Below are 70,544 nucleotides of genomic sequence, written 5' to 3'. Positions count from 1 at the left end.
GGTGCGTGTGTGTGTGCACGCATGCGTGTGGGGCAAAATTAAGATCCTAAAGCCATTATTGTAAATAAAACAAACCCAAGCTGGCCCCAATCAGTAAGTCCCCTGTGAGACCCCAAACTGACTCACCTTCTCCTCATCCGTGGGGGTGACCGGCGCCACATGGGAGGTGGTGGCAGCATTCTCCTGGGAGGGCTGAATCGCCTGGGGGGTGGCCTAGGCCAGGGGGCCAGCACAGCGGTGGCAGTGATTTCCTGGCCATCAATTTGTCCTGTTGAAAAAAAGGATCAAGTCATAAAATATCTAATAAGCGCCTACCCTATACATGTCAGACGTAGGCATACCCTGGAAAGCAAGACAAACAGGTGCCCTGGAAACAAGGACAAATTCAGCTGGTCAGAGAAATAACCACATAATCACTATCATCGAAGGTTTCATTAAGAAAACTGTAAGTGAGAATGGAACATAACTGGGGACTCAACCTTGATGCACTGGGATGGCCTCTCAGAGAAAGAACCATCCAAGTCAACACTCAAGGAACGTGTTGGAATCTACTCAAGTGAGGAAGAGTTGTGCCCTGGCCCTGAGCTGGACCATGGTATTAGCAATTGGGCTTCCTTCTCAAGAACAATGGGAAGGGAACAGGCAAGACAAGAAAGATGATCAGCACCAGTTTTGGATAAGCTATGATCTCCTGAGACATGGGGTTCAGGAGGAAGAACACCTCAGGGGCAGGGGGACAAAATGAAATGAGGTTCAGGAGATGTCAAGTTTGTCTTACAAGTCTGGAAGAGTGCCCCAGGGAGACAGCTCAGGCAGAAAGCCAGAGAAGCCTGTAAGGGCTTCAGTGAGAGAAGTGTAAAGGAAACCGAGACACAGACCCAGGAACCTCAGGGAAGGATACACCCCTACCTCAGTCTAAGAATTGCTCCGGGGACCAAGCATATCCCTTGTGTGTCCCCAAGGGTGGAGGGCTCCTTTATCTTCTCAGCTCCTATGTTCAATGGAATTTCAAAGGAACTGAGGGGATAACTGAGGCATGAGGACCTGTGTTCAGCAGACTCAAAAGGCTTAAATATTTGCAGCATAAGCTGGCCCTGGATAACTGCGAAAGCCAGCTCTAGTTAGGGAATTTTGGCACTGATTATAAAATAAGAGATGAATCCACCTTTCTGGTCAGCTGCCAGTAAAGGCCAGGTTTTTTCACTTTCTTCCTGGAGACAATATGGAGTTGCTTCATTTGATGGTGCATAGATATGGGGACACACAGATGTCCACCAGAATCTTAAGAAAATGTGTGTGTCTTGGATGTGTCCAAGTCTCCTAAATTTTTAGCAAGTGCTCAGACTCTGTAAAACATGATTGACAATCTCTACTACCTAATACAAAGGTATGATTCACAAAGCTAAAAGCTTATGTATTTCATAGTGATGAACTGTTGTTTATGCTAAACTCCCTAAAACACTTCAGAGGAATATTGATAGACTGAAACAGTTAGCTAAATACCAAGGAAAATGTCCTAGTATCTAAACTCTACCAAGGTTCAAGGGCAATTATCTAGAAAACTGGTAGGCTATTTTATTTATCAAGTGTATTATGAGGTCTTCAAGGACACTGAGGTTCTGGGGTGCTCCAATTCTCCTCTCTACTCAGCCTGGCAGCCCACACAGTGCTGTGGGCAGTCCTGGCTCTCGGCCCCAGGTGCCTGGACTACAGCAGCATTGAGTGTGGGGAAAAACAATTTATATGTTCCTTAAAACACTGACCTAAAGACAAAATGAAAACTGGCCATGTGGCCCTGGCCATCTTCAGTGAATTAGAACATCATCCTAATATGTCGAGGTTGCAGGTCTGATCCCCAGTAAGGGCACATACAAGCAGCAACCAATGAATGCATAAATAAGTAGAACAATAAATTTGTATTTCTCTCAAATCGATTAAAAAACAAAACAAAACCAATGAATGCATAAGGTTTCTCTCTCTTTCTAAAAAAAAAACCCAAACCAACCAACCCTTCCTCCCAAAACAATAAAGCCGTCTGAAACTATTCAAATGTTCAAACCATTCTGCCTAATTCCGAACAGCTACAAATGTCAGCATAAACAGCTTTTAGGAAATGGGTAAAATTTGTGAATTCATCAAAGCAGTCCTAAAATGCTGAAATGTCAACAAAAACAGAAAATGACTCTCAGAATTAAAGAAAACATTCCCATATAAAAGTCAAATGGCTCCATTATATTCATAATGCACTCTGTTAAAAAATTCAATCCTTAAACTTTTAACAGCTGAAAAATTCTTAAAATGCTAATATATTCATATTTGCCAAATTTCCCCCAAGAATAATGTTCCATAAAACATGTTTTTGGTAAACACACACCCACTAAGAATTAAAACCCTGAAAGAGCCCCAAGGAGATTCTGAGGCGTAGCCAGGTTAGAAATTCGTTCTAAAGGTCCCCACGTGTGATTGGTAGCTGGTCTTGGATAGGGGATAGAAAGGGAGTGCTGACAGGGCCACCCACCTCCATCCATATGCTTAAGCGCTTTCTCAGCTTCATCTGGATTCTCAAACTCCACATATGCATAGCCTTTAGATAGATGGGGATGCATCCTTTCTACAGGCATATCAATCATTTTAATTTTCCCATAGGTGGAGAATATCTCCATGATGTGATCCTAAAGGAAAAGAAGGGTCACTCTAATGCTTAAGCACCAGTCACTTGTATAAGAGTCAAAGATAATTCACCACATAACAACTACAACTTTGGCATTTGGGGTAAATCTAGACACATGGGTATACTCCATTAAAAGAAATTAATCAGTAGTATGCTACTTGAATCATGTACCATCACGTAAGTCCTCCGAAAGGCTACAACCAAAGCCATCACCCCCTAGTCCACTGGAAAGATTTGGGATTCCTCACCTTGGTCACATTCCTGGTAAGCCTCCCAATGTGTACTTTGGTGGGTTTAGGCGAAGGGCTCCGCCTTTTCCTTTCCTTTTCATCTCTTTTGGGTGGTTTGGATCTGATTGAAAAAAAAAACAAAACAAAAAAACACTAAAAACAATAAATTTGTCAAGTCAAAGTTTTTTAAAAAATAATTATTTGTTTATTTATTTTTAGAGAGAGGGGAAAGAAGAGAGGGAGAGAAACATCACTGTGTGGTCGCCTCTCACTCACCCCCAACTGGGGACCTGACGTGCAACCTAGTCATGTGCCCTGACGGGGAATTGAACCAGCAACACCTGGCTCACAGGCCAACGCTCAATCCACTGAGCCACAGCAGCCAGGGGTTCAAAGTTTTTTTAGTGGGGATATTAACTGTTAGTATGAGTTTTTTATAAGGAAGCCTTTCCTACTGTTTCATGCATATCATCCCTGTCTCAGAAATACTATCAGGACAGAAAGACTTTTTTTGGGTCTACTTTTAGAATAATTATAGTAACTTTATAGACCCCAGTTTGTAAACTGAAGTTCACAGATAATTCACAAGTTTTGGTGAGAAACAGTGCTGGAGGGGAGCTCACTTGGAGCGGGAACGCCGCCTATTGTCATGTCTGCGCCGAGAAGGACTTGGAGAGCCAGAGGAGCTGCTGGAGCTGGAGCTGCGGGATGTGCTAGAACTTCCCGAGCGGCTTGATGCAGACGAGGAGCTAGAGCCGCTGCTTGAGCCGGTACTGGTGCTGGAGCCTGAGCTGGAGGTAGAGCTGGACCGAGACCTGGGTGGTGAGATGGAAGGGGTCACACAGACAATAAGAGCGAACAGCATTTCTTCCCAGCACAGACAAGCCTGCACATGCTTCCAGGAGTAAACAGTTACCCTCATATTTTCAAGTGGCACTACTTTCCTCAGTGGGGAGAACATTTACCATCTCACCCTCAAGCCAAAGTCCTAGGTAGGGAAGACAAACAGCATTCACATCGTGCAGTGACAGGAAAGGAAGAACAAGCTGCATTCAGAAGCGTTGCCTACTGAAAGGTAGAGGAGCCTGGCAAGTCAGAGCCACCAACTCGGCTTTAAAGGTGACTACTGACTGACTAAGGCAGGTTTTCAATGGAAAAAAAAAAGTTTAGAGAAAAATATAACCCAAGATGTCCCATTCCTTAACATCTCAAGGAAAGAAAAAATAAGAACACCTACTTTATATATAACCAGAGCAAACCCCAAACTAGTCTGCCACAATTAGAATCCCAATTAACAATCTGAAAGTGTGTTTTCTTTATCAAAAATTAAAAAGACAGCACAGCACTCTCTGGGCTCTTCACAAGGGATGTGAGGCCTCTCAACACTCTATCCCGCCAGCCCCACCTGGTGCTGCTGCTACCACTGGAAGCGCTGCGCCTCTTGCGAGTTTTATCCCTGCCACGATCCTTCTCGCTCGACTCCTTGGTGACCCCTTTATCTTTAGAGCGATCCTTGGACTTCTCATCAGAGCGGTCTTTGCGTTTGGTAGGAGAAGGAGCCCTGGATGGTAAGGAAGAGTATGAGATCGCATGCCCCTCTGACTGAACCCTGAAACAACAGCACAACCCAAAAAAGGGAATTTAAGTGGCTACAGAGATCCCAGGCCATCACAGAGCAAAATGATCTGTGGCTTATGACACTTTCACTGTAGAATGCAAGACACTTCCAATCTTCCCCTTTCTGAGGGACACTAGCAATAAGCACCCCCAAAGTAGCACTAGAAGAATCTGACAGAAGGATTACCTAGTGCTGGACTTTTTATTATTTTCTTTGACTCCTAGCAAGCTCTTCTTTTTCACTCCTGATAAATCCATTCTCCCCTTCTGAGGTGTTCAAAGCAGCAATGGCGGCCTCACTTATCTGAACTCTCACTTCTAACTTGAGTCTGAGAAACGATCCCTAATCGATTGCAATTTACGCCAAAGTGCAGCCTAATAACAAGATAAAAGGATTTACAGAGTGAACAAATTGGCAAGGCAACAAATCTACTTTGTAGGCAAAAGCTGAGCACACAAGATGGCGACAAGGATCACAGCAGTGAGCGAACGTCCACAAAGCCAGGAACACGTGGGTATCTTCATTTCCTCAGGGAGGATACCATCTCCACAGGACACACAGGAGAATCGTCACCTCAGCTTGTCTTTTTCTTAAGGAAATGATGATGGTGCTTGTCACTGTTATTTTACAGGTGGTACAATACCAATTTTTCACTTAATTTAACAATGAGCCCTCTATGGTTCCTTAGAATACATACTACAGCACATTTGCATGCAGAACAGAGAAAAACCAAAATGAGTGTGGCTATCCTGATAGGTTTAGATCATGTTTTATTGCTGTGATTTCCTTGTGGAATATTTTATATGACAAGAAACAAACACCACTTAAAAAATAACTGGTACCAGCATCAAATGTGTACTACCCAAACACAAATAGGATAAAATACCCCACATGAACATTTAAAAAGCTGCAAAATATAAAAAGTAGTCATTGTAAACAAGGAACTTCAGTTAATGCTATGCACAAGTGTTATGGGGGAACTATACTGAAACATGCAAATGACTTTGAAATGCAAGAAAAAAATAATATTGATGAGTGTGTCTATATACAGGATAAAGCAAATATGGCAGACATGTGACTTATAAAATCTAGGCAGTAGCAATGTGAGTTTTCACTGTACAATTCTTCCTTTTTTCATTATATTCTTTCAAAAATATATGGAGTGGGAAGTAAGACTTTGCAATTGTATGAGATACCTCAGGTAATGGTTTATCAAAGTGCTTGGACTGCAGCATATGCTCAGTAAATGGTCATTAGAAAGAATTACTCAATAACAAACTACTAATTCATTATGTACCCCATTTCCTGGGGGCTGCTGCAAAGGTCTCAGGATGTTAGTCTTAACTACTTCTATCTCACCTTTTTTGATAAGTCTGTTAAGTAACCTGGACACAGCACACCAATTGGTATTATTTCCATGTGTTTAGGGGTGCCCAAAATGTGAATAATGTCCTGGTTCAAGAAAGAGTACCTGGCCTTGGACAATCAAATCAGAGTAGAAAGGAGCAGAGTATCATCCTTGCTCCTCTTTTCCAGGGCTATAAAATCTTTAAGATATTTTGCCTTAAAATAACAAGGTATTATATAGACACTAAGTCAGCAATACTGGATAAGGTTTGCAATCTTGGACAATCACTGATTATGGTTAAGACCCTGGAGTCATTTTGCCTGAGTTAACTTTGCTGTGTGACCTTGGATAAGCCACTTAACCTTTCTGAACCTCAATTTCTCACCAGTATTATGGTGACAATTACAGTTCCTACCCCTCACAGTTATCAAGGACATCAAATTAACCCATGAAAGGGACCTGGGACCTAGTTAAGGCTCACAAAATGTTTGCTAAAGTTAGAGGAAAAGGCTGTTTCTCTGTGTTTAGAGGCTCTTTTCCCATATAAACCCTTGTCCCCAGTCACACAGCCTTGAATGCTCAACAAGTGGTCCCTGGATAGCCCCCATAAGGAACACTAGGAGCAACACCATCCAATTAAGAGAGCCCCACACATATCCTAAAATTTCCTAGTAGCCACATTACAAAATGTAAACGTTAATAGTGAAGTTAACTTTTGGTAATGTATTTAACACACTACATCCCAAGTATTACCTTTTCAACAGTCCGTATAAAAACTTATTAGGAAAGTTATTTACCCCTTCCCCCCAAGTCTTTAAAACGCCTCAATTTAGGCTAGGCGTATTTCAAGTGTTAAATAGCTCTAGGTGGTCAATCGGTACCTTATTGAACAGTGCTGACCTACAGTGCAGATTCCCCGACCCCACCGCAGTTCTAAAGCTGAGAGTACTTAGTGAAAATAAGCACCACCAGTTATTCTTCAATACTAAAAATTAAAAACCAACAGAGTAAACGAACGCTTTGTTGGGTGTGGCTGAATGCTAAAAAAGCAAAGGTTGAGGTTCTCTGCTCACACAAGTTCAGGTAACAGCACAGGACCTTGGTTACCTCCCCCATCCTCCGGAAAGTGCGCGTCCCACAGCCAGAGAGAGGAGAAAACAATTAGTTAAATCTCGAGTAGATGGCGTTCAGCTCAAATCTTCAAAGGACCTTCCCCATTTGAAAGTACCTTTTAGGCACAATTCATGCAAAAATAAAGTTAGAAAAAGCCACGTCTCTCCTCCACTGACTTTAACCTCCCCTTCTGGGGTAACCCATCAAACTGAGCTCCATGATCTCAGGGATCGTATACCCAAGGGCTAGCACCGAGAATGGCACACACAAGCCCAGCAAACGTTCGTGAAGTTAATGTTTGAATTAATGGTCCCGGAGGGAGAATTAAGTCAGTTTTCCAGGGTATCTCACAGAGCAACTCCGCACCCACAGGGGCACGGGCCCCGCACGCGACCTCGCCCTCCCCCTGCACTCACAACTCCCAGTCCAGACGCCGGACTGCGAGCGCTTCCAGGGCAGGGCCCAGCGTTGCAGGCCTGGGTCTCCAGCCCAGCAAAAGGGTCCTGAAGGCAGAGGCCGCGCTCTCGGCTGCTCTAAGTCGCCCGGGCCTAGCTGGGCCAGCCGCAAAGCGGACTAAGCGAGGCCGCCCTTCCGCCCGCCGCAGGCCCGACTACTTCCGGGCCGCGGTCTCGGATCCTCCCACCCCGGGCCACACTCTTTCTTCTTAGTCCCCACGCTGCGCCACTAGGCCGCCGTCCTCAACGCGGGGCCAGAGAGCGCGCAGGCTCTACGATACGCCCCGCCGATCCCGTGGTGCGCCCCCCGAAGCTCGGATGGGCTCGGATTCCCCCACTTACATCTTCCCGCCACCGCAACCTCCTCCCGCTCTCCTCAGCCGCTGAGGTCGGCGCCGCTCAGTCGTCAGGGTTAGGGAGCGGGAAGACGCCGCAGTTAGGCGAGCAGTGATGACGTAAACACTTCAGCCAATGGGCGCTAGCGCTCAGATTGTTAAAGGGCCAAGGCCGTTTGTGGAGACCGGCGGCGCGGGTTCTTCCTCTGTCACCCCATCTGGAGGGCAGTGTTGGACTACCCCGGGCTGGGAGCACGCTGAATGGGGCCTACAAATAGACTGCTTGTTGGGGTCGGAGGGCTGCACCGCCTGAGCAAATGATGGGCCGGTGCCGAGTGGGTTAATGCGGCCCAGCATCTCTCCCTCCCCCTCCCCCACTTTCCCCCTCTGTATACCTTCCTTCTTCCTCCCTCTCATATCTTCAGGAGAGGATTTTTAAAAAGTCGCGCGTGGTGTGGGGGTTGACCGTGTAGACGTGGCTTCTGCACTGGCGGAACTCGGCCCAGTGAACAAGACGGGGGACATTGCGTCCAGAACGGGGGGCAAAAGGCAAGGTAGCAAACAAGGTGCAGAAGAGGTTTCTGAGGAGGTGACACTGTTACAGAGCGGGGTCCCCAAATTCCCCACAGCCAGTGGTTTTGGGGGATGGGGGAAAAGGGATAGTGCAGTTCTTGAGGTGCTTTGCATATCTATGGTTGGTGGCTAGTTTTTAGTTATGCAGATAATCGTGGCCATTGCCTGGCATCAGGGAGATGGGAGGAACTTTGACACTAGAGTGATGGCGGAGAGCTCACGGGGCCTGCGCGAGATTTCGGGGAGGGGTGGGTGTCTGGCGGGCGACTGGTCTTACCCACTGCCTCACAGGCTCCAGTTAGGATTTAAACGAAAAGTGGCAGCCATTTTGGTGCTGAGCCAACCGTTTTAAAAGGATGTAGAGGGATCCCACCAGCCCACCAGGAAGTCTGATGTGTAAGAAGGTGCAGGCGCGATTCTGGATTAAGAACTGGAGAACGCTGAGACATGGGGCAGAACCAATCAAGCACGGATGAATGGAATTGCTGGGAAAGCTGAGCTGGGACGGGGAGTGCTGAGTTGTGAACTGCTTTTCCGAAAGAGGTTACCTCAGACTGGTGTATTCAGAAACTGGCCTGGTTTACCAAGGGAAGGCAGGATTGTGTGTTTGTGGGTGTTTTAAAGGAAGTGGGACATAACAGCAGAAATCTGCCATTAATCTAAATCTGATAACCTTTAACTAAACAATGCCTTTCCTTTTCACCAAACTCTGGCATTGTGAATTATGCTTCTTGGGGGCAGGCAATTGAGCCCTTCATAACTGAACAGCCTGGGGTTCTGTTTCAACACTGCAGTTGAGAATCAAGTAGAAGTGCTCACCGGCAGAGGGAAGAACAGATGCAAAGGCGTGGAAGCTCCTTGGAAAAAGCAAAGGAAAGCTTGCTGGCTGGGGCTAGGAAGGTGGAATTCAGCTGTGTGGGGGTGGGGGTGGGGATCATGGAGGATGTGCAAGATACAGGCTGCGGCTTCATACCCCCAGTGGATGGTGTAGACTGCGAGGTACTGTCAGAACCTGGAAAAGGCAGAAGTAGGGGTGACGGTGTAGAGGCCCCTGCCCAGCCAGCAGGCTGTTGGAGTAAAACTCAGCGCTGAAAGAGCCAGGCTTTTGGGTTTTGTTCACCTCTGTGTCAACTGCATACAACCCCTCCCCTCCAGTCCCCTCCTCCACTCCCCTGCCTCTGTGTCTGGCAAGCAGTCCTTGCTCCATGATTATAGTGGAGGAGGAAGGAATGTGAACCCAAACCCAGACATTGTCTGTACTAGTAGGTGCAGCAAAGGAAGAGGAGGGAACACGATCCAAGGTACTATATTTGGAGGAAGGAACCAATGTGATTTGGAGACAGATTAGATGTCAGTGGAAAGGACAGGATTGGTGACTGGGTGGATGGATGGTGCTGTGTGTCAGAACACGGAGGCAGCTAGAATGCACACCTGGACTTTTGGTATATGCTAATCAACCTGGCCTTGGACTTAGCTGTTCCCAAAGATAATGCTGATGGACTTAGCAGTTCCCAAAAGATATGTTGATGGACTGAAACTATTCTCAAGGGAAATGGTAATGAACCTAGCCTGATCTGTTAAGTAACCTGGTGGGGGGGGGGCGAGCAATCAGATGTAAATGATTTACTAAATATGTTGATAAGCAAACTCACTCTCACCAAAATGTGTGGTTGACAAGTATAAAAAAGGTGCCTGCAGAAGTGCAGGTAGGACTCCTACAGGCCCATGAGGAGGACCGGGAGTCCCCATTCCCTGTTCCCCATTCCCCTTGCTTCTACAGGCCCTTGAGTTGGTCCGGGAACTGCCTCTCCCCGTCCCCCCTTACCCACGCACCCCATTTTCCTCTATAAACCCATTGCCTAATCCCACAGTGGTCTCAGTGATTTCTCAGAGCAAGGCTGCCCTGACACTGTGGGCATCCTTTGCAAGTCGTTGCTGTGTTCCATTGGGTGTTCCCAGCCAATGATGGTGACTCCTTTCCCTTCTCCGGTCCCTTTGGCCAGTCCAGGGATGTCAAATGTTCCACTAACACCTCACTCTGCTGAGGGGGTATTGAGGAGTCTGGGACAAATGAGGCATGGGAGGAGTAGCCTGCCCTCTGGTTCTCCTTCACTGAGGCACCAACTTGTTGGGGGACGGGCATGTTACTGAAACAGGGGAGTCCAAAAATCCCCAGAGTTTGTGGCTGGGGGATGGGGAGAAGGAAGCATCTTTTCAGAATGCCTCCACATGCCTGAGGCTGGTGGCTAGTGTCTTTCTTATGCAAAATGGCTTTAATGCATCCAAAGCCTCAGGTAGATTGAAGGAGTCTTGAACCAGGGGACGGTATGGAAAAAGCACACAGAGCCTACGTGGGGTTCTGTGAATGGTCAGAACTGTTGGCAACACCCACTGCGTCAGAGGACGCAGTCAGGGATATATAAGCAGCTGCGGACATTTTAGCTCTCTCTCGCTTTCTCGCCTCCTCCATGTGGCTTGGTGAAAGGGCCTTCTCCGTGCGGCATAAAGAAGCTAAGTTCTCCATGTGGCTTGGAGAAGGGGTCTTCAGGCTGCTTTAAGAGGCTCTCGCCATGCAGTTTTGAGGAGAGGAGATCCATGCGGTTTGCAGGAAGAAGACAGTTTGCAAGGAGGCTGAGAATCCAGGCGGTTCTGCATTGAGAGCTGGAGGGCACCATAGCACAGAAAGGACCTCCCCAATCAGACTGAGTGATTGGCAGCTGCTGATAAAGCTGAACTGTGTTTGGAAGATAAGGAAACAGTTTCTCTAACTTTTCTAAAACTAGCCTGGTTTGGTAGGGGGGAGGCAAGGATATGTGTTTATGGGTGTTTTAAAGAACATAAGACTTAACAGCAGAAATCCGCAAATAACTAAATCTATATAACTGTTAAACAATTCTTTTTCTTTTCACTAAACTCTGGTATTGAGAGTTATAATTTTGGCGGCGGGCAATCGGGCCCCTGACTAAAGAGCCCGTGGGTTTGTTTTCAATTGGAGCAGCCCAGGGGTTTTGTAACAGGCACTCAGCAGGCTAAACCAGTCTGGGTCCGGGTCCTCCCTTTGGATTTAGATTTGATGGCAGGGATGCAGGGACATTTAGATTTAGAGCAAGTTAAGTTCTCTGCATCACTGTCACATCTGCCAAGGCCAGGCATGAAGGAGTAAATGGAACAGAAGGGCAGCCTTGGTTCTGCAGCAGTGAAGAGGCCCAGAGGGTCGGCACTGGGGATGGGGAGGCGCTGGTAGCATCTTGGGCCAACTATCAGTGGGTGCCTGAAGGGCCCCAAATCCAAAGCATTTGCCCAGGGCAGCACTGACATCCTAGTTGAGAGGAGGCAGGCCAATGGCCCCACCATGATGAGAGGAGGGTGGGGAAATAACCAGCTGACAGGACAGCCCCCTCTGCTTTTTAAAATGCTCTAAAGTAATATAATTTGGCATGCATATACATTTTAACAAACTTTATCTTTTTTTCTTTTTTAAAATGGCACATCTTATTGAATTTTTTGGGATGACATTGGTTAATAAAATTATAGGTTTCAGGCATACAATTCTATAATATATTGTGTAACCCATTTTATGTAAAATCTAAAAGCATGATTTACTTATGAATTAATCAAGTTTGTTTCTAAATATTATTGACCTTTGTTATCAGCTGGTGAGCTTCAACACTTAAGCATCTTGGCTTTTGCCATTTTGGAGATCAGCAGAAAGTGATTGGAAGGAACATGAGAAAATAAAACTGGAGGCTCCTGGCCTTCCCCTGCACCTAGCCCCCAGTACAAACCTGCTGCGGATGGGAGCAGGGGCCTTTGGGGACCTCAGGAGGTCTTTGGTCTAGATTTGATAGAGGGAGTGGGGCAGATCTGTGGACAGGGCATTTGGCAGCCAGCCACAGGTATCCTTATGGGCTCTGGCCAGTGTCCTGAGGCCCCCTCCCTTTCCTCCCAGTGCTGAGGGCCACCTGTTGCTGGTGTGAGGCTGCTCTCACTTTGAGAGTGTACTCATGCCAGAGCGGAATGTTCCCTCTGCCTTTATCCTCTGTGGGCCTGGTAACCTCTGCAGTGCCTGCCCTTGGAGACAGGTGATCCTGGACACCAAAAGGGTCAGAGATAGCTAAGGTTGTGCTGGAAGTCCTGGTGGGCTACCCAGGACCTTTGAACAAGTATTGCGACCCCATTGTAAGCCATGGCAGGAAGCACTTCTACCCATTGCTAGCAGTCTCTATGCCAAGGGCACATGTGGCCCAGCCAGGTGGAAGAGGGGTTTGGGTGGGGTCAGCGAGGTTGTGTTAACTTAGTGACCTTGGAGCAGACCTTATGAGAGAAGGTAGGTCGCCAAGGCCTGGCTCCTGTCTGGGGGATGTGTACCTGCACCCCATGAAGGAGCCCAGTTGGTGCTGGCTGGTCCTGGCTGGCCAGACTGTGTCTGAAAGGGCCAGCCAGCCAATCAGGGTCTGGAGTTGTAGTGGGACCTCCCCATTTAGTGTCTCCAAGGTGTTGGGCATCAGGTCCTGAGCCATCTCCTAGGTGTTCCCCTCCCACCCATGCTTGCAGCAGGCAGCTCTGGACTCCCAGGAGGTATGGCAGGCTGCCCTCTGGAGGGGCTTCAGGGCCAGATCAGCTGAGCAGTGGGTTTGGGGGCCTGTGCTAGTTTTAATGCCCAAAGTCCCTGTTTGTTTCTGCCCCAAGGAAGTCAAGAGATAGCAACTCCTGAGCTGCTTGCCTTTGGGCGATCACAGGCAACAGGATGGGGCCTAACCAGAGCTGGATACAGAGCAAGTGAATAGAGTGCTGCAGCACTAGGAAAGCCTCCGGCCACGCTATGAGGTTGGCGGGCTGAGCTGTCGTGGCCTGACCTCCAGCTCTCTCCCCTTCTGTTGTGCCTATACAGCCAGTCAACTTGGAGCTTCTCCGACCTCAGGCATCTGCAGCCAGTACCTATGGGGTGTGGGCCAGGCCCCAGCAGTGGGGCCTGGGCAGCAACATATATTGAGGAAGGAAGGCAGGGCCCCACTCCCCTAGCCTGACCCCACAGCTTCAGCCCCTTCCCCTGCCTGCTTGAAGCCAGATCACGTGGGCCCATCATGTGGGTATGGGACTCCAGGGCCCAGTGCTGTCCTGCCTCCTGGCTGCCTACCTGTCCCGGGGGGGCCTGGACCTCCACCTTTTTGCCCCTTCTATGGCAGCCTCCAGGCCCACCCACCCTGACCCCCCTCTCACGCAGGGTCCCCAGAGTGTCCTGCTCTCCATCGGGGAAGGGAAACTGGCTTCAGGAGCTTGAACATTCTGGGGTTTGGAGTCAGACCCGAGCCAGGGTTCAGGGAATGGAGCCTTGTGTCTGGAGGATGGAACTTCGCACACTTGGTTGCCTGCTGGTCTCAGCTGTGGGGTAGGGTGAGCAGCCTAACTTTGGTATTGGAGGTACCTCTCAGTACCTGTGGGCTGTCTCTGCAACACAGGAGTGGATGGAGCTTAGCCCCTCTGGGTCCAGGTAGGGCCCAGGCAGGGCCCAGGCTGTCTACCTAGGAATGTCTGTTCTGTCTGCAGGTGAAGCTCTGTCCCACAGTACAGTGGGCAGGCTCTGGATGAGTGTAGGTGGCACTCACCTTCACACTGACCCATCTGTATGGGAGTGGGGGTCCCAGAGGGCTGTTCAACTTACGTCACGAGTGTTGTGCTGGTCCCCATAGGTGAGGTGAACAGAAGTTGGAATGGGTGTCACTCATATGGAGCAGCAGAAATCAGCTGCCATGGTTGGTGGTCTAATCTTAGGCCAGCCTTTTGGAACATTCTCCCCCTCATCCCAAACAGCTTGTGGCCACCTTTGGACCCATCTTCCAGCCTCCCCTTCCCTCTAGATGCTGGCCTTGGCTCACTCCTCAGTCTTGTCTACTGCTTTGTGAGACCAGGCCAAAGGTCCCTGGGACTCAGGTGACCTTGGCTTCCCTTGGTTTCCTGTACTAGAGATTTGGAGTTGGAATTTGCTCAGCAAGAAACTGTCCAATCCTGGCTGGACTGAAAGGTCATGGGTTTGATTCCCGGTCAGGGCACATGCCTAGGTTGCAAGTTGGGTCCCCAGTTGGGGTGTACATGAGAGGCAGCCGATAGATGTTTCTCACATCGATGTTTCTTTCCCTTTCTGCCTTCCCCCCTCTGTAATTAAAAAAAGAAAAGAAAAGAAATGGTCCAGTTTGTTTTGTTGAGTCCCTGCAACCAAAGAGCCAAGGCACTACATGAGGGATGGTGGTGGGGGGCAGACCCTAGGGTATGGGCACTTTTTTGGGTCTCTGGGGGTACTGGGGCTTCCTGAATGAGGTGAGGTCTCACCAGCTCAGGTGGACAACAAAGGCATACATAAGAGGATCATCTTGAGGATTCGAGCCTGCCTGCTACAGTTGTGGCAGAGACTGGTTGTTTCCTGGTGTCTGGGTTTTATCTGTGTGTCTCAGCTCCTTGTATTTCATGCAGTCATGTGCCTGCAATTTGGACAGTGATGTGGATGCAGAAGTGTCTGACAGCCGCCAAGAGCTGTGCTGGCTTGCTCCTCTCCTGCTTTCTGATGATGCCATTTGGAAGCCTCAGCAGCCCTTGAAACCTGAGAGGTGACCTTGATGGGGGGAGGGAGCTGCTCCTGGAAGGAGCAGGCAGGTGAGGTATGACTCCTTGAGACCTTAATGGTGACAGAATGTCTGGACTGCCTTCTCTAGACTTCATACTTGGCAGAGCAATAAACTCTTGTCTTCTAAACCACTGCAATTGAGTTTTCTGATGTGTTCAGCAAGCCTGTTGCAGTCTTCACTCTGCAGGAGAGCTGTTCTTGTGGCCTGGGGGTGGGATCCCCTTGACCTGTGACCTACTGCCTGGTAGCCCTTCACCACAGTGGAGGCAGTGGAGAAGCTTGGCCTCAGCGCTGCCTCCAAGTAGGGTCTCCCCCACTTCCCCACGTGGCTGCCCTTCTCCCTTGTCAGAGCTCTAAGTCTGGGCTGCCCCCAAGGACAGATGGAATCAGGGAAGGAGATTCCTGATATTCCCAGCTGGGTGCCCTCCATAGATCAGCCCCAGGCCTTCCTGGGACACTACCTCCCAGGAGGAGGCTCCACCAAACTGCTGAAAATACAAGAAGGAGGTACTGCTGGACCATGGTCTGGTCTAGTGTCTGCATTAGTGTCTGCACAAGTCCTGGTTGCAGCTATCAGGCTGAAGAACAACTCCTATGTCCACTATTTCAGCTAAGCCACATCACTGGACTGGGCAGGACTTTTCTAGCCTTGCTCTCTGCCCTGGTGTGAGTGTCTGCCCCTGGGGATCCCTAAACCAGGCCATGCAGGGCAGAGAATGCATGACCTAGTCTCCTGGGCCTCATAATTGCTGCTGGGGACAGGGCAAGAATGAAGTCCCCATGTAGGGCCGTGCGTGCCAGATATTACAGTTGTTTGGGACCAGCATGTCTAGGTACCATCTGGACCTGAAGGTCTAAAGGACCATAAGATAGGAATGGGAAGATGGATGACACAGGCTGACTCTTACGCTGGCATGGGGTGGTCCACAGCTCCTTTCCACACCACTCCCCTGGGCTTAGAGCTGCCACAGTTCAGACCAGCTATGGCAGGATGTGCGTGTGGTTTCTTAGGCCCCACTCCTGCTCTTCTAGGACACTGCTTCCTGTCGGGTTTCCAGCAGCCTTGCACATGACTTGGGGGCGTGTTGGACCCTAACAGTAGTGCCCCTTCCTGCTGCTCCTGGGGTCCCTTTTAACTGTCTCTCCTGCAGTTGTCCAAGCTCCATGCTTTGGTGCAAGTGTGGGCTCCTCTACTGATACAGTCTTCTGGGCTCTTCCTGACTGCTGTGCACCTGCCCCTCTAGTTCCCACTGCTGCAACCTCAGCTGTGCCTGTATCATCCTTTCCACAGCTGCCAGGTCATCTTCCTAAGAAGGATCTCTGATCATGACAGTCCCCACTTTCATCCTGCCTGCCTCCTTCACACTCACCTCTCCACCTCATCTCCCATCAGTGAACCCACCTCTTCCTGAACTGATGCAGTCTGATTTCATATGTGTACCTCACATACACTGTTTCTTCAGTCCTAAAATACCCTTCCTCACATTCCTTTTTTTTTTTTTTGTGGTATCAAAAGATAAAAATTACAAATTTCTAATGTGTGGGCTTAAAAACAGCCCAGGAAGCCCATAGTAGGGCTGTCAAGTGTGGCCATGCGGCCAGGTGGTGCTGGCCTCTGCCCTCCTCCCGCACCCCAACAAACCCTACACGGTGCAGCAACCTCAGGCCCACCTCTAAGGAGATGTTTTCTGTTGGGAACATTTAAGACCACAACCATCCCTAAGTTTATTTTTTATAATGTGGAACTAAATGATGATAGAAGAATTTTAAAGGGAATAAGAGCTACTGGGAACTTTGTGGGGTTTATAAACTGAGAAACTCATAAAATGCTAATTTGAAACTGACCCAAATGAGCCAAAGTGATGGAAACAAGTCTTTTCTAAAACTATAAATTCTAAGGGAATGTAAAAGGCACAGAGATTCAAATCATGGAAATTCAGAAAACTAAGACATAAATAGTACATAAATAAAAAGGGAGCTGATGCTGAAGAAGAATTTTCTGGAAAATGGCTTAAAGCCCATGAGTGGTCCTGGAGCCAGAGGTCTTCTGGCCACCCAGGTGTGCACCCTCCCACACCAGCCCTACACCTGTCTCTGCTCGCTGTAGACACATACCTGTTGGCTGTTTGTATAACCTGTTTTTGCCCTTGCGTTTTTGGCTTATTCTTTCATCTCATGACAGTGAGTTCTGTAAGTTGACTACATACTGGGAAGAATGAGCTCCTGTTCTAGTTTTACGAAACTTGACACAGAAGGCTTGTGTTAGGACTGGGGGTGAGTTACTGGGCCCACGACTCCCATCTTGTGTGCAACTTACAGACTGTGGTCATGTTCCCTTCCAGCCTTTATTTTCTGGACACCGAGTCACTATGTGTTCAGTGCATCCTCCATAGATGGCCCCTCAGTCCCTGACTGGCCTCCTGGCTGCTGGCTTGTCAGAGGCCAGCGTCTGGAATGGAGGATTGCTTGCCCTCCCTGCGCTGGCCGACTCTGGAAGATGCTGGTGGAATGGCACCAGGCGAAGGGTCAGCTCTGCCAGACGTAGTGTCCACACTCTGAGGAGCATGGACTCTCAGGATGCCCCCGACTAGACTGGAAGCTGAGACCTCAGTGCCTAATCACAGTTGGCATCTCCCTCATGGATGGCAACAGGTGACCTTTCTGTCCATTCTGGGCAGCCTGGTGAGCCCTGCTGCTAACTGTCCTACCAGTTTCCTGTTTCACACCCAGAGAAGCTCTGTGCCATGTGTCAACATGGAGATGCCACTGAGTACTCTCCTCATAAGCTGGTAGGGAACTTCACTCCCTGGGTCAGCTGTGGCTTCTTCCTGGACAGCTCTCCCCAAAGACCTTGCAGCTTGCCTAAACAAACTGCTGGACTTGCTCTTGGTTGGGATCTTGAGTTCTGAGAGTGGGGTTCAGCAAACACCTTAGATGTGGATGTTCGCACGCTGACTGCCGGTGTGAAGGCACCAATACACCCAGTCCATATTGTGCCTTGATTTTCACATCCATCATAGAAAACAGTGATTAGAAATAAAGGTGCAGGATAAGATGAACTCGGAGGGAGAGGACGTCCACCTGTGCTCCCACTCATCCCACCTCTGCCAGGCTCCTCATGGCCCCTCATCCTCAGCAGGTGGCTGCAGGTGAGCGAAGCTCAGGAAGACTTGCTCCAGCGAGATCTGGCTCACAGAGTAGTCGTCTACTCCGTACTTCTCCTTGGCCTTCTCCAGGATACCAAAGACCTATGGGAAACAGACAAAAGACCTTTGGGAAAGAGACAAGCTGCTGTTAGAAGTCCAGGGCCCAGCTTTTTGTCTGGCAGGGAGTCCTCTGGCCATAAGGGGTGGTATAGCCCCGAAGATTCTACCCCTACCTAGTCCAGCCCCTATGGCACACACAGGGTTGGCCTCACAGGGTGAGCTGAGATCCCAGAGGGATGAGGTGGGTGGTTCTTGGTGAGCAGGCAGGGGACTGGGTTTCCTGCTGACTCTTAACTCTGACTATGACCTTAGTCAAGCTGTGTTCCTTCTCTGAGTCATTTTCCTTTCCTGCACCAATTTTCTTCCAACTCAACTATTTCAGGTATATGCCCCCCAAATCTAATAGATATTAGGGTGAGTGTTAGAACATAAACTATGAATGATTCCTCCTTGGAAAGAGCCTGGAATCACCACAGAAAGAGTGACCACTGGAGAGAATTTCAGCAGCCCCAGCTGAGGCCCTGTGGGGTCCATGCTCACCTTTGCCCAGCTGAGATCATCGCCAGGCAGGTGGTAATGGACCATCCCTTGGTGCTCATCTTCCAGGATGCTGCCTGAACAAAGGAGAGACCTTGTACCCATGAGAGTTGGGCTGGAGGGCCAGGGGAGGGTGACCTGGGCCCACAGAATTGCAGCCCTTGTCCTAGGGGACAGGAATATGGGACTTGGTAGGGTCAAGGCTCAGATGCCCTCTGCAGTGTCACACACCTGGGAAGGTCAGGTCCACAAATGCCTTGAATTCCTGCAGCGCCTCCAGCTGCCCATCACTCCTGACCTTGGCCCGCAGGGAGTAGCCACTGCCAAACTTGCTCTTGAGGTGCTGTGGGCTGCCCAGGCACTTGAACTGACCCTTGACCATGATGGCCAGCCGGGTGCACAAGGCCTCACATTCCTCCATGCTGGGGAGAGGGGGCAGAGGACTGACACAGGGCTGGGGTATGCTGACACCCACTTTCCATGTACAGATGGGCAGGTGTCAACACCCAGAGCATCCTGCTCCTGATTCCCATGCTCAGAATGTTGCCCGACATGCTATAGCCTGGGGATTCTCCTCACAGATTCTGTACCAGCTGAGGTCAGGTCTTTCTTCACCAGCCTCTCCCAGCCCATCCTTCCCACAGTCCCCAACCAGTCTTATCCACTGACCCACAGAGACCCTGGCTCTACCTATGGGAGGTGATGACAATGGCCTTGCCAGATTCACGTGCCCTCGCCACGGTGTCCCAGAGCAGGCGCCGGGCCACGGGGTCCATGCCAGTGGACGGCTCATCCAGGAAGATCACTGTAGGCTCTCCAAGCAGGGCAATGCCAGTGCTCAGCTTCCGCTTGTTGCCACCACTGGGGGCAGAGGAGGAGAAGGAGGGGGGCAAAGCTGATTATTAGCATTACATCCTTAAGTCCCAACAGATGACAGGGCCCAATGACTGTAGAGTGCCCCAAGTGAAGAAGAATGAGGGAGTGTGCCTGGAAACCCTCCACCTCAGAGAGCTGGAGGCCCTAGAGCAAGCTGTGCTCAGGGAGTCAGTCCCTATCCCCACATGGAGCAGTAACACCATCTGTCTGCACCTAAGGGGGAATTCCTTACATCACCTGAGGTTGGCCTTATCTCTAGAAAGTGGGAGCCAACAGGTCACCCCCTCTGACCTGGGAGCTCTGGCTCCCAACCTGTGTGATTGTCTATGGTAAGGGAGACCCTGATCCCATCCTGGGAAGACCCATGGGTCATCAAGTCATGGGGTGGGGGAGGGGCTGAGGCACAGGTGCACCTGTAAGTCCTGACCAGCTTGTTGGCATGTGGCTCCAGAAGCAGGCCCCGAAGTGTGTTCTCCACACAGGCACTGATATGGCGCTCAGGGATGCCTCGAAGCCGAGCATACATGACCAGAGTCTCCCGGCCTGTCATGTGTTCCAGCAGGGCATCAAACTGGGGGCAGTAGCCAATCCGCTGTCTCACCTTGGGTTGGAAGAGAGCCAGGGAAGTATCAGGTAAGAGGGAGGCTCCTCTGGGTTTTTCTCAGCCAATTTGTCCAGGGTGATCCATCAGCTAGTACACAGGCCTTGGTGCTGGCAGCACTTCAGTGGGGACACAGGAGGGGGTTGGCTAGTTCAAGGAGGCTACAAGTAGCCACGCTGCCCCATAATGAAGGGTCAGAGATGGGCCAGAGCCTTATCCACTATAGGAAGTGTGGGGGCAGGTTGGTACAAGAATGTATTGATTATACAAAGTGATTACTAAATGCAAATATCTGCTGGTGTATCATCCGCTCATTCATCAGATGTTTAACAAACATCTAACATGTGCTAGGACTTCTTTCTCTTCCCTCCAATGAAAGAGAGGTTTGGTGGCAACACTTTTGGGATAGGGCACCCCCTGGTCAGATGGCCACATCCATCAGAGCCAGGGTGCCACATGGCAACTGCCATCTCCCCGCTACCTTCAGCAGCTGGCTGGGGACAGGTGAGCCTAAAGTCTGAATTCCAAAGATGGGGTTTCTTTTCTTTAGCCTCCTTGGGGTTCTTACGCTTCCAGCATTTGTGTTTAGTTGATCCGGGAAAATTCTTAGCTATTACCTTGTCAGTGATTACCTTTCCCTCATTTTGTCCTTTCCTTCTGGAACCCCGATTAAATGTATTTAGGACTTCTCACCCTTTCCTCCATTTTCTAGATCACATATATAACTTTCTTTTTCCTCCATATATTTTCAGTCTCGTTTATTTCTTTAAACACAATGAACACAAATGTTTTATAACCTGGGTCTGGCGATTGCACATCCAAAGTGGTTGGGCTTGTTTCCCCAGCAGGGCCCTCCTGTCTGCAGGTTCTGGCCACAGGGGTGGCCTTGTTTGTTTAGCTGTGCACTGCTCGTGGGCCTTGCAACACTATTTGGGGTGTTCTTCGAGGCCTAGGATGAAGGTCTTCACTCCAGATAGGTTGTGTTCTGTGGTCTGGACCCTGCTGTCAGTTCGGAAGATGAGGTCACTCCCAGGCACAGGCTCTTCTTCATTCCTTTTCCTGCCCTGCTCAGCACACAGGGAATCTGGCGGGCAATCTCCAGGGGTAGGGGAGCAGGAGGTTGGCCTGGTTCATCCTTATCCTGAGGGGCAGCCTTTGGGGTTCAGTCGCATGTGGGACAAGTCTCCTATTACACCCCTACCGTGGGGGCCCTGGTCTTTTTTTTTTGCCCTCTTCACTCAGCAAGGCCCCTAAACTCATGCCCGCTACCTAGAACATAGAGGCCCTCTGTGTCTCTCAGCGTTCCTGGATTTCAACCTGAGTTACTCACCATGTTGTGTGCTCTTCCATGTTTTTACCAACATAGTTTGTTATTGAAATTTTATCCGGCTTTCGGTGTTTGGTGGGATGGCTGGTCTGAACAGCCCAGGGGATCATTATTGTAAATTGATGAGCACAGACTGGAGAGTGCCTGTTCTTTACAGCAGGGCAGCATGCTGTGAGCACCATGCTGCACCCGTTCCAGAGAAATGGCTTCCCTGGGAGGGGTCCAGTCTCAGACCTTCAGCTGGGCCTGGGCCCTTCCAGCCAAGGGGGTCCTTATCTCCCTGTCGTTTCTCTCCTCCCCATCACTGGCTTAACTCTGCCCAAGGTTACTGCCTCATTCTCCTGTCTACTTTCTGAGCCAGTGATGAACTGTGTCCCTGCCTTCAGGGTGTTCCCTCTTACCGCCTTCCTGGCAGCACCCACCTTCCCGATGTCTGAGTTGATGCTGCAGCCCCCGACAAAGGCATCCCCAGAAGTGATGGTCTCCTCCCCGGTCAGCATTTTGAAAGTGGTGGTTTTCCCAGCTCCATTGAAACCCAGCAGCCCGAAGCACTCTCCTTTCTGGACTGCAAGGGAGATCTTGTCCACGGCAAAGAGGGGTGCCCGCTGCTCATACACCTGCAAGGTTCCAGGGAAGAATCACAGTGGGGAGGCAAGGAGCCAGCTTCTGAGCAGCCAGGCATTGGGGAGCAGAACTGGGGCCTGTGCAGTGTGGCCGCCTTACCTTGCAGAGCTCCTTGATGACCAGAGGTGTGTCCAACAGGGAGTCCAGGCTGGGGGCCAGGATTCGGTTCCTCTCATCCACCACATCCTGGTCCTCGGGAAGTGCTGATGGCCGGGTGTGCATTTCCATCTAATTGTTCCAAGAAAAGGCCGCAAGGGGTGAGCTCCAGTCTGAGGGGTCTTTTTCTATGGGATAAGGGGCTGAAGTCTCTGAGACAGCTCACCCAGTCTAGCACACGTGTGCAGGCTCAGGCCTTTCATAGGGAGAGCTGGCGGGGGGCGGACGGGGGGGTGCATAACGGTTGAAATTAACACTAAGCAGACACAAACTGTCTGAGAAACAAGAACAGTGCAAGACTCATGGAGAAAACCAGGAAACTCCACTGAAGGATGTGAGATTTTAATGATATTTTATTGTTTATGCTGTTACAGTTGTCCCAGTTCTTCCCCCTTTACTCACCTCTACACAGCGCCCACCTCCCTCAGGCAATCTCCCCACCATTGTTCATGTCCATGTGTCATGTGTATTAAGTTCTTTGGCTACTCCATTCCTAAGCTGTTCTTTACATCCCCATGGCTATTCTGTAACTACCTATTTGTTCTTCTTAAGGGGATGTGAAATTTTAGTATGTGGATAGAAACTCCTCCTCTTAGAGAAGTCTTAATATTTTAGAGAAGCCAATTTGCCCTAGGTTAATCTGGGCACCCAATGTGTCTCAGCACATTGTTTGTGGGATGGGATGTGTGTGACAAATACGACAGCGCCTGGCAGCACTACCTCTGTTAAGACCAAGGACTCCAAGGCCCCAGGAGGACTTCGACCCCTTCCCAGACTATGAGCCTTGTGGTGCACATACATTCTGGCCACTGCTGGGTCCTGAGGCCCTCCCTGTGTGCTGTCTGAGGAAGCCCAGCCTTAGTGGGAGACCTGCTGGGTACAGAACTGTAGGAGCCACTCACCAGCTCCCGCCTCCTCCAGAAGGCACAGATGCCGGTCTTCAGCCTCCATAGCAGGTCGGTCTCAATGAAGAAGAGCAGGGTGAGGTAGGCGAACCCTGAGGCAGCCATGGAGGTCACAAACCTGCCAATCCCTGGGGCACTCCATGCATAAAAGTTCTCCTGGTACTGGATGTCTGTGTGGGCAAGGGAGAGGCTGCTGCACCACATCCCCTATTGCCCTTCCTCCTCCACCAGGCAGCCAGCCCGCGTCTTTCTCCCTATGCCCACTAGGATCCTGCACCCCAACCTTCTACATGGAGGATGTGAAGGTACAGGGTTCATTAATCTTCTGAGGGTGAATCCCATGTCTGTCACTGCCATACAAGGGTCCCAAACACATTCTGCATTTTGGGGCACTTTCACCTTGCAAGGGACACCTGTGACAAGTTACAGAGTCATGCCCTCACTCACACATACACTCACTTCATCGCTTGGGGACTGCACTAAGACATAAAGATAGGGGAGATGTGCCTCTCTCCCCTTTAGTCAGTTCTATGAAGTAAGTGGTAGGAACAGAGCAAAGACTGAGTGTGCCGGGGGATGCGCAGGGTTCTGCAGACGGGAAAACAAAGCTGCCCGCTAAAGACTATTCCAAGCACAGAAAGGGTGTGTGGCGGGATAAACTGTGGCCCCAGGAAAGATGTCCACATCTTAACTCCCCAAACCTGTGAACGATTGTACTTAGAAATAGGGTTTTTGCAGATGTAATTAGCTAAGTGTCTTGAAGTAAGATCCTGGATTTAGGGTGGGTCCTAAATCCAATGACAGATGTCTTTACAAAAGAAAGAAGGGGCAGGTTTGAGATATAAAGACACACGGCGAAGGCCATGTAAAGACAGAGATGGAGACTAGAGTGCTGCTGCCCCATGAACCAACGAACGCCCAGGAGCCAGTGAAAGCTGGGAGGGTGGTGGGAACGGGAGGGATCAGGTGGGAGCTGGTCAAGGAAGCAGGGGATTGCCTGGTACATCTGAGTGATGCAGAAGCAGTGAGGGGTGCCCAGCTCCCTCAGGAGAGGGAACACCTAGGCTGATCTTACAGAGGTTTAGGGGTCAGCCAGGAAGGAGGAAGCACATACCATTCCAGGGGTGGGGCAGTGAGCACATATCTTCTGAAGACCAGGGACCACGGATATGCCTTGACACACCATGACCCCAAGCCTCCCCAGAGGAGCTCCTTTGCAGGAACAAGGCTCATGGGATGCCCTGGCTGGTCTTGGGGGAAGAGTCAATAAAATGGGCTGCCTGTGGGAGCCTGGCACTCACTGTATTTTTTGCAGTAGTGGGCGGCCACCTCAGAGGAGGTGCAGTACCTCCTGGTCTCGTAGTTCTCATAGAAGCTGCTGACCGCCATCCCCAGGCAGTGGTTGGGCAGTACTAGAAACATGCGGTCCAGGGTTCTAGAAAGTTCTTCTAATTTTACCGCTGTGGGGAGAAGGCATAGACCAGTGAGTGCAGCAGGATACACCACAACTGCCCCCAAGGACAGATCAAATCAGGGAAGGAGGTTTCTGATACTCCCAGCTGGGCACCCTCCAAAGATCAGCCCCAGGTTTTCCTGGGACACCACCTCCCAGGGGGAGGCCCCACCAATCTGCTGAAAATATAAGAAAGAGGTACTGCTGGACCATGGGCTGGTCTAGTGTCTGCATTAGTGTCTGCACAAGTACCCCGCCCGACACCCCCTACACACGTTGGAGCAGAGAGGATCCATGGGTGCCCAGGCTGTGGGAGTAGGGGGCCATCCTCAGGCTCCCACCTGGGATGCGCATGATGGTAACCATGAGGAAGGTGGCGATGCCTGACAGGATGTTGAATATGGTGAGCCTCGTGTAGGCAGTGGCCGCTCCCGAGAAAAAGAAGGTCATCAGATACATGAGGGGTATGATGGCCCAGCCGTAGAGCACGAGCAGCAGCAGGGTGTCAGCCATATGGCCATCCCGTGTGAAGGCATGCACATCAAAGGCTTTGAACACTACCTGCAGTAGCAGAGAGAGAGGGTTGCTTGGCATGTAGAGCAACACAGGAACCCAGGCCCATCAGCCCCACAGGCCGAGTCACCTCCCACGGTGGCTTTCAGCCCTGGGATCTTCCTTGCTGAGGTTCCCTCTTCTCCCCTTTGCTGATGGAGTTGTCACCAGGGTACCTGGCTCCAGAACCCTGCCTACTAAAGGGGGCCAGAAGCTGGGGGCGTGAAGACCAATGAGGGGGGCTGCCTGGCATTCCCAACTGTCCTGGAATCAGGGCTGAGCTGCCAGTGTGAACCCCTGGGCTGGTTTTGGTCTGTGCAGGGGCCCCAGGGCATGCCCACTGGACGTGCAGGGAAGGGTCCCAATACCAGCTGCAGCTCTCACCAGCAGCAGCAGAGCGGGGATGAGAAAGGAGATAAGGTCCCACAGCAGAGCTGAGAGCCAGAAAGTGGCCACGTGGACTCCACTCACAAACTGGACATGCTTGGCCTGGACAGTTCTCTCACTGACTGCCAGGATGGAAAATGTGCTGGCCAAAAATGCCATGGCGAAGAGCAAGTTGAGGGTGATGTCAAATCCCTTCCGGCCCCTGTGGGAGGTTGGGGGAGGGAGACAGAGCAGGTCAGGAACAGAGCACCGCACCTCTGGGCAGCTAGGGGATTGGGTCCTTGGTCACTATGGTTCAAAGTATGCAATGCAGTGGCCCAGCCACTAAAGGGGGTTAAGAGAGAATCCCAGATCTGGAGTGAGGGCTCTCAGCACCAAGGAAGTCTCCCTTGCACAAGAATAGCTCCTTCTCTGGATTTCCTGTCCCCAATGATGGTAGCGCCACTCTCCCAGTCACCTTTGATCTGTCCCCTGTGCCTCCCATTCCCCACAGACATTCAGATATCACACTCTTCCTTTCCCAGATCTGAGAACCCTCTGCACTCTCTCTGTTCTGCCTTCATCAGAACCCCATCTTTAGGTACCTATATCACTTGCAACAGCTCAGATTTCCCTCCCCTGGTCAAGTGCATTCTACATTCAGGTGCTAGCAATACCTTCTACAAACCAGCTTTGATGGTATTCTGTTGCTTAAAAATCTCCTGATCATTTCAATACGTGGTACTGGGACAACTGGAAATTAATTGACCCAAAAAATGAATGCAGTACTGACACCTGCTACAACATGGATGAACCTTGAAAGTGAACAAAGCCAATCATGGAAGGCGACACATTATATGATTCCATTTATACACGATGCCCCAAACAGGCAAATCCATGAAGACAGAAAGAAGACTAGTGGCTGCTAGGAGGTGGAGGAGAGAGGAATGAAGAGTGACTGCCAGTGGTCACAGGTTGTCTTTTTGGGGTGATGAAACATTCAGTAAAATTATATTGTGGTCTAACAGGTACAGGAAAAGATGCTCAACATCCATGATCATCAGAGAGATGCAAATCAAAGCCACAATGAGATATCACCTCACTCCTGTTTGAATGCCTGTTATCAAAAAGACAAAAAATAACTGTTGGTGAGAATGTAGATTAATAGGAACATTTGTGCACTGTTGATGGAAATGTAAATTGGTGCAGCCACTACGCAAAACAACGTGAGGTTTCCTCAAAAAATTAAAAATAGAACTACTGCCCTGGCTGGGTGGATCAGTTAGTTGGAAGACCGTCCCATACACCAACTGGTTGAGGGTCTGATCCTGTGTCAGGGGACATACCTAGGCTGCAAGGTTTGGTGCCTGGTTGGGGAGTTTACGGGAGGCAACCTATTGATGTTTCTCTCTCATATCGATGCTTCTCTCTCTCTCAAATCAATAAACATATCCTCAGGTTAGGATTAAAAAGGAAAAAAGAACTGCTATATGATCTAGCAATTCCTCTGAGTATTTATATGAAGGAAACAAAAACACTAATGTGAAAAGAACCCTCATGTTCATAGCAGCATTATTTATAATAGCCAAGACATGGAAACAACTAAGTATCCAACAATGGATGAATGGATAAAGAAAATGTTATGTACACACACACACACACATGCACACATACACACACATAGCAGAATCTTATTCAACCATAACAAAGAAAAAAATTTACCATTTGTGAAAACATGAATAAACATTGAAAGATTATGCGAAGTGAAATAAGTCAGACAGGGAAAGACAAATACCGTATAACCTCACTTATATGAGGACTCTCATAAAAAAAAACACAGCAGAACTCATAGATACAGAGAACAGGCTGGGTGAGGCAGGGGCAAATGGGTGAAGAGGGTCAAAAGGTACAAACTTCCAGTTATAAAATATGTTAAGTTATGAAAATGTAATGTACAGCATGGTGACCATAGTTAATAATACTCTATTTATATATATATATATATGTATATATATTTGCCCTGGCTGGTTTAGCTCAGTGGATGGAGCGTCGGCCTGCGAGCTAAGTGTCGCTGGTTCGATCTTCCAGTCAGGGTACATCAGAGAAGGAAAACTCTGACTCCAAAAAACCTCCGCTGCCTTGCGGCATACCTCTTCAGGGGAAAGGCTAAGGGAGTAAACCCCGACAGAAAATCCGGAGCCGGAGTCCCTAAGGCGGTTTGACGTTGTAGTCAACACCGGCAACTCCTGCGGCGCACCTGAAGCCAAGCTGTATCGACTCCGTCTTTCCCTTGGATCCTTCAGCTGCGAAGAGAGGGGGGGTCTGCTGCATGGGCAACAGCAGACCCTCCATATCACCCTGCCCAGGCTCTGTAGCTTCAGCTTCACTGGAGAGGACACTCCAGCGTCATCGCAAGATGTCGATTCAACACGGGAGGAGACAGATACCGTGTCACTCCCGAGTCGGACTGCACAGCCATTCTCGGCGGTGCAGATAGACTCTTAAGAAGCTACACCATCGTCTCTCGAGACGGACGGCTGCCGACGACGACGACGATATATATATATATATATTTTTTTGCTATATGTTTTTAAATCCTCAGCTGAGGATACATTTTTATTGATTTTAGAGAGAGAGAAATACCCATCAGTTGCCTCCCACATACGGTTCAACCAGAGATGGAGCCTGCAACACTTTGGTGCATGGGATGATACTCCAATCAACTGAGCCACCTGGCCAGGGCTATATTACCTATTTAAAAGATGTTAAGAGAGTAAATCTTAAAAGTTCTTATCATAAAAAAATTCTGTAACTACATATGATGGATGTTAATTAGACTTATTGTGGTGCTCATTTTCCAACACATGTATCAAATCATGATGTTGTACACCTGAAACTAATATAATATTGTGTCAATTACCCTAAATTATATTGTGATTATGGCTCCATTACTGTGAATATATTAACAATCATACAATTGTAAACTACAAATGAATATTGTACAGTAGGTGAATTATATCTGCTAAGCTGTTAAAACAAACCTTCCTGATGCCTGGTCCACTCTTGAATCTGCTCAGCCTGACATCTGGGTCTCCTAGTTTGGAGCCTGCCAGGAGGGAGATGCTACCTCTTGATGTCTCCAGCACAGCTCCTGCCTGTAGCTGCTGACAATCCTACCCTGGTTTGAAGGCCCCGTAAGCCTGTCTCTCCCTGATGTCTCAATCCAAGGGGGAGCCCCTCCCCAGCACTTTGTGTATCATTTCAAAGCCCTGCCACCTACTCCATTACAGGTATTTATCTTTGTGCTTGTCTATTTCTTGTGTACCAAGGAGAGTAAATGACTGCCACTGTGTCACTTCTTTTGGGGTAGAAATGGGAGGTAGCTGAGGGAGAAGACATGGTAAGGTCCAGGGCATAGTCTAGAATGGGGATGGAGATGAATCCCCCTCCCCCATTAATTAGTTGCCCTGAAGTCGAGGGATTGCTCTGAAATGAACTGATTTTCTTGGCTTCCTCTGGATGGTCCCAGAGTTCTGGGGGCTCTGTGACAGGAATGAGGGAGAGTCTTACACACATGATGGTATGACAAGTCCTAAGGAGACAGACCTCCCGGGCTTCCTGACTTGAAGCTGCCAAGGGGCTAGAACACTTGACCTGGCTGTGTTCTGCTGTCCTCGCTCACACACACAGCCAGGCACTACCCTGAGAATGAGTGTGTGCTGGGACTCCCTGGGGACAGTAGTGGCAGGAGCTGGGTGCAGATTTGAGAAGAAGGCATAGCCACCCTCTAAATCTTCAGGAGCTCCATGCAGGGATCTCAGTGTATGTGGGATGGTCTTGCCAGCTTATCTGCTAAGAAAAGAGGATGGAGGCTGAGAAAGATGTGGGGTGAGGATTCCCTAGCCAAAGAACTGGAAGCTTCCTGAGGACAGAAATTATGGTTTATCCATCTCATGGCCCTTGGTGGTCCCCAGCAGCACTGAGGTGGTCAATTATGATGAATGGTCCTGACAGGATGGGGAAGGGGCCTGATCTGATGAGGATGGGGTCATGCCAGGGGACAGGGTTGGCAGGGCACTGCACATACTCGTTGAACTGGTCCTTGGCGGCCTGCAGTGCGCTCCGGGGCTGTGGGTAGTTGGAGACTGTGATGGAGGCCCGAGGGCCACATAGCAGCTTGAATAGGAGGTTGTCCACAATGGCCAGCGCGGTGGCTGGGGAGTGGTATGCCTGGTTGTTGAACAAGGCAGTGACGACTGTCTGCTCGCTGACATCTCTGAAGGATGCTGACACCAGGCACCTCTCGTTAAAGCCTCCTCCCTCCACCGAGGCCCTGAAAATCAGGAACTCCTCCAGGTCACCTGGGGAGCAATGGCAGAGTCAGTAGTGTGGACGACTTCCCCCTGAAGGCCTGGAGGAACCATGGGAAGAACATATCACATGTCCAGACATGGTTCTATGGCCATTTTATCCGGCACACAGGCTCACTCCTCTGGCCTTGCCTCTCACTCAGCTGTAAAATGGGTACAGCAATGATACCTATACTGCTGGACCCATGGGTCAGCAAGGGGACAGGGATACATCAGTGAATCCTAGTACTGATATTTATAATGGCTTCCATTACGGCCTTTTCTCATTAGCTAAGGAAAAAGGTCAGATGCCTTTAAGTACAGTGTAATAAAACCATGTAGTGAGGTGGTCAGAGACAAAAGGCCCCACATTCTATGAGGAAACAGGAATTCAACCTTTCAGATGGACTCACGCTGACGCATCTATGGCAGTGTTCTGAATCCCCTAGACCCTCCATGCACCATGAGAGCCCTACAATCTTTGGACCAGGCAGGGTGACAACCAGAAAACAGGGTGGAGGGCACATGGGGTGACAAAGGGGGGCACCCACCAGTGTTTGAATAGGGCTAGTCAGGGTCAGGTTCACTGGCAGAGCCAAGTGCGGACTCTGGGCTGTAGGAGCTCCTGCCCAGCAGCGCAGTGCCCATCACAGTGCCAGCTCATTCCAGGTTGCCTATACGTTTGGCTAAAGAGGAACCTAATTCCTGCCAAGATTTTGTGACCATTCAGTATGCTGAATCTGAAAGTAGCTGCCCAGGAAACGAAGTGGGAGGGGAGCAGTAAAAGGAGAAGACTTCAGCGCAGTCCATGTAAGCAGAGCAACGCCAGTCTACACCCAGGGCAGTGTCCAACTGTCACCACTGGGGAAATGAGATAGTTTTGGTTTTAGGATGATGGAGGAAAACACCATGTCACATTAATGCATACTGGGACCAGCCTAGTAAACAAAGATAAGGCAACGTAAACATCACAGAAGTTTCACATTTCGTTTGAATGGTCCTAAATATACAACTTCAGGAAATGACCACTTGGAGAAAGGTTAGCCATAGAAATGACAATTTGTGTCTTTTTCTGACTCAGTGCAACAATTTTCTTCCCCCAGGGAAGACCTGGCAATGTCTGGAGGCATTTTCAGTTGTCATGATGGGGGTGGGGGGCTGGGGAGCAGGGGTCCTACAGTGCACAGGGCAGTGAAAAACTAACCAGCCCAAATGTCTACAGCATCCTGGTTGAAAAGCTGGGCTCTGACAGAACAGTTTGGGTCCTGAGACCCCAGGTATGTCCCTTACCTAACACTTCACGGGGCTCCTGGCCCTCGGCCTGCAGCATGTCCTTCAAATGCTCAGAGAGCTGCTGATCCAGCCGAGAGGTCCCGGGAACTGAGAAAGGCACAACGGTTCTGCCGTACTCGCCCAAGGTCAGCTTCAGGATGGGGTCGTCAAAAATCTCGGAGGAGTAGTTGATGGCCAGGAGGGCCAGGGTAATGCACATCACAGGGACGAGGACCTGGGCTGCCACCATCTTCCATTCCCGCCAGCTGTACGAGGCCTTCTTCAGGAACATAGCCAAGAACTGTTGGCAGTGGAGGGTGAACTGCAGCAGAGGGGACAAGGTGACATGGCTGCCTCTCAGGAGCCAGCATCTGACCAGTAGCAGGCATGGTTCCCACGTGAGTCTGGCCTTTGGCTGACATTTGTGCCCTGGGGCCCTTCCGTGGGCTTTTCAGAGGACTTGGTCAATGACACACAGGACCTGTGTGTACACCTCCCTATACGTCCTGATGTGGGCCTCAGGGGATCTTGCAACAGCCATGAACGCAGGGCAGATACTGTTTGCTTGTCACAGGACACTGGTGGACTGGCTGTGATCCCACAGCTCCTCTGCAGAGGCTTCTGACTAGGCCTGCTCCTACTGTGCTTGCAGACAAATGTCCCTCAGCTGCCCATATTCTCAACCTCACCTCTTCACTGTCTTAAGTGTGGGGAGTGTCACAGGGACCAATCCCCAGGTCTGCCACAGGCCGGCCATGTGACCTTGGCTCAGGCTTTAGTTTTCTGTCTATAAAATGGGACCAGTGCTGCCTCTACCTCATCTAATGTCAGCACACACCAAGATCTTGGAGCACTGTTGGCATCATAAGCAAAGATTTGCTCCTAGTCTTGAGTGGCCAAGTTAGAACATTAAGAAATTACAATTGCTCAAGAAAAATGCTCCGAGTTTTCCTTCTTCCTGCCAACTCATGGAAGCATGAGCTGTAATCTGCCCTCTTCCTGGCACATTGATTCTCCTGAAGTCCACATCTGCCCTCATAGATCCATAACGTGTAGGGCTTAGAGGTCTCTTAATCCTGCACTGCCCCACTCTGGCCCTTAGCACTCACCCCTGTGTTGAGCTTGATGGTGGTGCATTCCTCCTCGATCAGGGCACCGAGGCCATTAGTTGGGTCCATTGTCCCACACAGGTTGCTGTCCACTGCCCAGTCACTAGCCCGCCTCTCATGCTGGTACTGCAGGGCCGGCAGCTGAATGGCCTGGATGTCCATGCTGCTGTCTACCAGCTTACCCACCCTGCACCAAAACACACAAGGCCTGGTCATAACTAGGCTCTCCAGAGAGGGAGAAGCTATTGTTCCACAGAAGAGAGAAGCAGAGGAAGAAGGATGACTGTCAGAGGCACTCAAATAGAATGCCATCAGCTTCATTGGTTGGTTTGTTCATTCGTTCATTGATCGATAAATATCTCCAGAACATCAGCTATTACAGCCAAGGAAAGTTCAGGAGAGAGAGAAAGCAGACAGGGACCCTGCCCATGGGTATCCTGGTCTCAAGGGGAGACTGACCAAGGTCAGCATTTATAACAAGGGCTTTCCAGAGGGACAGGAGGAGGTTTGGGGCATGACAGCTACACCGTTTACATTCACTTAATTCTGTTGCCTGCTCTAGGCCATGGGTACTCAAGGGAAAACACCTACCTCACATTCTATTTTTGTATTTCTAGTTCTTAGCACTATATCTACCAAATAAGCGTTCAACAAATGTCTAATATGAGTGTCAGTTGAATTGAGCTTACCCTGCAGTTCTGAGGATCCGACTGCTAAATTTTGCACCTTCGTTACAGACAAAGGCACGCTCTGGACTACTATCTAAACCTGAGAGGAGTTTAGCAAGCCTGTTGCTGGTGTGAGGGACCCTAGGGAAGTGCACACACTCCCAATATGATCGATCAGAGCACAGCTGCTCCCTGTTTTCTAAATTGCTGTGCAAGTCAGAAACCTCACTGGATTTGTGCAGGTGATAATAACAGAGTCATAATTCCAAGTAGGACCCACTGTAATGCTTCCACCCCAGGCATATGTCCATTGTCAGATGGGTGTTACAGATAATTGAGGGGACTGCTTTATCATTCGACTTTTGAAAAAATTATCCACATTGCTGAGTCCTAGACTAATGAAAATACATTTACTGACCGTAAAAAGACTTCCTCCATGGTGGTGACAGAGGCCCCAAAGCTGGCAATGCCCAGTTCCTTCTGCTTCTTCTCCAGTTTAGCAAAAAGACTTTCAAACCTGAAAAAAAAGATCCCGAGTGATGAGTCCCTTTTCAGTGACTTTCCGGATAATTCATTCCTAAATAATCACTTTCATGTAGTATGGATGTTAGAAACAAGGACATAGTGACTCCCGAACCAGTAAAAAGTCATTAGTAACAAAGGGCAAATGTAATTAAAGGGTTTTAAGGGCAAATGTAATTAGAGCATCTCTGAGAAGGGAGTTGACAGCACTGGCATATCTACAAATCACAGAAGGGGCAATAAAATAACCGTGTTAGATTGTAACTCCAGAGTAACCAGTAATGGAGAAACGGGGAAGAAGGAGAGGGGAGGGGGAGCTAATTGCGTTAGGGCGGGGAAGATAATCACTTTAGGGTGGCAATTTCAGGGTGAGGAAGCTAAGACTATAAAACCAGTTTCCTTTGTCTACTTGGCGCGCACATTCTCCTGGCTGTGAGGGTGCGCCCGGCTCTGCAGACTCGTGAATAAAGGCCTCGCTTTACTGCTCAAGTCCTGTGTCCCAGTTTTTATTGTGAGCGTTTCTCACATGGAGGAGGGGTAAAGGAAGTAAGCTCTTTGAAATGCCATTTCAAAAAAAATAAAAGTCACATTTTGTTCCCTGCCATTTTTTCCCCATGTAACATCTTGTGAGTACAAAGGCATTCTTCAATAGAATACCCTTACATGAGATCACGAAATCAACCAAAAGCAATTGGTGAATATTCATTTGATTGCAGGGCAGGGAAAAAAATTTCTAAAAACAAGCCACAAGAAAAAAGATATGACCCATTAAATATAAAATATCTGCATAGAAAAATAATCCCAGAAAATTAGGCAACAACAAGTTGGAAAAAGTTGCAACATACGGTACTATAAATGTATTTTCTCTGCCTTATGCTTTTCTTAACATTTTCTTTTCTCTAGCGTATTCTGTTGTACAAATATAGTACATGCGTTTAATACATATGACATAAAAATATGAGCTAACTGACTGTTTAGCTTATTAGTAAGGATTCTGGTAAAGAGTAGGCTATTAAGTTTTGGGGGAGTCAAAATTTATACGTGGATTTTTTACTTTGTTGGGGGACAGGGGGTGTTGGTGCCTCTAACCCCGCACTGTTCAAGTGTCAACTACATATAAAATACTCTGACTGATACGTGAGCAAGAGATATGAACACACAATATCCAGAAGAAGCAAGGCTTAAAGACCACTAAGCAATGAATATGTTCAACCTCCTGCCAGCAGGTATAGAAGAAATACAAAATGCCAATTAAGTGATATGTGCTGTTTTTTGTTGATCAAATACAAAAATATTAAAAATTTACTCAAACCTGGCATCCGTGGAGTAAAATGGACACTCGCCTGTCCTGCTGATGAGGAAACTAAACACACCACCTTTGTAGAAGTAATTTGGTCCTATTTACCCCACTTTTGGGAATCTACCCTAAGGGGATCACTGGAAGTCTGGACAAAGAGTTTTCTAGAAGGATGTTCATTAGCATAATTTTTATGAAAATCATGAGCATGTGATAATAGAGTAGATTTTTAATATAAATTATGGTATATCTGTGTCAGGGAGCAGTTATTAAAACCAAATTACCCAGTTGGGCTTGTAGCAAGATTAAATGTACTTTTAAGATTTATGTCCCGAAGTTTCAGAATGTGAATCAAGTTTGGTTTTTCATCTCCCCACACTGATAGTCTATTCCATTTATTAGGCATGTGTACATGACCCAAATTCTAAGACAAAGAAGACATACAAATTCACAATTCCACAGAGAACTCTGGATGGGTTGCTGTACATGCTTCACTCAGGGTGACCAATGCACTGAGCTCCCCTTTGATGAGTCAGACAGTTTTCTGCTTCTCAGGTACAAGTGATGTTTCTCCAGGCTCCACTGCACAGGGAGGCCTGGCATCCTAGACTTAGCAAGCAGATTCACCATGCACTGACTGTCACGGGCCCAGGACCTGGGATATACTGACTGGCCAGTCTTGACAGGTGTAGGGTGGGTGACTCTAAGCAAGGAGCCCTTAAAGCCCACTGAGCCCCTTTCTTGCATCTGTACCTGTGTGTGCTCTCCTTGGGAAGAATGAACGACAGCTCTGCTCCGGCACTGCTCTCCAGGAAGGCGTTGGGGACATGGTGGTGGACCAGCTGGGAGATGCCCTCAGGGTTGCAGTGAGGCTCCTTCACCAGTGTCATGTGGTAGCCTGCACCTGGAACACATAGGAGCCCCACATGAGGCTGTCTCTCATGTCTCTTGGCCTACCCGGTGCCCTTGGGCTCATGACCGTGGCAGACTCATGGGAAAGGAGCTGAAGAGCAGGGGGCAGCTGAACCAGAATGAATGCATCTTGGAACTCCTCAGAGCTATCCTGAGTGTCTTGATTCCTGCTCCCTAGCCTGGAAGAGATGCTGGAAAACTTGGGTTCTGGGCATGATAAGGAGGTAAAACCCAAGCCGGACTTTGGAATTCAAGGCTCACAGGCTGTGGTAGGTACTGTCCCAAGACCTGTTCTCCTTACTTTCTCAGTAATGGAACCCCATGATGAAGGCTACACTGCCTCACCTCCGTCAGACCGATGGTGACTACATTGGGTCACCACCTAATTGACAGGGCTGTGTGCTGGTCAGGGGAAGCCACAGATGGAGGGTATGCAACTCCTAGGGTATCTTGTCCTTCACACTAGCAGAACATGGATGGGACCTGGCATACTGGACCATGAGCTGCCCTTGAGAAAGGAAGCCATACCTACATAGCAAAGAAGTCTTGATTCCACATGTGACCCACCAGCCCTGGACCATGTCACAGGCCACTTGTGGGCCTAAGAGCAGTAACACTGACAAATGTGCCTGGCCCCTGTAAGGGTGCTGCTACTCTTGGCAGCCCTGGTTCTCAATGGCCATTCCATTGGCCATGACTAACTGATTGTCATTCTAATCAAATCAAGACTTTCTATTCCACTTCCTTCCCTCTTCATTCTTACAATCCCCTCTGCAAGGGCCTTGGAGGGTAGCAGACAGGAAGTCTAGGGAAGGTCACCCTAGACTGTCTGATCTCAGGCACCCTTCATGAAAGTTAACAGTGGGCACTTTCTTCAGCACACTGGGTCAGTGACACTGACTCCATATGGAATGGAGGTTGGGCTGCTCACCCACTTCCTACCCTCGGCCACTCACCATATTTCTGTTTGAGAAACAATGAAGACCCACAGCACTGCAGCTCCCCCTTGGCCATGATGGCAATGCGGTCCCCGAGCAGGTCGGCCTCATCCATGAAGTGGGTGGTCAGCAGGATGGTGCGGTCACTTTTCTGCTGTTGAAGAAGGTCCCAGATGGCCCTCCTGGAGATGGCGTCCATGCCAGAGGTGGGCTCATCCAGCATCAGCACCTGGAGGGCAGAGGAACAGCCTTGTAAAAATGGCAGAGTCACATTCCAGGGCCAGGCTGGCTCAAGTGCCACAAAGATGCAGCAGTTCCGTCCCTGCCAAACTAACTGTCCAGGGTGCCCAGGGCCAACTTCCTGGGCCATGGCTGCAGTCAGCAGTTGGCCCAGGCCAAGTAGGAGCTAGAGGGCAATACCTTTGAACCCTGCTGCCCCAAGTGTTTGTCCACTGCATATGGGGGCCCTGACTTGTGTCCTTTAGGAGGCCGGGCCCACTGCCCTGTACCTTGGAGCCCGCTATGAGGGCAATGCCGATGGAGAGCTTGCGCTTCATCCCCCCGCTCAGGAACTTGCACCGGGAGTCTTGCTTGTCCTCCAGACTGAGGATGTGTAGCATTTGTTTGACTTCTTCAGGGCACTTCTGGCGGGACAAGCCTTTCAGCTGAAATAGCAGGGACACAGAGATCTGGCAGGGACTTCCAACGGGGCCACCCAGTGAGCCACTTAGCCTTGGCGTTCTCTCACCCTTTCATGTGCAGGCCTCCAAGTCCTGACTTCCCCCCCACTTCCCCTACTCCAAGTCTATGGGAGGGGTTGTAGGAGCAAGCTTTGGTTTGCTGGTTTGCCAGGAGGCTAAGGGCTCAGCTGGCTGCCTCAGGAACCCAGCATGTAGGCTAAGAAGCAAACGTGACAAGGACAGCCTCTGAATCCCACCCCTCTGCCAGCTCACCTGAGCATAGAAATAAAGGTGCTCTGTAACTGTTAGGTTGTCAAACAGGACGTCGTGCTGCGGGCACAGGCCCAGGCTCCTACGGATCTGAACCATATCTTGTGAAATTTCGTACCCATTGATATATGCCCGCCCACTGGTCGGGGGAAAAAGACCTACGGCCAAAGAGAAGACCAAAGGCTTAGGTTCAGCTGATCATCCTGCCAGTCAGCACGAGGTGTGATGGCCTGGCCACATTCATGCAGTTTCGCTTCAATTTACCCGAGAGTGGGTTTGCCACTCACCCCGCTCCTGCCACAGTGGCCATGTGGCCCCTCACCTGTGAGCATGGAGAGGGTGGTGGTCTTTCCTGCACCATTGTGGCCAAGTAGGACAGTAATCTGCCCCTCATACAGGTTCAGGTTCAGGTCTCTGACAGCTGCCCTGTCCTTGTTCCCCACTCTGAACACCTGTAGGAAAGGCAGAGACCGCCCTGGACTTCAGGGGTCTTCAGGAACTTACTTTACAGTTCCCTCCCATTCTCTTCTGGAATAACCACTGAGGGTCTCAGAGGCGACCATCCCCAACATCACTAGTCAGCAGGCTGAGAGGTGGGAAGTGTCAGACAGAATGCTGATTGAAGGCCATGCTGCTTCCTGTTATTCTCTGCCTCCTCCACCCCCAACAGGTCCTCAAAAGGTCCCTAACATCCCTGGTGTCTGGCATCAAAGGCCTGTGAAGCTGAGGCATCACTGTGTAGCCAGCACAGCAAGCATTCACTGCAAAGCTGCTGAGAGGTTAAGTCTGAGCAGTGGCACCGAGTTATTCACTCAACCCTGAGTCTCCACACCGGGCCCTGGGAACACAGAGTCTGAGTGGTGGACAGTGCCTGGGAGAGCTGGTCAGAGAACAGCCCTGAGGATCCAGGAGGCAACAACGCCTGGAGAACAGTCACCAGTTTAGAAAGAGCCATGGGTAAGGCAGCAGGTCTTATCACCTTTGACAGTAAAGTCCCCCTTCCCTGCCTGTCCCCATAGAGTGTAACACCTTGGATATGTGTTTGATCTTGATCCCTGCCACCAGGTCCTCCGGCTCAGCTTCAAAGTACTCTGTCCTGAGGGCTTTCTCAGGGTCATCATCATCTTCTTCTTTCCTTAAAACTGTCCTTGGGCGGACGCACCAATAAGAGGGCTAGTATGGAAATCAGAGAGGTCTCAGATGGCTAATTCATGTCAGGTTATTGTGCTTGTGACAAACAGAACAACAACTAACCAACATGCTAAACATACACAGCTGCCAGTCCTCCATCTACCCTCCCACAATGCTGCTGCAAAGGAGACACCGCTCAGAGCCCCAGGGCTGGGTCAGGATCCAGCAGAGCCCCTTACTCTCTACTCTCGGGGAAGCACTCAGTCTCAGCTTCCTAATCTGCCATATGGCATGACGGCAACTCGTAGGCTTATTGTCATATCATATCAACTCATATGTGACACAAAAGGAAAAGCAAACAATGACATTTAATACAGACAGGTCATTGAATGCTCCAGTCCAGAGTAATGTCTGGGCAGAAAATGAAGGAGGCTGTGTCTCCGTGCCCTCAGCTGCGCCCTTACTCACATACACAGAAGTTTGTGAACTACGCAGGAGGAGCCAAAGGGCCAGGCCTCCCTCTGCTGTGAAGAAGCCTCGCGTCACACTGTCTAGAGGACAACTGTCCAACCCCCTGATCCGTTTAGAGGACCATGACCCTCCACTCTCTGTCTGGCCATCACAGGGACAGGCTGTGCCAGGGGAAAGACTATAAACAAAAACCTTACATACAGCCCTTCCTCGAGGGTGGCCTGTAGGCAAAGGTAACACAGGGGTGTGGGCAGGGCCAGCGGCAAGGTGAGAGCAGGGCCCTGGAAGAGTTCCCTGCAGAGGTAAGCCTTTGAGCAGAGAATTTGTTTAATCCACTGTTATGTTTCCAGTGCATTTCCAGCATCTGGAATAGTTTTGGCACACCATGAAATGTATGGTTTTAAGCCACACATTTTACACATTTTGAGTAGACCGTGTCTGAGAAATCACGGAATGCTGCAGTTTAATTGTATTTTTCTTCCTTAGTGATAGAGTAATGGTGTCTCAAAGAATCAGTGGCACTTTAGATTTCATCAAATATGTAGTGGACACTTGATAAATATTTGTTGAATCAAATAAGGAATGCTGAAGTGGCAAGCTAACTACCATCAATAAGGAATTAGTTAAATGCATGGTGGGACATCCATGAAATACTGTACAGTCATTAAAAAATGAAACTGATTCATAAATATGAATATATTTAGATATATTTAGCCCTGGCTGGGTAGCTCAGTTGGTCAATGTTGCCCCAATACAACAAGGTTGTAGGTTTGATTCCCAGTCAGGGTACATACTAGAATAAACCAATGACTGCATAAAGAAGTGGAACAACAAATTGACGTGTTTTTCTTTTTTCTCTCTCTCTCAAATCAATTTTGAAAATTAAAAAAATTGTCCTGGCTGGTGTGGCTCAGTGGATTGAGTGCTGGCCTGCAAACGAAGGGGTTATCAGCTCGGTTCCCAATTGGGGCACATGCCTGGGTTGCAGGCCAGGTCCCCAGTTGGGGGCGCGTGAGAGGCAACCACACATTGATGCTTTCCTCTCTTTCTCCCTCCCTTCCCCTCACTCTGAAAGTAAAGAAATAAAATCTAAAAAATAATAATAAAAGCTAACAATAGAAAATATATTTTTTAAAAAATCAAAAGAACTACACATCTAAATGTCTGTAGTGTTCATCTCTGGGTAGTGGGGCTGTGGTGTATATTCCAGAAATGTGATTATTTTTACAAGAAGCCATATTACTTTGTATGCAGAAAACCCAACAAATGACAAGAAAGAGGCAGAGGGAGAGGGTGTGTTGATACTGTGGATGGTGGGCCAGCGTGAGCTCCTTCTCTCAGACCCTGGAGTGCAGGGATCACCTCAGGAGGTCAGGCTGGGCGGGTGGTCTCAGGGCTCTTAAGGATATCTGGCTCACCAGCTGAGCACAGGGTAAGGTCCTATATCCTAGCTCGACTAAGCATGGAATGTCAGACACTGAAGAAGGCCCAGGATGCTGAGGAAACCTGCACCCGCCCTGCCTGACTCAGGCTTGGCCAGTGTGAGGAGCAGGGCCATCAGGACTCACCATGATGAAGAAGTACCAGGGCTGAGGCACACCAAACTGCCCTGGGAAGATGGCCTCCACATACCAGGTCACCAGGCCATAGAGGACAGAATCCAAGAGCAGCATGCCCAGCACTTGCCCAAAGGAGAAGTTATCATCCACATTTACAGGACTCAGGAGGTCTCGCCACTGGACTCCCGTGCCTGAAAGACACACCAGGAAATGGGCCTGAAACAGACCTGCAGCTCCCACCCCACCCCAAAGTCAGCATGACCTCTCCCTTCCTGCTTTTATAATGAATCTGATAACTCTCTTCAGGTCTTGAAGATAAGAGGAGGTTACAAAATTGATGTTATAGAACCAGCAAAAGCTCATTAACTGACTAGGTGGACTCACGTTTGATTTATGACATACATATACACATAAACATATATCCATATACACAATACGCATATACATATACACATACACACACATACAGATGCATATTTGTGATTTGGGGTAAGCCCAACACTGGAATAGTGTGCATTTCATGTAAGTCTTTTTAAAAGGGGAAAAATACTTTAGATACATAGAAAGATCTATTTAGTAGTACTCATAGTGCTTTGTCTTCTCTTTGTTTTGCAATAGCACAGTCTAAACGATGCTTGGGGATTCTGTGTAGCCAGGTGACCTTCGGTTGGCTTGAGAACCCCTGACGGAAATGGCTGCTCTCTGGTCTTGATCAATGTTCACTTTCAAATAACTAGAAATTTGTCTGTCTTAAGAAAATTTGGTACAGAACTTTGAAAAATAAGAGGTATTATATAGTTAGATTCTTTTCTGTAAATGGCTTTTTAAAGAATATTTGAACCCTGGAAGTAACCCTGCATTAAAAAGTCTACATTGTACTTCACGCTACTAAACACAGAAACACATATATTTAAAAATGAAGTGTTAGAAGATATTGTCAACTGAAGAAAAAAGTTCTAAGTAAAGATAGTCACACTGAACAAAAAAAGATAAAGCTACACTGGCCCTGGCCCAGTGGCTCAGTTGGTTGGAGCATCATCTGGTACACCAAAAAGGGTGTGAGTTCCATCTGTGGTCAGGGCACATACCTAGGTTGTAGGTGCAATGCTCAGTTGGGGAGCATATGAGAGGCAACTGATTGATGTTTCTCTCTCTTCCTTCCTCTCTCTCTCAAATCAATAAACATCTTCCGGTGAGGATTTTTTTTTTTTTTTAAAGCTATGCTGAGGGTTCCTGTGGCTACCCACCTGCCCCCTTTCATAGACCTGTCCTCCACCCCAACCAGAAGCTAAAACAACAAGTAATCACATGGTTGGAAGAAATGAGAGCATTCAGCCTGAAAAAGAGAACATCTGGATAGGGCTGGGCCCAGAGGGTCTTAAAATGCATACAGGTCAGTCCTGTAGAAGGGAGATTGCATTTCACCTCCTGCAGGTGGAGCCAGAACAACAGGGACATGATACTAGCACACCAGCCTTGCAGAAACTCACTTGCACCCCTTGACACCCCCTCTTGGAACCAGAGAAAGCAAGAGAGGTGGGCCAGCCTGAGTCCATCCACCTCTCCAAGGTCCTGTGCAAGGGATCTGAGTGATCCAGAAATGAATTGGGCTTTCTCCTAAGATGTGAGCCCTCCATCTCTGGAGACTTCCCAGAATGTAAGGGGTTAAGGGTTACACCAGGTGCTCTCTCATCACTTTAGAGGAGCAATTGAAATCTGACCTGCTAGAGCAGATTTGCAAAGTGGGAGCCCACATGGCCAAAGTCAGCCAAAAGAAGTGTTTTATTTGATCCCCATATTTAAAAAATCAGGAAATTTCACAAACATCAAGAAAACAATGTTCTTGTCTGTCTCTTGTGTTTTTCTTGGGCGTCTTCATCCTCATTGTCAATCATTGTAGGTTTCAGGGGACCAGGGAGGTGGTAGATGCTAATTGTACTACTTTACAGAGAGCTGGGGGTGGATCAAAACCCAAGGACTTGGACAGACAGAGAAAGACAAATGCCCTATGATTTCATTTAAATTTGGAATCTAAAGGAACAAGCAGAACAGAAATAGACTCAGATACAGAGACCATTTTGATGGTTGCTAGATGGGAAGGGGACTTGGGGGATGGGTGAAAAAGGGGAAGCAATTAAGAAGTACAAATTGGTAATTACACAATAGTCATGGGGTTGTAAAATACAGCATAGCCAATAATATTGTAATAACCATGGATGGTGTCAGATGGTGTAGACTTATCGGGGTAATCACTTCATAAGTTACATAAATGTCTAATCATTGTACACCTGAAAATAATACTGTACATCAACTGAAATTGAAAAATAAATTATTTAAACAAAACAATGGGCTTTGAGATCTTAGGTGTAATCATTCTGAATGCCTGCTGATGCAGGAAGAGACTCAGAGAGCGGAATCTAATTGAGTGGAATCCTATGTTGGCAGGTACAGATGCTCACATGCAGTGTTTTCCTGCAGTAACAGCTGGTTTCAGGCAGAGCCTCAAGGGAACTCAAAGCCAGGACTATGCCAGCCAAGTGGTAGATACTGATGACCTATCTTACAAATGCATCCCTTGCTTAGATGTCCTGATGTGTCTATTACTGGAGCTGTAAGTGTCTCTGCTTAGACTCTCTGGGTGAAATTGAATCAGCAAGGGCAGCTTGTGAAAATGAAAATACTCACCTTTCGCTTCAAATTTTCCAATGAGCTGGGCTCCCATTGCCATGGCAACATTGGACAGGATGCAGGAGAAAAGCTTCTGGCTAAGAGTCATCCAGTTGTAACGAGGAGCAACGAAGAAGTAGGGGATGTATGTGAAGAAGTATAGGCAGCCTCCGATGGCTGCTGCCATGTTGGCTACGGATGGAGAGAGGAAGGTAAATGTGGTAAAATCATGCAAAAGGATTTGCATGAATGTGTCAGAAGGAAGCCTGTGAGCTGCCAGACCGCTTCCCTGGGACATAGGTCCTGGTGCTGGGGAACTCCAGGCTTGGCCTGCAGTCTTTTTTCTTGTCAGAGTGCCTATGCCCTAGGAAATGTGACCCCGCCCAGGGCAGCAGGTGTCCTTCTCATCCTGGGACCACACATTGATTTTTCCATCCCTCTCCTCTCCTGCAGACTTCACCCCTAGTTGCCTTGACATTGCACACCTAAAACGACTAATACTGAACCCCCCCATCCCAGCCTTGCTTCTCGTGTGGTCTTCCCCTTCTTCTTCTTTTTAAATTTATTGATATGGGGGTGGGGGGTAGAGAGAAAGAGAGAGAGAGAGAGAGAGAAACATCAATTTGTTGTTCTACTTATTTATATATTCATTGGCTGACTCTTGTGTGTGCCCTGACTGGGGATCAAACCCATAACCTTGACATATCAGGATGATGCTCTAACCAACTTAGCTACCCAGCCAGGACCTGATCGTCCTCTTCTCATTCACTCATTCATTCATTCATCCCACAGATATTCTCTGAGTGCCTACCCTGTGCCAGGCTCTGCTCCAGGCACCAGGTAGACCTATGCAACCAATACAAAGCCCCCACCCCATCTGAGTCAATGGGAACCAGAGAGTCAACGAATAAGCAACGAGGCAAAGAATGGGCAAAGACATTCCTTGGACCAGGGGCTCTGACTGACTAGGTGGCCAAGGAAAGCTTTGATGGGAAGGTGACACATGGGAAAGAACTGAGAGAGGTGAAGACTGGGTTGTGAAGGTGTGGAGAAAAAAGTGTGGCTTTAGCCCTGGCTGGTGTGGCTCAGTGGATTGAGCACCAGCCTGTGAACGGAGGGGTTGTTGGTTCAATTCCCAGTCGGGGCATGTGCCTGGGTTGCAGGCTGGGTCCCCAGTTGGGGATGTGGGAGAGGCAGCCACATATTGATGTTTCTCTCCCGCTCTCTCTCCCTCCCTTCCCCTCTCTCTAAAAATAAATAAAATCTTTAAAAAAAAAAGTGTGGCTTTAGTCCATACTGGCAGCTCTCAAATGCTTTGGTTTTAAGACTCTTTTACTCCCTTAAAAATTATTAAGGATGTCAAATAACTTTTGTTTATGTGGGTTACATATATATATATATATATCAATGTTTACTATATTAGAAATTAATACTAAGAAAGTTTAGAGATACTTAAGAATAAAAACAATAAACCCATTATAAGTTAACAAATATTTTTATGGAAAACAACTCTTTCCCATAATTTAGTGAGATAAGGGCATTGTGTTACGTTTTTTCAAATCGCTGCATGTCTGACTTAACAGATTACAGCTGGATTGTCATATCTGCTTCTGCACTCACTCTTGTGTTACATTGTTTTGGGTGAAGTGAATAAAGAAATCAGCTTCACACAGGTAAGTAGTTGGAAGAGGGAGGGGTATTTAAGAGCCTTTCAGATATTTGTGGATCTTCTTTTTTTGACACTACACCATTCAACAAGTGGTAGTTTCTTAAAAGTTAAGTGCCATGTGGAATGAAACTAATCAATGAACTTTTCATTCTCTTACACTAAATCCATTGGTCTAACTTACACTTTGAATGGATTAATCTTCTTGCATAATTTTGTAACACGATGCATTGGTCACTGGGAAAATATTGCTTATTGAGTTATGCAGATATAAATGTTGACACATTTTATTATACAACAGAGAACCTAAGTAGACATTTCTCCAAAAAAGACATAGAGATGGCCAACAGACACATGAGAAGATGCTCAACATCACTGATCATCAGGGAAATGGAAATCAAAACCACAGTGGGCTATCACCTCATACCTATCAGAATGGCTATCATCAGAAAGACAACAAAAATGTGTTGATGAGGACATAGAGAAAAGGGAACCCTGTGCACTGCTGGTGAAAGTGTAAATTAGTGTAGCCGCCATAAAAAAAAGTGTGGAGAATCCTCAAAAAACTAAAACTAGAACTACCATGTGACCCAGCAATTCCACTTCTAGGTATTTATTTGAAGAAAACCAAAACAATTATTTGAAAAGATATTTGCACCCCTGTGTTCCCTGCAGTGTTATTTATAATAGCAAAGATATGGAAGCAGCCTAAGTGTTCATCAATAGATGAATGGACAAAGATGTGGTACATATATACAATGGAATACTACTCAACCATAAAAAGGAATGAAATCTTGCCATTTGTGACAACATGGATGAAGCTAGAGAGTATTGTATTATGTGAAATAGGTTGGACAGGAAGAGGAATAAGTTGGACAGAAAGACAAATACTATATGATCTCACTTATATGTGGAATCTAAAACACAAGACAAATAAATAAATCAAGACAGAAACAAACTCAGAGATAGAGAGAACAAATTGATGGTTGCCAGAAGGAAGAAGGGTGTGAGGAGAGGTGGGAAGGGGAAGAAGATTAAGAAGTTCAAACTTCCCTTATAAAATAAGTCACATGAATATAATGTACGACATAGAAACCAAGTCGACAACATTGTTATAACTATGTGCGGTGACAGATAATTACTCGACTTACTGTGGCGATCACTTTGTAAGGTACATAAATGTTGAATTATTATGTTGTAAACATGAAAATAATATACTTACTGTATGTCAATTATAATTAAAAATAAAATTTTAAAAAGAATTATTCAGGGATGTACTTCAACACCCAGAAAATTGAGTCCAGAGGAAGGTGTAGAGTAAAAAAAAAACCTTCAGTTTCTGGGTTATTATTATTATTGTTATCCCAAATGAAACTGCCCATTTTCTGAGGTTTTATTACCCCACAGTCCTCTGTTCCCAGGGGGCAGGAAGACTCACCTTTGCTGAAGAAGGTGCTGACCATGAAGCTGAAGGAGATGGAGGATATGGCAAAGCAGGCCAGGAAGACCAGCACCAGCGAGGGGTCGCTGTGGGCGAGTACTGCCACGTCCTTCTTCACCTGCATGATGTGCCACCCCCGATGTCAGACGCACAGGTTACAGTAGGGAAGGTGGAGACAGTAAATGTTCCGGCCATAAATGAAATGGGTGGGGACTAGCATAAGGGCCATGTAGAGTGCATGACTGAGAAACAACTGCTCCTCTACTGAGCCCAGGCAGACTCCCCTGAGATCTGCAAATGTGGAATCTTGGGGTCTCTGTGGTGGTACTACAGTTGCCTCTGGCTCTCCTATCAACTTGAATGTCATGCTCTTGACATCAGACCCCCTCTTGAAGTCCCATTTACCTTGACACAGAAGAGCAGAGTCATGAAGGAGACAGTGACGAGGAGAAAGAGGAAGAAGAGCAGGAACCATGCTGTCCAGTGCAGCCAGCTGCTGAGCCCCATCATGCGCATGTGCTCCTGGGGAAAGAGTGGCAAGCACTCGACATGCACTGTGACACTCACCCCAACATACCCCCTGCTGACACCCCTGCTCCCACCGCCTGCCACATTAGGCCCTGGTGCCTTCCTCACATCGACTTTCCCTAGAGCCTCTGTGTGTGTGAGTGTGACAGCAGACGTGTGGTGTCATACATGAGCCAAAAGAGGACAACACGGGACACCTGGGCCAGAGGCCAGGGGCAGGAAGAGTGAAATACACACTGGCCAGAGGCAGAAGACATGGGTCCCACTGTCATGTCAGCTCTTGACCTTGGGGCATGAGGAATTCTGCCTTCTTAAGTGCTACTCACCTGGGACACCCTCTCTGTTTCCCAGCCAGGACTAGCTGTCTTCTCCCTCACCCAAGTGAGCTCCCTTGTTCTCTCCTCAGCCATTACACGCCCCCCACCTCATAACCCTGAGCTTCAGTCAGGGCCTGAGGTGGGCAAGCATTGTGTCGATTAAGCTAATGAACTCCCTTGGCACCCCTTCATTCCTTGGAGCAATCCCTAACTCCCAGCCTGTGCTTCCCAGTCTTCTCTGGGTGCTTCTGACTGCCCCTCCAAGAGACTGTGTGGTGGAGCAGCTGGTGTTGGGGTTCTGAGTCAGGAGAGCAGAGCATGGCCCCTCCACTGTCTAGTACCAACCACAGGAATACCCGTTCTGCAAAGTGTGGCCCTAGGGTTGTTCCAGGGTCAACAGGGGCTGTGGGAATGCTTTAGAAGCCAGAGGTACTGCCTCCCCTCCTGCTAGTCTGAAACGAGGGTTCCAGACTATTGTTGTGAGGACAGAAGCACAGTGATGCTGGGGACAGGCCTTCCTCAAGGATCCTAGTCAGGTTTTAGGAGGTGTGGTGAGGAACCCCGCTATTCCACTGACCAAACTGACCATGGAGTTCTAAAACACATAAAACTATGCTGTCCAATACAGTGACCAGTGGCCATATAAGGCTATTTCAATTGAAATTAATAACATAAAACATTCGGTTCCTCAGCTGTGCTATGCACAAGTGCCCAGTGGTGACAACAGTGGATAACAGACAAAGATCGTGTCCATCTATCACCATGGAATGTTCCATTGGATAGCACTAGTCTGGAGGAAGGGACTAGCACTGATTGTCCCTTATAAGCCAGGCAGCAAGCCAGGCTGTTGATTTTCCAGAGTATTCTTATGCACAATTTCACACTCTCAGAAAAATGGGAAGATTGGTACAATGGTCACTCATGTACCCACCGGTTAGATTCAATAATCACTTAACATTCTGCCACACTGGTTTTATCTATGTATCTGTAGGTGTGCAAGTCTACAAACATTATTTTCTGAACCATTTCATTGTCCACTGCTAACTATTTAAACTAAACATTATGCCATTTTATCAAAGTTATTTAAGGTGACAAAGCAGACAGTACCCACCTTATCTGTTCTCCCTGCCCCAATAATCACAGATTTGGTGCCTCTCAGAATACTCAAAATGTCATTTCAGTGGCATGGCAGATATTGCCAAAAAAGGAACTTTAAGTAAATTTTGGATAATTCTGGCAATGTCATTGGTATGGATTTACAGGTGACACTATTCATTTAGGTACTCTCCATTAAGTCCATAATATTCTTTTAGAGTGACACTTCATACACTTCTGAATTTCCCATCATATTGTGCCCGACAGTCTAGAACTACAGTTGTCTTTGATCTATATGCAAAATGAATTAGCCTTCTGCTCAGCCATATATTCAAACATTTTTGGCTCACTGTTGATCTAATCTCTGGAGCAGTTCTGTTCAACAGAAACTGCAAGCCACATATGTAATTTAGAATTTTATAGTAGCCACAAAGAAAAAGTTAAAAGAAACAAGTAAAATTAAGTTCAACAATGTATTTTACTTAAACCAGTATGTCCAAAATATTGATTTTTCAACATATAAGCAATGTAGAAAGTACTAATGAGATAGTTTACGTGCTTTTTTTCATACTAAGGCTTAAAAAATCCGGTGTATATTTCCCACTCTCAGCATGACTTAGTTCAGACCAGATGTACTGTAAGTGCTGGAAACCCGAGGGCTTGTGGCTCCCATGCTGGACAAGGCAGCTCCAGAGCCACGTTCAGTTCTTAGTATACTGCACACAAAATATGGTACTTTCTTATTGTTTTAAAAATCTGGATATACCAGGGCTGGTTTCAAAGAAGCCCTAAAATGGGCTAGAACCACCATGGGCAGCTGCCTCACTCCAAACTTCTCTGCGGCTCCAGCACCCAGCAGCTCCCCTGCCTGACAACAGAGCGACAGAGCGGCACTATGCCTAGAATCAACTTACCAAAATGTTTTAACAAATGCAAACAGGGTTACCTTCAGTTTCCTCTCCTTTTCCTGCACAACAGCCCTGATGATGGTGAGTGAGGTGTAAGTGAAACTCAGCATGAGCAGCAGGGGGAGCTGGTACTGGATGGCGACGAGAAAAGGGTCCGAGATGAAAGGTGGGTATGGGAACCTCTTTGCGATCACGGTGAGCTTCTCAAACAGCTGATGTGTGGAGGCATTTGCGTGGTACTGCATGATGGCTCTGTCCACGGCGTGCTGCACAGCCAGGAAGCCTTCTCGGATGTACCCTGAGTGCAAAAACACAGGATAGTCCAGCACATGAGGTCAACGTGTGTTGGAAAAGCTGCAGCATGGGGTGTTCCCATCTCAGAGAGCCACATGCACTGAGCTGTGCTGTTGAATGTAGCTGCAGAGCGACGTCACCTAATGCCCTGAGGACTCCTTCGCTGTTCTAGTTTGTAGGGACCTCCAGAGTTCCCTGGCTCGTGACCCCTCCCTCCTGCTTCAAAGCCAACTAGACAGCATCTCTATGACCCTGCTGCTGCCATCTCATCTTCCTCTGACCCTTTCTTCTGCCTTCCTTGTCCATTTTTAAGGACCTAGTGATTACAAGTGGGTCCACTGGGGTAATCAACAGTAGTCTGGCTATCTTAAGGCTAGCTAATTAGCAACTTTAATTGCATCTGCCACCTTAATTCCCCTTTGCCATGTGTCCTGACATAGTCACAGGTTCTGCTGATTAGGATGTGGACATCTTTGGAGGGCCATAATTCTGCCAATCAGAGAGCTCTGCCCCTGAGTTACCATCTCAAAGAAAGGCAGACACCATAGCTGTAAGACCTTTTTATGCCTTCTGGTTTCTCCATGCTGGCCCTTTTTGACTCCCCAAATTGATCTGTAATAAAATGCTTAAAATGAAAAGGACCTGGGAGGAGTGAAAAACTGGGGATGTGGTATTTCAGTCCACAGCTAAGCTTGGGAGGAACTGAGCCTAAGGAAGGAGTCAGTATGGCCTCAGGAGAGAACAGGGCAGCCTGATCTCCTGAGGCCTGAGCCCAGGAAATGGGGAGTTGGGGAGGTGGGGGTAGGGAGACTCAGGTGCAGGTCTGGGTGGTGTGAGCACCCTGACTTATAAAATACATTGACATTCAGAACATCTGATGACCTCTAACACAGAACTGCTTTGGGTTCCAGCCTCTAGGAAAGAGAAAAGCTATATGCCAACCATACCCCTACATGGGGTTATCATATCTGTATGTTTCTACTGTTTCCATTAGGTTTAAGTCTTTTTATGGTTGTGATAATAGTAGGTGCTCAGTTAAGGCCACCCATTGTTGTGCTGGTTGGGGGTTTGGTTCTCACCTTCACAACTAATCTGCAGAAGAGCTAACAATATCCCCACTGAACATCTGGGACCACTGAGGCCCAGGCAGTTGAGCCACATAATTGGTGGCAAAGCTGAGATGGAACCCTGGCCTCCTTGGCTTCAAAGCCAGTATCTTTTCACAACATCACACCACCGACCAGGAAGTATCCTGCCTGCCTGCTCAGACACTGCTCTCTCATGGGGCTTTACCATGTTACCATACAGTCTCCATCATCATGACCTGTGTGACTGTCAACACTCTGAGGAAGGAAGCCATCGCTCCATAATCAGTCATTTCCTATTGCTGAAATTTTTGTGATCTTAAGAAAGCTACAGTAAACATATTTGTGCATGTGGATTTTCTCCCTCCTTCGGACAATTTCAGGGTTAAATTCTTATCAGGGAATCAGAGGGTTTAAGGTGTGGACCTTTGGGGATGGGCTGGGGCAAACACTGGACTAAATTTACCATGTGCTGCCAGTACCAGGGTCCCAGCCTTTCCATATTGCTTGGGGCCTTCATGTTTTTCTAACTGCTTTATGAGTCTTTTATATAACAAGTTCACTGAAAATGTTTTCTCCAGTTTTCTATTTGCTTTTAATATCAATACTTTGTCCTTGAAATCTGTTAGTCTTCTCCTCTCAGAACCTTTTTTTTTTTGTGGTTTCCAAGCTTGGGGAAATTGTCCACACAAGCTGAAGCTCTAGACCAGCCCCTGGGTCTCAGCAACCAGTTTCTCCTGCTGTTGATGTGGTTTCTCCTTATCTCCAGGGTGGGCGATCTGTCCAGAACCTCATTCGGGGGCCTCCTGCACCTCATCTTGCCTTGCTCATCTTAGTTCCTTTTCTGGATTTAAATCTTGTCCTGGAATGTTAGCCTGGTGACCGGCCCTGACACCAGCCTGTCCCTAAACACTGGCTGCACACATGTGGCCTCCTTCCTGCCTCCTGCCTGCCTGGTTCTCCATTTAAGGACATTCCTAGGTCTTCTCATCAAAACTTCTAACAAGCTCTGCCACCTGCAGGGCTGTGGAATCCCGTGTTCTCTTCAACACTCTGGATGCTATGGAACCTGCACTTGGGTCTCAGCCTGAAGGTGACGTCTAGTCCTGTTTCTTCTTGGCTATCTAGCTCGTTCTAAGCTGTGACCATGGGATAGACCAATACACACACTGACAGGGTATAGCTACCCAAGATCCAACTTCTACAAATGTTCCACTGACTCAATTAAAGTGCAGATTAATTACACAACCACAGAGTTTTAAAAAGCATATAAAACTGTAGGACTTCCGGCCAAGATGGAGGCTTAGACGGACACGCTAGGTCTCCCTCAACAACTATAGAGGAATACAACTACTTCAAAACAAAGGATAACTAGAAATTCCAGAAAATAAAGCTACACGGAAGCCCAACATATGAAGTTATAAACCAGCGGTGCCATTTGGGCAGGTAAGAGTTAAAGAAGGCAAAGCTGTTTGCGGAGCGGCCGGGCGGGGCGGCGAAAAATCCCAGAGGCAATCAAGCCCCTGGCGTGCGCGACTCCGGGCGCTGGGGAGAGCAGCCGCAGCATCGCCTTGAACAGTGAGGCCCAGGGGGGCGGGAGGACGGATCCCGGTCTCCTAGCTCAATAACTGTGTGAATCCATCTTGGACCCCCGCCCCCACAGAAAGCACCACAGGGCTGCGAAATAGGTCGCGGACAGGCAGGCACCAGCCGGTCGCTGATTTGTGACGCGTACGCAGGCACTGCCCCCTGCCCCCGACAGCCGGCCCAGGAAAACAAAACGCATCTGTCAAAATGTGGCAGACAAATATAGAGATCCCAGTGGCACAATTCACCAGACAGCAGATAGAGAACCTGACAGATGAACAGATAAGAAACCTGTCAGAGGCTCAGTTCTGGGCCATTGTTATCAGGTGGCTTACAGAATTCACAAAAGAGCAGGAAAAAGATATGAAAGAAGCGAAAAACTTTCATAACGAAAGGAACAAAACCACATACGAGACAGATGGTGAGGAATCCAGAGTCCATTTCAACAAACTGGAATATGGAGAAGGAACAAGCAGTCAACCAATGCAGCGAGAGGAAATGGCAAGCAACAATGAGAGGATCAGAAACCTCTGGGACAGCTATAAAAGGCCCAACATAAGAATCATTGGTTTGCCAGAGAATGAGGAAGATGAACTAGAACTTGAAAAATTGAGTGAAAATATAATAAAGGAGAACTTCCCAGACTTGGGGAAGGGAATAGACTTGCAGGTCCAAGAAGCAAGGAGAGTTCCCAAGAGACTGGACCCAGGGAGAACCACTCCAAGACACATTATAATCAAAATGTCAAAAATTAAAGATAAAGAGAGAATCTTAAAAGCAGCAAGAGAGAAGAAAAGAATTATGTACAAAGGGGTCCCAATTAGACTATCAGCTGACTTCTCAAGGGAAACCCTACAGGCAAGAAGGAACTGGCAAGAAATATTCAAAGTAATGAAAATCCAAAACCTACAACCACGAATACTCTATCCAGCGAAATTGTCATTCAGAATAGAAGGACAGAGAAAGTGTTTCCAGGACAAAATAAAACTGAAAGAGTTCATTAGATCCAAACCACTGTTATATGAGAAGTTAAAGGGACTGGTTTAAAAAACAGAAGCTAGGGAGATGAAACAAAGGCAAACGAAACAGGCAACGAGAGTGGAAAAGGAACTGTGGGTAAAGGAAACATAGTGGGGGGAGGTCAACAGGGAGGGGGAGTGGGGAGAGGGAGGGAGATGATATAGGAATTGGGGATCATGGTAGGAGGGAATGGAATAGACGGAGAGAGGTTGGGAGGAACTGTAAGCACAACTAATGGACATAATCTAAAAGGGGGGGACAACTGGAGGGAGGGGGCCACCGGGTGGAGGGGAGCAGAGGGAAGGGAAAGTGGCACAAATGTAATATTTTAATCAATAAAACACATTAAATCTGAAAAAAAAAAAGAAGAGCTTATAGTGACTCATGACAAGCCAGGGGAGGTGGATGCCTACCTAGGATGCTCCTGCGTCACTGGGAACTTTTGTCTTGACTAAAGGTGGCAGCTGAAAGAAGGTAAAAGACACTGGGGAACTGGCAAAAACGGCAGACACTAACACACCATAGGAAGGGCTGGATAGGAGGTCACATAGGAAGTTTCTGCCGAACATTTAAAATGAGGGTGGCATGAAAGAGAAGGGGTCTGGTCTGTAAGGGGGAAGATAGGTGGTCTGGTATGTAAGTGGGAAGCCATGTGGTTTGGATTAAGAGTGTGCCAGGAGGTCTGGAGTAAGAAAGAGAAGACCGCTGGGATGTCTGCCTGGAGAAGGTGGCAGCATTGCTGATGAAGACATGCAGGGACCCACCAAGCCAAGCATGGATTCGTGAGGGATGCTGGGAGCTGAACTGTGACCAGGAGTGCTGAGCTGCAGACTTCTCTGTTTTTTTTCTGAAAGGCAGTACCTCTGACTGATGTATTCTGAAACTGGCCTGGTTTGGCAAGGGGAGGCAGTATTATGTGTTTTGGGGTGTTTTAAAGGGAGTGAGACTTAACGGCAGAAATCTGCCATTCTAAATCTGTATAACCTTTAAATAAACAATCCCTTTCCCTTTTCACCAAAAAAAAAAAAAAAAGAAATGTCAAAGTACAATTTGCCAGTGTTTAGCTGTTCCTGGATAGCTGGATAGCACAGGAAGGCTAACAAAAGGGAATCCAGGTTCCCCAAACACTCAAGGGGAAGCTGAACCCTGATTCTGCTGCCAAATTTCTTGTGCTTTAAAGAGAAGGCTTGGGCTGGGTGCGCATCCAAGCCTCTTCCCTGAATTTCAATGTCTGCAGAGGATGAGCCACGAAGAACCAACTGACCTTCTGCTCCCAGGAGCGAGCATTTTCTGCATCTCCTTGGCTGACCTACATTGGCTCCAACCCCACCAATATACTGGGTAGGGCAAAAGTAGGTTTGCAGTTATTCACATGGAAAGTAATACAATAATTAATAAATAATAATACAAGAAAAAAAAAAAAAGCATATAAAACTGTATACAGCGGCAGCAAGGAAGAGAAGGAAAATGTAAAACCAAGTGCAAAGTATTCAATGCAAACTGAAGCTCCCTAAATCTGAAATATATATGCTTCAGTCAAGAGTATATGTCTTCTGAGAAATGGGTAGAAAACCTTTGCTGTTTTCAAAGATTATTTTAGCCTTACAGAAGACAGTTTTACTGGATGTTTTCTTCCTTCTCCTACAAAGAAGATCAAATATTACTAAAAAGTATTTCTGCAGAGAAATGCAAGGTGGTTTTTCCCAGGTGATTATCACCAGTCAGAGCCTTGGGTGGGTAACACGACTTGAAAGGTGCTTCTTACCAGGTTCTCCGCCATCAGGGGATGCAGGTTCCCTTGGTCCTGGGTTTGGGAAAAGTGGAAAAAGGGAAGTGGTGTGCCATCCTTCTGTCTCTTTCAAGAAAAAGGAGCCTGTCTGGGTCCACATGTAATTTCTTCGCGTGTAACTAAACCGTAAGTGATATTTCACCTATGGAAACAAAGAAAAAAACAATTGCTCTCAGGGATCCAGAAAAGGGAATAAACATCGGTATCAAATGAGGAAAGGGAACTCTGTTATTCTGTGCACTCACCACAGTCCCAGTCCACCCTCACCCCCTGCCAATGTCCACATGATCTCAGAATGTCAGAGCACATAGTCCTGCCCCGGGGCAGGGCCAGGAAGGGGGCGGACGGGGAGCTCCACAGGAGCACCTTGGGTGTTCTTTGCCACTTCTCTCTTGCCATCTACCTACATGAACTCTACACGTGAGGGCCCTCAAAATAATGCTAGAGGGATTTGATGGTTTCCCAGTCTTAATACCCTTGGGTATTTGTTTTTTGGTTTTAGATATATAACTGATATGCTAATGCCACATCTTATTTCAGTCCCAAGTATCTGCTGCTTTCTTACCTATCTTATTTGACTCTATCCAAAGAGGCCTAGAGAACAGCAACACCTTGTATGAAATGAGAGGACATAAAGGGGTCTAGAGTGACGGCTTATAGGCTGCTTTCTTCAAGCAGGTAAGGTTTCTAAATTGCTCTGGTCTGATGGGCTAAAACATCCCCAGGGCTCCCTCAGTGGGGACTGAGATGGCAATACTGGACCCAAAGGGAAAGTCAGCTATTTACTCCCAGGACGACAGAGTGCTCCTGTAGGCTGAATTAGGGGTGGCAAAGGTGGGGGCAAGGACCCGGCTTTGTGGGGCTGAGTCCTCACCGCCAGGGGCAGGGAGTCCTTGCTGTGGTTGAAGGTGTGCTCGAACACCACAGCAGCCAGCACATTGGAGGAGTGGTTGTCATACTTGATGTAGTCCTCAAAGTCCTTCTCCGAGGGAAAGCCACGAACTGTGAAGAACATTGGAGCTGAGTTGCCCAGTCGTCTGCCCCACTTGAAAAATCTGGACGATTCATTCATTTGCAGATATAAGACTGAAAACTTACAAGTTTCTCTAGGGTTGTGTAAACCTTTTCTAAGACTTGAGGAGGTTTTTGGCAGAGGCGTACTGCTGTGAAGGTGAGCAGAACCTCACAATCACAGCTGGCCCTGGGTTTCTGGTGAGACTGGAGGAAGGGCTGGCAGCAACGCCAAGTCCATAACACTCCTCTATGCGGGCGGCCACCCTGCGCTGGGTTCTACTGCCAGGGTTAGCTTCTCTTATAGCCATAGTGCTGCGCTTTAAAAATTTTAGTAGACACTAACATATAGCTTATTAAATGATTATCACCCAGACCCCATTTCATATAAAGGGCTTTACTGTAATCACTCACTGTGGGACCAAGGATCCTCCTGTAAGTGTTTGTGACACTGAACTGAACAAGCTGCAGGAGGTATGTGCCAAAGTCAACAGGAGAGAAAAAAGGAATTATATTTTTTATCCGGAAAGCAAAGAGCTAGAAGAGGTGACTAGCATGTGTTTACTGGGACTGTCCCTCAACAGGCTTTCTAATGGCTTTCTTAGAGCTGTCCTCCCAAAACCACACCTCAGAAAAGGTTCTTGGCACCATGCTCTCAAACTGCATCTTGCCCTTATAATTAAAGGGCTTCCTTTATGAGGCCACCCATTCCCACTGTGGGTAACTGGGTGCTGCTCAAGTTGTCACATGTCACTTCACTTGGCCCTCATAACTCTGGCACCCACTTTATAATAAGCTATGACACAGAGTTGGGTGATTTGCCCTGGTGACACGGCCAACAAGAGGAGAGACTAGGTCTGGAGAACGGCCTTGAGCCCCACAGAGAGGACCCACAGGACGCCTCACCTCTCATGTTGATCACCAATGCCCTTTTGGCCGTCTCTGTGATGGTCCTCACAGCATCGCTCCGGGAAGGGATATAGGCGAGCTCCCAGGCATCTCCCGGAGGAGGGAAGCTGAAGAACAGGGGCAGCTCCCGGATTGACTGGCTGGGGTATACGGTGGCCTTGGGCACATTCTCTGACTGGATCTTCAAACGAAGCCAAATCAGAATCCCAGAAAACAGCAACGGCAGAAGGAGTTCCAAGATCGTCACCAGGACCTTCCGCTTCTGGACGAGGAATGAAATCACATGCTGATGGATTGAGAGGCACTAGAGTGGGTTCATAGAGCCCCATCCCCTGGGGACACCCTCTCCTTCAGCTTCACTCCCGCCCTGAGCCCTTGCCACACAGTGGGTACGCACTTCTTCCTGCCATGCCCCCGAGAGTGGGACATACCTGCAAAGTGTAGTTCTTCCAGAGGAGGAGTGTCAGTTGTCTGAGCACCACCATCTTCTCACTGGGAGGGACCCTCAGCACTAGCTACAGACCAAAGATAGAAAGTTAGAATGTGCCATGAAAACGTGCTTTGTGTTTAGGGGAGCACAGGGGGAAGTGGGGAAGACTGAGTCCTTGGACACATACCCTCCTCTCCATGTTTCTCCTCACCTTCCTTTGCACTACCTTCACTCAAAATACCACGCATGAAAGAGAGATAACACTTCTCTTCCTTATGTTAAAAAAAGCACACTCTTTCAGGAAAGTGACCTGGTTTCTTCCCCAAACTTAAGATCAACAACAGGCTTTCATATGCAACGTGACTTCTAGAATGGTATTTATCGTTCGATAAATGCTATTCCCATGTTCTTTTAGTTCATATGAATGTCCAATTTCTTAGCAAAATATTCAGGTTGATGGAATTTCTCCCCCTGGCTGGCTTTACTTTAAACCAATGCATAACTAGTAAAAGGAAACTCAACTTAGTGTGCTGGCTTTGGGGGGGGCGGTGATTTTTGAGTTTGGAGAAGGATGTGGGGGGAGGGGAGGGAGAGGCCTGGGGTAGGGGCCCTCACTGGCCTTAGGGAGGCAGACACATGGGTGGGATGGTGGAGTGTGCTTTCCTGCCTTAAACCCTAAGGACCAGTTTTTTTCTGCTTTAACTTTGAGCATTGGTATGTGAGCCTCTACATGAGTGGTCATTTTCCTCCAGAGAAAATCTATCCTGTGTCACTATGAATGTTATATTGAAATCTGGCACATAACCTGGGAAAGTCTGCTGAGATCATCAAATGCAAGAGATAATAGAGACAAGAGTGGAGTTTTAGAAAGGCCTCTCTCAATTTAGGGAAACCCATTTCACTAGATTTCAGTTGTGAGAAGAGACAGCCCAGAGTTCATTAGATGCTTACCTGCTAGAGAAGAAGGTGGTCTGAATTAGCTCAGGAAGACCCCAAAATGCCCGGAACACGGAGGCACCACGTTCCAGAAGCTCCAGGCATGGAGGCTGAAGTGTGGACTGGGCTGCTCAGACCTAAGGTGGGCAGCAAGTGTGGCAGAGGAGGGGAGGCCCCAGGGAACTCCTGGTCACCGTCCACGCGCTGAGGATGCAGGTGGAGCAAGAAGAACCCTTCACAGCTCACAGTCCTTTAGGTGGGGAGAAAACTCCATGACTCACAGGGGAAGAGCTCTGAGTTCAATGAATTGGCTCCGTGTTCAGGCTGATACTAAGCCATTAAGTGGGTTAAGATCACACGGAAGACTCAGACAAACAGCTAGTCAATCATCCGTTAGTGAACACAAGCTAACACTACTGCCCAGAGGACCTGCCTTGAGACCCAGTGCATGGAGAGTGAGAGCTTATTTCTTTTTAAAATGGCTAGTTTCACTTTTGGCTTCAGTCAGTTGAAAATAATTTCCATTCAAGTCCCTTTTTAAAATTAAGCTCTTGATTTTTTTTTGGAAAAGTTGTGCTCAGCCCTGGCTGGTGTGGCTCAGTGGACTGAGCACCAGTCAGGGCACATGCCTGGGTTGCAGGTCAGGTTCCCAGTTGGAGACCTGAGATGTGAGAGAGGCAACCAATCAATGTTTCTCTTGCACATCGATGTTTCTCTCCCTCTCTTTCTCCCTTCCTACCTCTCTCTCCAAAAATAAATTAAAATTAAAAAAACTAAAAAATAAAAAAGGTTGTGTTCATATCTAATAGTTATTCAAAATTTATGCTTTAAAGGGTAGTCAATTATGTGTAGACAACACAACTGCAAGAAGTTACATATTAATTAATTTAAAGTATGGCTTTCAGTTAACCACATGGTTAAAATGTGAAGAAATTAAAGCTAAAATATAGTAAAAAGTGCTATTAAGTGGCAACATAATAAATTATCCTGATTCTTTTAAAATTAGCAAAGTAGAAAACTATCTTAAAAATCAGTTGTAGACAGATAATAAGAAAGCAGTAACTTAAATGATACTCATGGAGGCCTGAGATTTATTGAAGGTTTCTACAAGTGAGTTAGGCTAAGAGGGGGAAGACCGGGCTTCCAGCAGGGGCCAATCATTTCCTGGTCATCTGGCCTGGCCAAGATGAACTTTCTTCCTCTATCACAAGACGGGAATGCAAAAAAAGATCACAGTTCACAGAGATCTTCTGGTCAGAGAAGTTTTTGACTTCCTTTTATGGAAAACTCTGTCCAAGGAAGGACACATCACCATGCTTAATCCGCTCTCTCTTGGCCTGGGGGGAAAGAAGGTGGTGGTGGAGAAGAAAGACAGGTCTTACACCTTCCTATGAGGCCATACAACAGTATCTGGGAACTTACCTGAGTCCTGGGAGAGGTTCCTGGCTGCAGTCTTCCTCCGGTGCTACTGGAGGACTGGCCGAAAGGAGGCAGCCCTGTGCAGAGGGCTCTGGGGTGGGGCTGACAGGGTGACCTTGGAGATCAGGAGCACTGATGCCTCTTGGGACATCAGGAGGGGCCCAGGGCTCGCTGGCATGACTCTCTGGCACCTTTAGGCAAACAGAGGGCGCTAAAGCATAATTTGGAAAATAATTAAAAAACACCCCTCACCAAGTTAGAAAACCAAAGAGCAAAATAGATTGCAAGTATATTACTTAAAACAGAACAGATCCCATAACAAAGAAATGTGGATCTAGGAAAACAGAGACCAGATTGCAGGGATGGCTCTGCTCTCTCCTGCTACATTAAAAGATCAGAAGCTTTTATATTATATATACTTTTACACTTATACAGCCTCCCAATCCAGCTCTGGCTTCTGATATCATCACCCTTTTATAGGCAAAGAAACGAGGAGGAAAAATCTGGCCCAGAATCACACAGCAAAAAAACAGAGCCAGGATCTAAACCTCCCAGGCTGTGTTTTTAACCACTACACTACTACATCCTGTGTATCCAAAAAGCAGTGAACACCTTCATAAAATTTGAATATATTGCTCCCAGAACATAACATTAGAAATCAAAAGAAAAAATGTCCCTTGACACCACCACCTTAGTAAGTATTTTATTTCTGTCTTCCCATAGCATCCAGCTTGTTGCTTTGTACATGCCAGGCTTTACCCGAAGTCTCACTGACACTATACAGTACTTGCATCTGTTCTGTTTGAGTAAAAAAGAATTTAAAGGAGAAGATTCCCGGAATTACAAAATCGGGAAGGCTTTCTGGTTACAAAAGCAAATGTACACGAGAAAAGGAAGCTCAAGTTCCTTAAAACACTTGACCCTGGTGGCACCGAGAGTCCCCAGAAGCGGGTATGGCCTCAATCCAGAACCAGCCCAGGCAGGTTCTACTCCAAGGCAAACACTTGGCCACTAGCAAAGCTGCCACCTCCAAAGCCCCCACCTCCGCCCCTTAAGAGCAGATCTGAGAACTTCCCCTTGCAGAGGCTCACTTCACTTTTCTAGGGACAGAGCCAGGAAGGGAAGGGAAAGCTCCCCGCCACCCCCCTACTAAAAGGCTTGTTTGCTCACTGTTAAAACATTAAACATTACACTAATTGTTGAGTATTTCAATATTTGCTTTATAGCCAAGCAACTGAATTGGTCCAGAGTGAGTGCATACTGTGGTCTGCTAATTTCTGAGAAGTCTCTTGATGGCACGTAGAATTCCTCTAAAAATGTTTTTTCCATTAGCTTTCATTAGTTTAAGAGCTATGGGTTGTGCCAGTTCATGAGCACTCACGGCTATTCAGGGGCCCACCGCTCAGCAGCACTCCTTGGTACATGTTGAGGAGTCCAGACACCTCCATTGTTTAAATTTGTAGGTTTCTTCACTATGGGCTTAAATATGTCCTCTAATTTCTATAAGCCCGTGCCAAGAAAACAAAAACAAAAAATGTTTTATTTCTGCATATATGGAACAGAATGGTGTTAATGCTTCTAGAGAGGCCATTACTGAGTGGGCCTTGAAACCAGCGAGCAGAAGTGGACAGGGCACACACCCCATTATGTCACAAGTTCCTGTCATATCTCAGGCTCAGTACATCTCCTTCCATGGAAGCCTAAGTCTGCATAGGTCTGGAGGGAGGCATGAGTGAGAAGGAAGAGGTCTCAATAAAGCCAGAGACTACCTCCTAAAGTCAGGCAAAGAACAGACAACCATAGTGGTTGTCCATGGTGCTGGCCAGGACTCGGTACATTTCCTGAGGACCAAGGTAGGTGAGGACCCATCCCAGCTAGGAAAGCACTTTCTTATCAACATGGGAGTCCACAACAGTCAGCAGCATTAAAGGTCTACATGTGTACACACTGAAGAAGTAATGACAGGTACTTAATTTTTGCTGTTAGAATCTGTGGCTTTTCAGGATACACAAGACAAAAAAGCATTTATTTATCCAATAAACATTTGGCAAGTACTCACTGTGTGATGGGCAATTGTACCAGGTACTAAAGATTTTAAAATAAAAATCCCAGTGTTCTTAATCCAAGGAGTTCATAGTCTGTGAATGTTGTCATGTGCTGTAATTGCTAAAACTGAAGCCTTATAAAAGCATCATGAAATTCTGGAGAAGACCAAGTTTGGGGTGTGTGTGTGTAAGAGGGATCTGGGAAGGCCCCCAGGAGGAGGTTACATGAGAGACTGATCTCAAGTTTCTTGTTAGTTGGGGTGGGAGGGCATTACAAGATTGTAGAGAAGTGAAAGAGTGTGTATGGGGAATGGCAAATAGTTTGGAGTGGTGGGGAGGGAGCAGCAGGGAATGAGCCAGAAAGGGAAGCCAATCAGGGCTTGGATACTGTGCCAAGAATGGAGCTGGGGTGGGGCGTGGAGGGAGAGGGTGTCCCAATGTGCAGTAATGCTGCTTGAGGGTGTGTTTTTTCTTAATCTTTACCCAGTATGTGATCTTTTTCTGGGGGGTGGAATGCACAATAAATATGTGAAAATGTCTAATTCAATGGATTCTGCAGATGAAATGTCCAAATATCAATAAACATTGTAAAAACAGGCTGAAACTAGCAAACACTTTTAGAGAGTATGGTTCTCCGCCAGTGAACCCCACTATTGGTCTAAGTGGGGTGAGCAAGATGATCTGCTGCTGGAGTGATGGAACAGTGAGAAATTTTACTTATAAGTATTTTCCTTTAAAAATTAGGAAAAATATTGGCTTTAATATTTAGTATATGGGCAGACCCTGGCACCTCTCTTGGCCTATGTCAGCAGCCGTGGCATCCTGATGAAGGAGGACAGGTTCTGTGACATGAGGGTGATGGCAGGCCCTTGCCTGCTAGTTTACTTTAAGCCTCTCAGATATGTTGGAGTTTATATGTTTAAGATATGGTTGTAGTCAATTAAAAACTAAAACAAAAATAAGACACTCAAAGTAACACAATATTTTGTAGTGACTCAGGAACAACTTTGAAGATCTTTTGTGACACAGAGGTTACTGGTTGTTTTGTGATTAAGAACTGAAGGAGGAAATTCACATTTTCTTTCATGGGAAGTTCCAAATTCAGAGAACTTTTTCCTTTCTTTTTTCAAGGGCAAATGACTGCAGCAGTGTGTTAGCTAGCTTATTTTTTTTTAAGCCAACATACACAAATAGGTCCCTTCAAGGAAAAGGTGACAATGTGTGAGAGTTATGTGCTTACACAATAATCTGTGCCAAGAACAGATGGATGTTTGAAGATGTTTCTACAATTGTGTGCTTGTGTTGCCAAGGATGCGTCAAGAGCACCATCTACACGGACACCTACACCTGTACATGAAAAACTTTGGGAACCAGATTTCCAGCTTCCCTGATAACCCATAAACATTTATCAGGCCAAATTCAAGAACCCTTGCATGATTGGTGAGTGAATTTAAAAACAAGTACTGGACTCATGGCACAGTCTCTGTGTCTTCAGGAGGTGTTTACCTGTAAACACCATGCACCACAAGAACCAGGAACTGAAATAAACAGGACACAGAACCAGACCTTCAAATGCTGGGACATATATAATATTTCATCATTTTATAAATGAGATGTAGACTTGATTACATGGCTTTCTTTTAAAAAGAGCATATGCTGGTATGATAGATTTTGTACCATTAGTATATTGACAAAATTTAATTGTGGTCACTTTTCCTCTCATCCCTTTAAAGGCTCTCTGTTTGTGTATATAGGATGGGACAAAAGTAGGTTTACAGTTGTGAGTATGAGAAACACTGAGTTTATTCTTGTATTATTATTTATTAATTATTGTATTATTTTCCATATGAACAACCATAAATCTACTTTTGTCCCACCTTGTATTTCTATGTCCATAATACTTAAGACAATAGCATATGGCTATAACTTATAAATAAATATAATATATGGAGGAGTGCATGCTCAAATTCTTTTATATAAGAAGATGCACAAGAAAAACGTTTTTAGACAACTTATTTATACAAATGGTCCTGGCATAGATGAGGTGGAAAGAAATCCATAAGGCTTAGTCACTGTCTGAGAACACTCCCCTCCAGGTCATTCCAGGCTGGGTTTGAGGCTGTGGTCATTTGCATTCAGAAGCTCAGGAGGAGACCTAGTGTGCTGGTCTCACACTCAACACCACCAGCAGCTCCGTTCAGGGTTGGGAGTGTCCATCTCCTCAGGATTACATGGTTCTGAGTTTACACTAAAGCTTCTGGTGGGAGTTGGTAGGGTATGTTTTTGCCAAAGATGTGTTCCGAAGGTTATTGGAAGAGAGTTCTACAAAATCTGTGCTGCTGCCTGCTTTTTTCTAAACCCTGCTGTGGCCTCAGTCCCATTCCCAGCCCTGCTAGCCCATCTGCCTCTTTAGGTGTAGAAAATGAGGTAATGAGGCAACTGAGAAGCTCCAGGGAGAGGTAAGCATAGGTCTTCTGTAAGGAGCAAGGCAGCAAACTCATTACTCAGCTCCTGCAAAGGTTCGTACATGCTTGTTGATTCCAAATCTCTTCAAACGTGCAAATAACTCTATGCTATTCTTACACTGCCCCCAGAAGTATAAGGGACTGACACACCTTATACTTCTCCATGGGTGTCTGGGAGTTCTGTGGGTTTGCCTGCTTAGAATATCACCCACCATATCTATCCCCACCTTTTGAAATTCTATACTTTCTCCGCCCAGTACTAGCTCCTCTGTGAAGCAGCCAGCCACTGATAACCCTGGTTTATAAGTTCTTCATCCTAGCTGCACAGCAGAATCTTCTGGGGGTGCTTTAAGACAGACACTGACCTCTGAGGCCTACCCCTGGAGATTCTGGGCCCTGCTCTGGGCATGAGACTCTTCCCAAAGCGAGTCTAACATGCAGCCAGAGTTGAGATCTCCTCTTGTTGCAAGCCATTCCTCCTCCACTGCGGACACCTTCAGCAGCTTTTCTTATTCTGTCTTATGTCACAGTTACTTGTGAATAAATCACCTTTTTAACTCCACCGTAAGGTCCCCAAGAGCAGGAGCCATGTCCAGTAAGTCTGTCAGTCATTCACAGAACCTTGCCCATCATTCTCCCTAGAGTTCTAGAATGCTTTCCCCTCAACAGACTCAATAGCAGAGTCTACTGCCATCTCAGGAAGCAGGTCTGGAGAAGAAACTGTTAACTAGGGAGTATTACCTGGGCCTTCCCAGTTGAGAATAAGTCAAAACAGGTTCCTATGAGACTGCCTGGCACATGCACCATGGAAGGCTAGCATCACTTTAAAAAACAATTTGACCTAACCTCTCTTGTTTGAAAGGTTGTCTCATCAAAATGGTGGTAGATCACCTTAAAGAGGGAATGATGCTATCCTGATTGTCAGATATAATAAGTGCTCAATTAAAATTTTTTTTCTAAGAAGTTAAAAAAAGGCAAGGAGAGATTCTCAGGGCATCCATTTTTACCTATTTTTCATTTCTCTTACATTTCCCATGATGCAAACTTCCTAGAGGAAAACAGCCTTCATCTTTACCAGTTTACAAAAGGCAGCATCAAAGTGTACTGAATCAAATGATATAGTTGCTCAGGAGAAAAAAGCATAACTCTTTCACTTGCACCTCACAGCCATCCCTTCAACAACCGTTTCTAAGTGCCTGTCATGGGCCAGGCACTGGCTATGTGCTGGGAGTGAAAGCCTGACAAGAACCAATCTGTGCCTTCAGGGAGCTCACAGTTCAGGAAGCAAAGGGGTAAATAAACAGAAATAACCCTATAAGGTGACAGCTTTAATTAAACCAACCAGGTCCAAGGAAGTGAGGAGAGGGCATGCATTCATTCATGTACCAAAAATGCACCAAATGTACACCTGCCCTAAGCACTCCTGCAGTAGACAGGCCCTGCCCTCATTAAGCTTATAGTGTACTCTGTGAGAGCAAATACCCGTGTAAACACAAATTCATACCAAATCCAGCCTGACCATGGACACCAGACGTTATACTTAGGGTTGTTGCAGGCCCCTCGGCCTAGACCAGAAGCTCCCTTCCTGCTGTCCCTTCCACAACTCCTACCACTAACAGTGGACCGCTGGACCCCCACTGGACCCCCACTGGACCCCGTTCTGGGACTGAGGGGTTGGGAACAAGGCGGACTCCGGTATGGGTAAGGATTCCCATCCACCCTGGCATTCTACACCGAGAGTGAGCCAGCAGCCTCCTGGGAGGCCCTGCCTTGGCTCCCCAGCCTGGGACGCAGAAGGCGCTGAGTGCCTGCTGGATGAAAGCGGGCGGGTCTTATCTCTACTGGGCACAAAGGATTCCACAGTAATTCTATCTCCCGGAAGGTTTAAGTTTCTCCCAGGGCAACCGGCTTCAGAGACCTGCCTGAGGGGATGGGGACACGCCCAGAGGCTGGAGTGGTGGAGAAACTTTAGTCAGGGAGGCCTGGCGCTGCGGGGAGATGCACCTGCTGGGCCCGTGCGGAGCAGCATGGGCGGAGCGAGGACTGTGCAGGTTGGCGGAGGTCCCGGACATGTCGGCTGCGGCTGGGGGTGGCTGGGGCGGGGAAGCGGGCGCGTGGTGGGTCCCGACTACACTCACCGACCCTTGGTACCGGGGCGGGGGCGTCCGGCACGCTGCCCTCTCGAGGGGTCCACTCCTACAGCTCCCGCCTCCGTTCCCGCCTCGCGGAGGCCGCCTGTGCTGACAGATGCTAGGCCGCCGCCACTGCGGGGAGGGGGCACCTGCGACCAGTGACAGGCAAAAACACCTGGCAGCTCAGGATCCTGCAGGGGGCGCGCAGTACAACTCGCGCATGCGCAGTGGGCGGCCCCTGCAGGTGCCCTCCGCCCAGACACGCCACCCCTCTCGCGCCTGCGCAGTGCCAGGCGCGCAGAGCTAAGGCTGAAGGAGGCGCTGGACATCCAGAGCCAGCGAGGATTGGGACACAGCAGAATCGTGTTGTCCAAGGTGCTGTGAAGCTGCAGACGCAGCCCTCGCCGGAACCTTGACCTTCGTTGGCCTTCTTCCATTTCCTCTTGTTGGGTGCAGTGCCCCGTCTCTTCACAGAGAGGGTGTGGGCCTCACCCTTGGTGGGCATCCCCTCTCTTGCGTAGGGAACCCAGTCCGACATGGTGTTGACCCAGGCTGGGGCGGACGAGGCCCTGGGAGGGTGAGGAACTGTCTGGAAAACGGTCATTGGGGTAGGGCCGGAAGGCCGGGCATCTTAGGATGTGACTATGGTAACCTGGCACAGTTCAAAAGGGTGGGGAAGCCAGACGGTCCGAGATCGGGTTGGAGTCACCTCAGGCAGGATAGTCACAGGTTATGTTTGGGGCCAAGTTGGGGTCACCTTGGGTGAGGAGGGTCCCGAATCTGGATTGAGGTCAACTTAGGCAAGAGGGTCAAGGATCGGGTTGGACCAAAGGGTGGCGAAGTCAGGTCAGAGTCCCTTGGCAATGATAGGTTCCTGAGGCAGGGGCAGAGATCACCTGTGCGGAAAGGGGTCGCTGGACAGTGACAAGGCCACCTGTGGCTGAGAGTGTTCCGAGGCCTGGTTGAGGTCACCTGGGGCTGGAGGGTCTCATGGCATGGGTGGGGGGTCGGGTAAGGGTAGCCTGGGCTGGATTGTTGACGGCATGGGGCCAGCAGTCACTGCGGCCTGGTCTACTAGAGTCTGGGTCACCAGCAACTTGAGGACACTGAGGATCCTCCAGGGGCCCGAGGCACACCCTCAGTAGGGCCACTCGGTCAGCTTCTGGCAGTTCCTGTCAGCGGTTTCAGGGCCGCAGCTGGTGGGTTCGCGCCTGTGGCACCATCTGCTGACTAGCCTGGCTCCTGGCTCGGCTCCCAGCACTTCTCCCAGATTAGGATGCAACTGACTGAATTGTAAAGTAATGACCCAAGTCAGGAGGTTTATTCTGCCACCTGAAGACTTCTTATGGATTAGTGATTGGGTGTCTCAATGCCCTCGTTGATTTTCTTCATAGTACCTTTTACTATCCAAAGCAGTATCCACCTATTTGTTTGCTTTTCTAATCTGTCTTCCTTGCCAGAAGGTGGTCTTAGTGAGGAAAGGCATTTTGTTTAGTTTATGGCTGCATTCCAGGGTGCTAGAATGCCTGGCACTGAGGAGGCACTTGGTAAATATTTGTTGAATGCAAAAGTCACAAAAACCTGGTTTTAAATATTAACTTGACCCCTTAACAGGTAGGTGTGTCATTTTACCTTTCTGAACTTCAATTTCCTATCCCTAAAATGAAAATAATAGTAATAATACCAAATTTAAAGGTATTTTTTTAGGGTCAAATGAGAAAATGCATAAGGGCTTATTATAATGTCTGTAACATAAATGCCAAGTTAAATGGTAGTATAATGTGACTACAACTAGAGACTTTTTATAGCCTGGTCTTTATAATAAACATATAGAAAAGAAAAAAAAGTTTAATACAATTACAGGATGGATAGGGGAGTGGGTTATTAATGTGTTGCAAACATCTTAAAACTATTTTTCCCCATCAATCCTCAGAGTACACCCCCCCCCCCCCAACCAAGGTGTCTACCGGAAAACTATAAACCTGGCCGACTTCGGTCCTTCTCCTCACTGCTCTTCCTCACTCAATATTTTTTCTTTCAAGAACCAATCCTTGCCACTTCCCACTTAGATTGGTTAGACCTTGCAGTTATTTTCCAGCCCTTTCTCCATTTGATCCTATTTCTGCATAACCAAATCCAGAGCTCGCTGACTCAGAATTTCCCCTAGATGGAAGGTGAGGGTTTGCATACTGGAAGAAGAATGACCACACAGATCAAGATAGACAATTACAAAGAGTAGTATTTGTATACGTTTGTTCTTAATCATGTCAGGGTGCCTGCTATTATAATTATTTTTGATTATTGTAATCATGATCAGGAGGGTATGAAGGTCACTGGCAAAAGAAGATTGTTATATGCAAAGAATTCAGGTTCTGGACTCCCGTTTAAAAACAACTGCCCACACTGGGCTAGACATTTGATGTTCCTCAACAATTACTGAAAATCAAGTTTCTGCTTAGGGCCACTATTGAAAAAAGAAGCCAAACCTAGATGCTCCATCTAGTCTATTTCTTCCAAGTGGAGGCCCAGATAAGGGTCATAATTTGTTCAAAGCTGAGACTGGAACCCAGATGTTCAGATTCCTGGGCTCTTTAACATTCTAGTATGTAAATTACTCACAATCATATACCGTGAATATATGCTGAGAAATTACATGGCATACTCCTTGGGGTTACCATGGTTAAGACATTTCTCAAGATTGATGGGAAAAGTTAAAGTGGATGGTGACACTCATAAACCAATCTTATGGCTTTACAAAAGCCAGTAAACCTAGTCATTACAATAGTTGGCTGACATATATAGATATATACATACCCACACTATATGGCTTTTAAAAATAAAACCAATGTGAGTTCCCTATTTTGCAGGGACACAAATACTACCTATATCTATCTATCCCAATATACACACACACACACACACACACACACACACACACATATATATATATATATATATATATATATATATATATATATATATTTGTATAGCAGTGTCCAAGTTGGCAGTATTCAATGCAGAATTTTAGAATAGGGCTTCTCTGATTGTTTCCATAGGAACAATTTATAGTAGGGGAATAAATTCTAGACCAATGACTGTACACACTTACCCCTTCATGAAGTGATTGAGAGGAATTATATTGTGGTTAAAGCCTGATATTGAATCTGACCACACAGCCTCAAATCGAATCTCAAATCTTAATGTTTTACTTAACCATTCTGTGCTTTAGTTTCCTTGTGTAAAATGAGGATCATATAGTACCCAGTTCATAGGATTGTTGTGAGAATTTGATACATCAAAACATAAATTACTTAGAAAAGTGCTTGGCACTTAGCAAGGGCCCAGTTTCCAGTTTTGGTGAGATTATGAGTAAAGCCTTCTATAATCACTTGTTATAGGTTCTTGAGTAAAAATAAAATTTTTACATTTGAAAATAAAAGTTTTCATTTTTCTTGGGTAAAAACTTAGGAATGGGGTTATCAGATGGTAAGAAGTGTATGTTTAGTTCTAGAAGAAACTGGCAAAATATTTCCCTAAGTAGGTGTACCATTTTGCATTGTCAATGGCAATATATAACAGTTCCAGTTGCTGTGTGTCTTTGTCAGTACTTTTTTAAAAAATTAGCCATTTCGTTAGCTAGGTAGTAGTATTGTGCTTTAAATTGGCATTTCCCTAATGACAAATAATGTTGAGCATCTTTTCGTAGTCATATTTGCCAATCATATATTCTTTTTGGTGAAGCATCTTCAGTTTTTTTAAAATGTCCATTAACAAAGATTGGGTTGTTTTCTTATTTTGAGTTTTGAGAATTTTATATATCTGGATACAGCTCCTTTGTCAGATAGTGGTTTGCAAATATTTTCTCCCAATCTATGGCTTGTCTTTTTATTCTATTAATGGTTTTTAGCAGAGAAAGTTTTTAATTTTGATGAAGTCCAATTTATAAATTTTTCTTTTATGCTTTTGATGTCATAGCTAAGAAATCTTTGCTTAATCCCAGGTTACAGGGATGTTCTGTGTTTTTTTCCTAAGAGTTTTTAGGTTTAGGTTTTGCATT

The 70,544-nt window shown here is 47.5% G+C and overlaps 2 protein-coding genes across 5 annotated transcripts in view; both read right to left on the bottom strand.

Annotated features, from left to right (window-relative positions):
* Positions 1-7,877, bottom strand: part of RNPS1 (RNA binding protein with serine rich domain 1) — a 9,066-nt gene extending 1,189 nt beyond the window's left edge. The window contains exons 1-7 of one of the 2 annotated variants that reach the window (XM_090277211.1): positions 7,778-7,877; positions 4,706-4,893; positions 4,307-4,462; positions 3,525-3,716; positions 2,920-3,022; positions 2,519-2,672; positions 127-268 (exon numbers count right to left, since the gene is read on the bottom strand). In XM_090277211.1, the coding sequence (XP_090133337.1) occupies positions 127-268; positions 2,519-2,672; positions 2,920-3,022; positions 3,525-3,716; positions 4,307-4,462; positions 4,706-4,776 (818 nt within the window). In that variant the 5' untranslated portion in view covers positions 4,777-4,893; positions 7,778-7,877. Of the gene's footprint in view, positions 1-126; positions 269-2,518; positions 2,673-2,919; positions 3,023-3,524; positions 3,717-4,306; positions 4,463-4,705; positions 4,894-6,940; positions 7,595-7,777 lie in introns of those variants that run through there. The other variant, XM_090277212.1, reaches the window with a different exon arrangement.
* Positions 7,878-14,523: 6,646 nt separating this feature from the next.
* On the bottom strand, positions 14,524-66,696 carry ABCA3 (ATP binding cassette subfamily A member 3). 3 transcript variants are annotated; one of them, XM_090277206.1, is made up of 33 exons: positions 66,494-66,696; positions 59,849-60,036; positions 58,442-58,676; positions 57,492-57,575; positions 57,058-57,322; positions 56,015-56,142; positions 55,117-55,282; positions 49,404-49,663; positions 46,923-47,039; positions 46,515-46,635; positions 43,429-43,602; positions 40,753-40,934; positions 38,612-38,755; positions 37,905-38,034; positions 37,586-37,740; positions 37,142-37,297; positions 36,651-36,861; positions 35,536-35,686; positions 33,382-33,480; positions 32,296-32,482; positions 31,205-31,508; positions 29,653-29,926; positions 25,584-25,788; positions 24,989-25,208; positions 24,496-24,654; positions 23,192-23,364; positions 22,233-22,361; positions 21,932-22,126; positions 19,995-20,182; positions 19,396-19,566; positions 18,937-19,127; positions 18,709-18,782; positions 14,524-18,210 (listed from the first exon to the last, which is right to left on the bottom strand). In XM_090277206.1, the coding sequence occupies exons 4-33, from the start codon at positions 57,543-57,545 to the stop codon at positions 18,079-18,081; spliced, it is 5,115 nt and encodes a 1,704-aa protein (XP_090133332.1). In that variant the 5' UTR covers positions 57,546-57,575; positions 58,442-58,676; positions 59,849-60,036; positions 66,494-66,696; the 3' UTR covers positions 14,524-18,078. The 3 variants fall into 3 exon arrangements, with proteins under 3 accessions (XP_090133332.1, XP_090133334.1, XP_090133333.1); XM_090277208.1 differs by having other exon boundaries at positions 58,442-58,563; XM_090277207.1 differs by lacking the exon at positions 66,494-66,696 and having other exon boundaries at positions 59,849-60,080.
* Between the last annotated feature and the right edge of the window lie 3,848 nt (positions 66,697-70,544).

The sequence above is a fragment of the Furipterus horrens genome, unplaced genomic scaffold, assembly GCF_987537825.1.
Source record: "Furipterus horrens unplaced genomic scaffold, mFurHor1.1.pri manual_scaffold_5, whole genome shotgun sequence".
Taxonomy (NCBI): Eukaryota; Metazoa; Chordata; class Mammalia; order Chiroptera; family Furipteridae; genus Furipterus; species Furipterus horrens.
Note: the sequence above shows the minus strand (reverse complement) of the source record. Positions and strands in the feature narration are given on the sequence as shown.

Bases quoted from the DNA above. Each gene is read 5' to 3' on its own strand.
- ABCA3 (XM_090277206.1), bottom strand. From the start codon at position 57,545: ATGGTGGTGCTCAGACAACTGACACTCCTCCTCTGGAAGAACTACACT. The intron at 35,687-36,650 runs GTGAGTGGCCGA...TATGTGTTCCAG, and splicing joins GTTTCTCAAACAGAAATATG to GTGCAGGCTACCACATGACA. The intron at 25,209-25,583 runs GTGAGAGCTGCA...CTGCTACTGCAG, and splicing joins TCCCCGCTCTGCTGCTGCTG to GTAGTGTTCAAAGCCTTTGA.